This window comes from Gastrolobium bilobum, unplaced genomic scaffold (assembly GCF_033153095.1).
Source record: "Gastrolobium bilobum isolate Gb01-03AN ecotype WA unplaced genomic scaffold, APGP_CSIRO_Gbil_v1 utg31428, whole genome shotgun sequence".
Lineage (NCBI taxonomy): Eukaryota > Viridiplantae > Streptophyta > Magnoliopsida > Fabales > Fabaceae > Gastrolobium > Gastrolobium bilobum.
Window position 1 is genome coordinate 35,749 of NW_026895159.1, and position 72,089 is coordinate 107,837.

Below are 72,089 nucleotides of genomic sequence, written 5' to 3' on the forward strand. Positions count from 1 at the left end.
ATCAAACCAAAGATGGATGATAAACCTGCACCATGGAACAAACTGTGGCATATAGGATAAACTATAATGCGCACAATAAAGCATCAAAATGTTTGGGAAATATACCAACTTAAAACAGCAAAGTACTAAAGAAAAATAAACTAATATACAATAAATCTCCGACTGCAAGGAGATTTAATCAATCCTCCATATCATCCCCCTCAGCAGCGTGGGATGACTCAGCAAATGAAGGATCTGGTGGTTCTGGATGCATCAGTGCATGAGACCACCATTCCCAGATTTGATTCCAACCGTGAATCCATGTGAAGAACTCTTTGAAGTATTGTTTTCTCTGAGAGACAGAGTCTCGGTGCCTCTTCTCACAGATTCTCCTTTTGGCAGCCTTCATCCTCCGGTAATCCACATGCATCTTCCAACTAGTATCAAAGAGTTTCACCACTTCCTTTCTCATTACCTTCTTCATTGTAGGATGATGCCTCCCTTGAGGTTTCCTCACATTTTTGTCATCATCCTTATTAAGAATTTTGTGGGTACGGGAAGAGATATCTTTATCTTTCAAAACAGAAATAGACCACCCTATGGCAGTCCCATGTTCCTTCAATACTTCAATCACCGCCTCCTTATTACCCAAGAAGGTATATTGCAGAGTTTCAGGAAGCTCCTTCAACTCTATTTTTGGGGCACCATCTTCTTTCCCCACTTGCTCTAAAATATCAAGTTTAAAACAATCGCCTTTGTTAGAAGATTGTTTCATAGAGTCAAAGACGTTGATGGTAATTGTCTCATCATTCATACTTAACTCAAGCTTTCCATTTTCAACATCAATCATGGCCCGAGCAGTGGCCAAGAAAGGTCTACCCAGAAAAAGAGGCATCTCAGTTCCCTCTTCCATGTCCAATACCACAAAATATGCTGGGAAAATGAACTTGTCCACTTTCACAAGGACATCTTCAATTATACCTCTGGGTTTCCTTAAAGATTTGTCAGCAAGTTGCAAGGAAACCATAGTAGGTTTGAGCTCAGATATCCCCAAAGATTTATACATAGACAAGGGCATCAAATTTATACTTGCCCCAAGATCACACAAAGCCTTTCCAACATTTGTGTTACCAATGGAAATATGAATATTAAAACTCCCTGGATCATGACGCTTAGGAGGAAACTTCTTCTGTATTATCGCACTACACTCCTCAGTGAGTGTTACCGTCTGACATTCCTGCAGCTTGTGTTTTCTTGATAACAAGTCCTTCATAAACTTGGCATAATTGGGCATATTAGGCAAAGCTTCAGCAAAAGGTATATTTACATGCAACTTCTTGAAGATATCAAGAAATCTTGCATATTGCTGCTTCTGAGCATCTTTCTTGAATCTTTCTGGATAAGGTGCCATGGCTCTCACATATTCAGGATTCAACTCAAATTTCTTCTTTTCAGCAACAATAGGTGTCTCTTCTTCTTCGCCTTTCTGAACAGGTTTCTCAACATCAGAAGGAATTACCACTTCTTTTTCTGGCTCCTTAACCTCCTTAATCTTCTCATCAGCTTCCACATTTGTGTTTGGCTTTTCTGGAGCAACTACCACTTTACCACTTCTAGTTGTGATAGCCATACAATCCTCCTTGGGATTAGTAACTGTATTGCTAGGGAAGGTACCTGGAGTTGTCTCAGCAAATTGTTTAGCCAGTTGGCCAATTTGATTCTCCAAATTTCTGATAGAAGCATTTGTGTTCTTCGTATTCGCTCTGGTTTCCTCCATAAAAGCACTAGAGTGTTGAGCCATTTGTCCAACTAACCTCTCCAAATCAGAAGGTTCCTTGGTTTGGATTGGTGGAGGATGCAGATAGTTATTTGATGTGAAATCAAGACCAGTGCCTTGAATCCTCCGTTGATAATTACTACCTCCAGCAGAAAAATTCTGACCTCGTTGAACATTTTGCTGCTGAGGTCTCTGATCATACCAAATGCCATTCACATGCACCTGTTGAGGAGGATCAGAAGCCAACAAAGAAGGACATTCATTAGACTCATGATTGTCCTTACAATATTCACATACCACCGCAACAGCTTTAGTCTGAACACTAGAAAGTTGCATCTTGTCAAGCCTTGAAGTCAAGTTTGCTATTTGCTGAGATAATAATTTGTTTTCAGCTAGCACCACATCATTACCTTCCAGCTGAAGGATACCTCTCTTAGGCTTGGATGACAAACCTTCATTCTCATTTGCAGCCATTCTTTCAATCAGCTCAAAAGTCTCATTTGCTCTCAAGGATTTAATACTGCCACCTGCTGCACCATTCAACACCATCCGCACTTCAGGCTTACAACCATAGAAGAAAATTCTCACTTGATTACCAGCTGTCAAGTTATAATGAGGGCACCTCCTCATTAAATCCATGAATCGGTTCCATGCTGCACACATAGTTTCACCCTTTGATTGAGTGAAATTGGTGATATCATTCACCATTTGATTGTACCTCTCCATTGAGAAGAACTCAGCAAAGAACTTTTGTGACAGATCATCCCATGTAGGAATGATTCTTGCAGGTTGCCTCTCCAACCAATTAAGAGCCTTTCCCTTAACAGCAAAAGGGAATAACCTCGACCGGATTGCATCAATAGACACCTGAGGGTGTTTGGTTGAGTCACTGATCATCAAGAATCTGTCAATAAACCTGTGAGGGTCTTCACTTTCCTCTCCTCCAAACTGAGCTCTCTCCACCAATTGAATATGGAAAGATTTGAGCTCCCAGTTGTTGTTGGCAACATTAGGCTGAACAATGCTCGAGTTGGGCCTGTTGAACGAGGGAGTCCGAATAGTATCCATGAATGGATTATCTGCATCATTGTTTCCTGTCATGGTTTGTGCTTCTTCAGACAGAATCTCTAACTCGTTGAATGCAAGCTTCTTCTGAGCAAGTTTTCTGTTTCTCTTTTCAGTCTTTGTAATCCACAAATCAAGTGGAAATTCTGGAATTTATCCTCGCATACAGCTCAGAAAAGAGATTAGTAGCACTGTTCAAATATCACACAAAAATCAAAAATAAATATAAAAATAAAATCCAATCTTAAAGATCAAAATTAATTGATATAAGAAACGTCAATCCCCGGCAACGGCGCCAAAAACTTGATGCTCACCGGCAAGTATACCGATCGCAAAAGTAATACAGTGATAAGAAAGTATCGTCTCCATAGGGATTGGAACCGAATATCAAATCATTGTCCGTTTAAGATGGAAAGAGTTCGAATAGGTGTAGCAAATATTGTTGATTTGAGTAAAAATAAGAACTAAAAGTAAAGACTTATTTTTGACTTTGTGTTTATAAGAAATAAAACAGAAATTGATTTTGTGAAATATGAAAAAGCATTGCAGCTAAGGTACACGCACCATATGATCCCCACTTTAAACTTTGGATTGATTGACAACGTTCATTCAATTTAATAACTCAGACAAATTATCATCTAAAATAATTAGTTAAATCCCAATCCCTTGGCAATTTAACCCTTTAATTCAATTGGAATCCTAATCCCTTAGCAACCCTGCATGAAATTAAGCATTAATTACGATAAATCAAACGACTGCAACTCACACAAGTCTATCCCTAGAGCATACATAAATTGTTATCTTACCCCCTTTCAGAATTAAAAACCCCAATATTCCTATTGCGAGCCCTAATTCCCAAATTATTATCTCCTATTAGGTTGATCAAGTCTAATAGAAATAATATCAATACGCACAGGGTAAAAATAAAATATATTAAAATAAACGAGCGAAAATAATCAATCCAGCGTAAAAAAAGGTTCACAAAGGGTTTGTGACCCTAACTACAATAAAAAGAAACTAGCCAACCATGGTCATGGCTGACATAAAATTATATAAGATAAAGATAAGGAGTGTAATTACAAGAAGAAGACTAAGAACAATCCTCCGTTCCTCTCCTCCTTCTGCAATCCTTGTTTTTCTTTCCTTCTGCCGACGAAAAGTCTCATCTTTCTGTCAACAAAGGTCGTTTTTATATCCCCATCTCGTCTTTTCGAAACTGCCCTTAATGAACACAGAATTTTTTTCTCGCAAAACGGCGCAAGTTGGCGCCATTGTGGCGCCACTTTGCGCCATGTTTTTGGATGCATGCAAAACACGGACCTGAGGAACTCAGAAAACGGCGCGAGTTGGCGCCATTATGGCGCCACTCTGCGCTAATTTTGTGACTTTTATAAAATACGTCTTCCAAACCTCGTAAGCCGGCGCGGGTTGGCGCCAACTTGCGCCAAGTCTCTGTCCATTGTACTATGCTTTCCAATCCGGCGCTGGTTTGCGCCAATATGGCGTCGGTCTGCGCCAACTTGCTGGAATTTGTACTGAGGATCACCCGTGTGGAGTTGCATCAAGTAGCTTTTTACAATTTTGTAGTTTTTACTTCTTCTACCTATATAAACACAACAAAAAGGTGAGAAGTATCATTGACATGGAAAAGTCAATATAGTAAGAAAATATGTATATAAATTGCTCCTTTATGACTTAATCCTTATCAATTTCAGCTTAGAAAACTACATCTGTCAGAGGCACATCAACCCGCCAAAAAATATGGGTTGGAAAAATGAACCCACCCCGTTTTATGGGGGGTTAGCGGGTCAACCCACCAACCCGCCAATTAAAAAAAATTATTTAAAATTCAAAAAGAAATTATATTTTATGAATTTTTCTAATATTATTTTATTTTATTTCACACTTCTCTATATTTTTTTAGTCTCAATCTTAAATGTATACTAATATTTGTCAATCGTTCTTTAGAAATTTATATATAGATAACATTTGTCATAAATAAAATTGTTATTCTTTATTTTTTCTAGGAAGTACTAAGATAAAAAAAAAATTGGATATCACAAATATTTAAGGACTAATGAAATACTACCTAATTGTAAAATAAAAAATAAAAAAATTATAACCTGGCGAGTCAACCCGCTCAGCGGCGGGTTGAACCCGTTTTGACCCACTTCTAGGCGGGACAGATTGAGGTGGGTTGGTGGGTTGAAAACCTCAACCCAACCCACCCCTTTTTGGCGGATTGACGGGTTGACCCGTCGGGCTCAACCCATATTGCCACCCCTAGCGACTGCAGAAAGCTATTCTCCTGCCTATGACACATTTTTTTTTTACAATTTTTATTTTACTTTTTGAAGTTAATATATGGTGGGACCATTAAAAAATTGTGTGAGCTGCAAAAAAAATTCTTCTCCCATGAAAGGAGAAGAACAAAGCCCTTAATATGAAAGCATTAAATATGGGGAATCATAACCATACAAAAGTGAAAATAAATATAAAATATTAAACATAGAAAAAAATAAGATTTTTAGAAAGTTAAATCAAAACTGTTGGATCCACATAATCGATCTAACGGTGAAACAAACTGGTAGTGACGTACAATATCCTTTCTCATATAAATATTCTTTTATATTTCATCTTGGTAACCAACGTCTTCAACATAAATGTTGCAACTTTTAAATTTCTCTGCCTTTCCTTCTTACTCAACTCTGCCTACCACTTAAGGTCAAAAAGTCAAAACATTGTACATTACTTGTTTATTTTATTTTTTTCTCCAAAAGAGCTATACTTATGACCGTATTTAATATATCCATCGATATTATTATTGGACCTGAATGATATTGAATAATGAACCATAAAATATTGCTATATTTTTTTTATATATTTGGAATTATTCTAAGGCTTAGCTTGAATCCCCTTATAATTATATCTTGTATATCAGGGATTACAAGAAGATTTTTGTTGACTTTAATTCCTCAATTATTGCTAGCATGATTCATAGGTGGGATAGGAGACTGGTATGAATGAAGACTAATTTCATCATTATATCTCTCATTGGTAGAAAGAAGTCACCAAAAAAAGTCATCATACAACAGATTCGAAGAGAGATATCCCTTTGCAGAATTATATTACCCAAAAAGGAATAGAAGCAAAGTTAAGAATGTAATTACAACCATTCACCAATATATATTTTTTGAATACATGGGAATCGAACTTGCAACACTACACACCCATTAAACACTACACACACACTACACCACTAGGCTAATCCTAGTGGATACCATTTACCAATATATATATATATATATAGGGGCAGGATATTCTTACACTGGTGTAAGAGTTAGAAGTCTTACACTCAATCTTGAACTTTGATCCACTTGTATCCAATAGCTCACATTACTAAAAATATAGAGCCCTTGTATATAAGTGGGATCAACGGACAAGATTGAGAGTGTAACTTACACTGGTGTAAAATAATCCTGACCATATATATATATATATATATATATATATATATATATATATATATATATAATTACAACTAGATGAATATATTGGGTTCGAATTAGAGTTGTCAAAATGGTTAGCCCATCCCATTAAGCCCTAGTGTGTATGAGTTGGGGCCAAATGAATCACAATAATAAAGGCCCGTATAAGACAAAAATCCTATTGGTTAGGGCCAACCCGCGTGCCATCCAAAATTATAATTACATAATTATTTTTATCATATTCAATACATTAAAAATTATTTTAACAAATAAAAATTTAACACTTTCTTAACATATTTTATACAAATTATAAATTTTTTATAATTTAATTTTTTTAATAAAATAATATTGTACACAAATATACAAGTGAAAATATAAACAAAATTTTAATATAAATGAAAATTTAGTTACTACATTTACAAAATTCATTATTAAAGGGTGTCATCAAGTAAAGATTTTCTCATCAGGAGTCATAATAGAATACAACAACTCTAGTGGAAAACTAAAAGTAATGATGGAAAAGTGATCTTAATATCAGTATTGAATAACTGCTCTTAGTATGCTATATATTTGAAAGTAAAACCATGGATTTTCTTCAACTACTACGTTACAAAAAACTTTTTATTTATTTTTATCCACAAAATTACTAAGGTACATTGTATACAATATGTTTGAATACAAATTTGGATATATAACATGATTAGATGTCAATAGAAAAATTCATTTTTATTGATATGTAGATAAAATTCTCTGTTAAAACATATCACCGGTGAAAAATTCATTTTTGTTAAAATATTATGGATGACATTTCACATGGTTCATAACACGTGACTCTTTATTTTTCATGACCTTTGATGTATTCTATGATCATCACACTAATAGTATGTCAAATTGTAGAATACATCCAAGGGGGAGTATTGTAAAATATTATGCATCTTTTACATGGATTATGGATGATCTTTCACATAATTCATAATATACTACTCTTTATTTTTTATGACCTGTGATGTATTATATAACTATCACACTAATGATGTGTTGAATTGTAGAATACATGCAATAGGGAGTGCTGTAAAATATTATAGATGACCTTTTTTTTTGGGGTACAATATGGATGACCTTTTACATGGTTCATAACATGTGACTCTTTGTTTTTCATGACCTTTGATGTATTCTACAACCATCACACTAATGGTGTGTTGAATTATAATTATTCCCGTAATTATATTTAGAGTCCTATATAAGGACATATCTTAGATGAAAAATTGGTACTTGGTGAACTTAGAATATAATAATAGTTCTTTACTTTCAAGAACTCATACTTGTTCTTATCTTATTCTTCTTTTGATTTTCTTTCTACATTTCGTTTTCCTTTCTTCCATATTTCACATCTGTGCAAGTCTTTTTTATGGGTTCGTTTTTCTGTGATGAATACAGATAAGTTATCTGCATTGAATCCAAAATGACATCGTTTTGGGACGAAAATCAAGATATTTGTGTAATTATTATTTATTTCAAGGTTATAATATTCTTTATCATTATAATTTTTTAATCTTTAAATCCAAAACTACGTCGTTTGGGAGTATATATATAACTTACTGCATTTACTGCAGAAATATTAAAGTTTTTTTATACTTGATAATACCAACAAATACTAGTTTAATAAGTTGGGAGTTACTTTTAATGACTCCTTTCATTACATATTTAAATATTCAATCCTTATTCAAAGTTTGGTATCCAATGAACATAATTCAATTAATAGATACGAATTAATGAATTTTCGAAATTTGAATAGAGAATAGTTAATCAAAAGTTAAATATTTAATATTTTAAAATTAAAGAAACACAAAACAAGAAGATTGATCATAGAAAATCATTAACAATTGGTTGGGATTCCACTCAAATAAACAAAGATGCAATTCATTAGAGAATTAGAGATAATCAAGCTAAGGATTATATGTAGTTGTTTACACTTTTTGGCATTCTAGCGTACGTATTTGGCTTTCTCTATATGATAAGTAATTCAGTCGCGACGCTCATACTTGCGAGCCCAAATATGTTTCCCATTGATATAAAGCTTTGCAACGCGTTTCCCATTTAGAATCTGATCCACTGTTTCTACCATTTGCAAAATCATTATTGCAAACAAGTGTTGGTCATTCTCGTCAACAGTTCCCATAGTTAAACTTAAGATGCAATCCCCATATATCCTTGTAAACAATACTCTCACCTCCTGTTCTGATACAGGAAAGCCCCTAGAAAATGTTAGAAACATAGATCTATCATCATCAGTTACATCATTATAGGGTTGCTTTCCATCCCATATCGTATTATCAGACAAATCCAGGTTCATTGTCTTTGGTGGTACATCAAAAGCACCAAACAATGGGTGCGGAAAACCAGGTACAACCAAAGGCATGTATGATGTGCTAGCTTGACTGATTTTTGAACTTTTCAAAACAATCTCCACAACATCATTGAAAACTCGAGCACAAATATTTTGTAGAACACTTTTGATACCTGCTATTGTGGTATACCTTTTCTTATTGAAGATTCGAAGAGAGATATCCTTTTGTGTTAGCTTTTGGGTTAAGGGTAAGCCTCCACCATTTGGGATGAGAGGATTATCTATCTCCAAGCACTTTAAGCAAACTACAGCTTCGTCAACCAAAGCATTGACAAGAGCATTAGGTAGACCCATGATTTTACGGACAACATTAGAGTTTCCAATGTTTTCAAGCCAAAGCCACAAGGCCATGACCAAAAGGGATTGGGTCAGGTCACGATGTAATTTGAATACTAAGAAACAGAAGACTTCACGGTCAATTTGGTGAAATAGATGAAGCTCATCGATGGTAATTGGAGCCATTTTACTAATGAATAGTAGTGAAAGGGAAAGAAAACAAATTGACAAGGGAGCATGGAATGATGACGCCAAAGTGATAAAAACCATTTTTATATAACTCACTAAAAGATGTATAATAAATGTGGTCAAATTGTCGAAGAGCGTATGGAGAACACAAAATATATCCTATGCTTAGCCTAAAATATGAGAATGAATGTAATAACGAAAAAAAATAAATTAAATCAAATGATGGTAGCTCAATTGGCGTCAAATAACTTAGCAGTTGGGGATTAGAACATGTGTTCGATTTACCATTTTTTTTGAAGGGTGCCTTAATCCTGGGACCCACCTCGTATCGGACTAGTCGTGAAGCGATGAATTGATTGGAATATCTCAAAATAAAAAAAATTAATTAATTAATAAAATGAGTTAGTGTGGACCTACGGTAGAAAAGCCAACTCAAAGACAAAGAGTTGTATGATTTTTTGTGAGGCTCTTTTTTTAATACTTGTTAATGCCAACACTTATTATTTGAATAAGCTTTCGAAAGTTACATTTAGTGACTCTGTTGACTATTTATTTGAATTTCGATTCCTTATTAGAGTCTGGTTTTGATTGGTATATATACGATGGACATGGTTCTTCATGTGCATTAATGAATTTATTAAAAAAATAGAAAATAATTAATGAAAAATAAAATATTTAATATATTCAAATTAATGTATTATTATTTTCTTTAAATAGATAAAAATATTTATTAAACAATATTAAATACTCATTAATTATTGATTATTTTTTGTTAAAATTAATTAGTGTTATAAGAACACTGGTTATAAGATCCTGTTTAAGACTAAAAAGTAATATTTATAGCTATAAGACTATAACTATGATTTAAATATTTTTCAAAACACATACTAACTCACATATATTAAATCTTGAAAAAGAATAAATCAATTTATTCAATTTCTAGATAATTATAATTAAGGTTTCCCACTAATTTAATGAAGGTTTATCAATATGAACTTGACCAAAAAGTCCTCATTATCAACGAATAAATTTTTTGACGAAAAAAATTCCGTCGAAATTAGCGACAAAATTTTCAACAGAATCCATTTTTCGTCAAATTTTTTGATGGAAAATGGATTCGGTCAAAAAAATTTGACAAAAAATTAATTATGTCAAAAACTTTTTGACAGAAATCAGATCTGTTGAAAATTTTCCACGAAAAAAAATTCCGTCAGAAACTTTGCAAAAAACCAAATGTAAAAGAAATTATGTTTGTGGACTTTTCGACGGAATTGAGATTCCGTCGAAAACTTCGACAAAAAATGAATCTCTTTGAAAATCCTTGCAAAAAAATAAATGTAAAAGAAATTATATTTGTGGACTTTTCGACGGAATTGAGATTCCGTAAAAAAATTTCAACAAAAAATGAATTTCGTCGAAAACCATTGCAAAAAAGCAAATGTAAAAGAAATTATATTTGTGGACTTTACGATGGAAACTGAATTTCGTCGGAAATCTTTGAAAAAATAAAAGAAAAAAAATTGTGTATGTGGACTTTTCGATGGAATTGAGATTCGGTCGAAAATCTTTGAAAAAAATTAAATGAAAAAGAAAAAATATTTGTGGACTTTTCGACGGAAAATAAATTTCGTCGAAACCTTTCAAAAAATAAAAGAATTTTTTTTTATATTTTTGGACTTTTCGACGGAAACTCGACTCCATCTGAAATGTTCGACGTAAAACAAATTCTATCAAAAACCTACTATGACCTATATATATATATATATATATATATATATATATATATATATATATATATATATATATATGGATAAAGTGAGAATTGAACACATAACCTAATATGACCTACCCAAACTCCTTACCACTAGACCAAGCCTAGTGACTTAGAATAGCTTAAATTTAACAACTTATTTTATAAATTAGAACTGTTAGATTTTGTTAAAGAATATAAAATTATTTATGTAGTCACACCTAACAGCTTAAGATTTTGAGTTGAGATATTTCTGTATAAAAATATAACTTACATCAGTGGTATAAAATTATCATGACCTCTCTCTCTGTCTATATCAAACGGAGTATAAGGCTTGGTCATTGAGACTTCTTGAATGCATAAATAAAACAAAAAATATCATTAAATTACTCTGAATTCTGTTTTATTTTATCATTAAATGTATTTTGTTATTTATGATTCTTTGCATATGATTATTCCTGATTGTTTTTCAAATAGTTATTGTTTATTAATTTGTATAATAAATATTTGAAGCTTATTAAAGTGTAACCAACAATTAGTAAAATAATTTACATCAAAGCACTGACTCAATAAACACTATGAAAAATGCGGCATTTTGGTACATTCATTTAGCCACATCTATTGAAATTACGATAAAAAAAATAAAAAATGCAAAATTTTCTATATTGTTTAATTACATACCCCAAATTATTTATTTCTTTCTATAGTAAAAAAAAAATGCCTCCACAGGAAAATCCTAAGCTCAGTTCTTACTCGTTGCTTCTTCGTCTTCCTAAGTGTTGAGTCTATGAACTTTGTAAGTTTTAGCTCCATCCTTCGTTTCTTCGTCATTCGTTTGATTATCTTCATATACAACAAGTTATGTGTTATCTTCAAATTTTCAATTTGTCACTTTAGTCACTAGCATTCTCTCTATTGCAATCAAAATCTATAAAGCTAAGCCCTAAAATTCTAAGATTTTGATTTGGATGCTCCATTTCTAACCTCAATTTTCACATTCTCACTTTCCAGTAAGTATGAGATTACGACTGAAACTGCCATTTTCCAGTAAGCCCTAAAACGTAGTTAGAATGTCGATTTTTCCAATTTCATCCTAATGAATCTACCATTTCCCGCAATTAACATTCAATATCATGTTATTGACAATTCTTCAAGATTAATTAAAACTTAATCCTTTAGTATTTTAATTCTTTAGCCTATTAATAATCCTAATCCCTTAGTGATCCTGCCTAGGGAAAGCATTAAGAACGAAGAATCGAAAGAGTTATAGATTCCACAAGTCTATCCCTAGATCAAGCAAAATCTTGCAATTAATCAAGTCAGAATCCTACACCAACATCCCTGTTGTCATGCAAGATTCATGTGTTCAACTATGAGTGATAAGTTTATAAATAAAACTAGGAATGGAAATTAGATTAATTACATAACATAAAGATTGAATATCAAATTACAAGGAAAGAGTAAATAACATCAAGAATCAAAAAATTCCATCTAACCGTAACTACAAAAAAGAAACTAGCCTAACATAGTCATAGAAACTAAAACAGAGTATGAAAAACTATAGGAATTCATAAGAAAAACTAAATTGGCAATCTCCACGGTGAAGAATAGAACATTATTCTTCCTTCTCCTCCAAGAGTACTGCTCTTCTGCCTCCAAAGTCATCCCAAGTCGTGCAAAAGTGATTAGAAAACCCTAACTTATATATTTTATAATAGAAGACTCATGGGCCTTCAAAATGATGTGCTTGCTGAAGCGAGCAAACCAACGAGGATGTACGATTGCTCGCTAGCAAGGAGAAGGCTGCAATTAATACGTATTTAGGGCTTGCTCGCTAAAGCGAGCAAGCTAGCGAGCTGTAACATGAGAAATATTCATTTTTCCCGAGTCTTGGCTTGTGTTTTTGTCTTTCTTTGGCTTCTTCAATCCATTGTTGCTCTAATTTAGCATTTTAAACCTGAAACCAATATATTTTTAAATCTGAATCATGCTCAATCACGAAAACCCCAAGTTTTTTTCATTTGATAATATACACTATGCATTTGACCATTTTTAATGTTATTTATCATACTTTTGGCCTAATAACATAGGGGGTTTGACACCTAACACTTACTAATTTTTATAATAAATATTTGAAATATATTGAAATTAATATAACTAACCGTTAATAAAATTTTATATAGGGCACTTACTAAAAAAGAAAAAAGTTGAATATGAAATAATTTTTAAATCATTATCTATCTATTTTTTTCTTTTTGAGTTTGTTTTACTAATAATTATTTCAAGAAAATTATAATAAGAATTTTAGAACATGTATTATATTAAATGTATTTTTCAATTATTTGATTAGCTTTCAATTTCTTCCTCTCTCTTTTTTGTATATATGATGTTCTTATAATTGAAATCTTCAATGTTTAATGCTTCAACTTTTTTAATTTTTTTTTTGTTTTGCATTTCCTCTACTTATATTGTATATATTGTTAAAAGAGAAAACAATGTGCATTGTTTGTTTGTTTTTTCTCCTGTGTGACAGTCCTCTTTACAGTTTTGAAAGTCTCTACTTGAGTTTTGGTTTAAACATATTTTCTCGAGAAAGTATCTCTTTACAAATTTTTTTTTATAAATTTTATCAAATTACACTATGTACTCCCGGGATAACATAGTGTAGTTTGTAAAAGTTTGTAAATATAACTCTCCCCTATTTTCTCACTCTTTTCCTACATTACTTGTATTTTTTAATTATTTAACTGACTTTCAATTTCCTCCCCTTTTTTCTTGTTTGGTTCTTGTTATATCCTCCTCCTTGCAAGTGAAATATTCAATGTACAACACTTCAATTTCTTAATTTCTTTTTGTTTCTCTTTCCTCGAGACACCTTTATTATATCTACCATTTAAATTGAAAGAAAGGGCCATTGTTTGTTTTTTTTCTCCTTGGTGACGCTCCTCTTTACCACCTTGAAAGCCTCAGCATGAATTACAGTCAAAATGTATTTTTTTTAATATTTTCCTCCTTTACTAGTATTATTCACTTATTTAATTGGCTTTTTGCTTCTTTCTCCTTTTTTGTTTTTGTTCTTATCTCTTCCTCGTAATTTAAAGCATCAATGTACAATGCTTCTGCTTTTAATTTCTTTTTGTTTCCTTTCCCACTGTCTTTATTGTATCTACCGTTTAAAGAGAAAATGAAGTGCAATGTTTGTCTTCTTCTCCTCTATACAACCTCAAAAGTCTTTGCTGCCGTTGTGGTTGAAACATATTTTCTTACTTTTTCCTTTGATACTTTTATTCTTCAATTATTTAACTGGTTTCCTATTTCTTCCCTCTTTTACTTGTTTTGTTCTTATATATATCCTCCATGTAGCTAAAATATTCAACGTACAACGCTACAATATCTTAACTTCTTTTGTTTCTCTTTCCTCGAGATCTTTATTGTATCTACTATTTAAAGTGAAAACAAGGGGCATTGTTTATTTTTTTCTCCTTGGTGATCTCCTCTTTACCACCTCAAAAGCCTCAGCATGAATTACAGTCAAAACGCATTTTTCACTATTTTCCTTAATGGCTAGTATTATTTAATTATTTAATTGGTTTTCTGCTTCTTTTTGCTTTTGTTTTTTATCTCCAATCTTCAATGTATAATGCTTAAAATTTTTATTTTTATTTTGTTTTTTCCCCTATCTTCCTTGTATCTACCGTTTAATGAGAAAATAAAGCACGTTTGTTTTTCTTCTCTTTACAATCTTGAAACTCTTTGTTTGCGTTGTGATTTAAATGCATTTTCTCATTCTTTTCATTTAATACTTGTAATTTCAATTATTTAAATGGTTTTCCATTTCCCTTTTTTATTCTTGTTTTGTTCTTGTATATGTCCTCCACGTAACTGAAATATCCAATGCACAGTGTTTCATCTTTTCAATTTCTTTTGTTTCTCTTTCCTCGAGATTTGAGACTTTCAATGTATTTACCAGTGTTTACAAATTTGGCCCGGCCATCGACCCGGCTGAGGTCAGGGGTCACGGAATCACGGATTCAACCGAGGAGTCAGGGGTCACTACGCTGACCCGGTTTTATATATTAAAAAAATATAAATAGATATATCCTATATGAAAATATTAAAAAACAAATCACCAATCATCAAAGATTCAAAATATACTTAACATAATTTACCAATTACAACCACAAGTCAATATTATACAACCTAATTAAAGTATCAAGATACCAAAGTACAAAACTCATATTCCAATGGGGTCACTACACTGACCCGGTTCTGTCAACTCTTTTGAGAAGGTCACAAAGGAAAATTTAAAGGAAGTAAGAATGAATTTTTGTTTTCCATCGACAACCGTAAGGATTTCATTTGAAGGGGTAAAATTCTTACCTTTTCTAGAAGATTCACAGCAGTGAGGTGAAGATTGAAAACATTTAAGTAACTAGGAGAGAAGAGAACAATTAGATTTAGGTTTGCAAACATTTTTATTTATTTATTTAATAAAACAATATTGTTTTATGAAAAAAATTTTAAAAAAAAATGCAATGACCCCCTCTGACCCGGGAGTCACTGAAACCCGGCCGAATTTTGGGAGTCGAAGGGGTCGATATGCATATAAAGTCTAACTTGTGACCTCAATCCTCAAAGAAAAGGAATTAGGGTTGACCTGGGTCAACCCGGGACATCGAGCGGGTTTTAAAACACGGCTTGTTACACCTCGAAAGCCTTAGCATGAATTGCGGTCAAAACACATTTTTTACTATTGTCCTTAATGGCTAGTATTATTTAATTATTTAATTGGCTTTACGCTTCTTTCTCCTTTTCGGTTTTTGTTTTTATCTCAAATCTTCAATGTATAATGCTTCAAATTTTTAATTTATTTTTTTTCTCTATCTTCCTTGTATCTACAGTTTAACGAGAAAATGAAGCGCAATGTTTGTTTTTCTCTTCTCTTTACAACCTCGAAATTCTTTGATGGCGTTGTGATTTAAATGCATTTTCTCAATCTTTTCATTCAATACTTGTACTTTCAATTATTTAAATGGTTTTCCATTTCCCCCCCTTTTTTTGTTTTGTTCTTGTATATATCCTCCATGTAACTGAAATATGAAATGTACAATTTTTCCTTTTTTCAATTTCTTTTTGTTTCTCTCTCCTTGATACTTTTAATGTATCTACCATTTAAAGTGAAAACAACGGGCAATATTTGTTTTTTTCTCCTCGCTGACACTCCTCTTTACCACCTCGAAAGCCTCTGCCTGAATTGTGGTATAAACGTATTTTTTCACTCTTTTCGTTGTACTTTTCAATCATTTAATTTGCTTTCCATCGCTTCTCTGTTTTTCTTGTTTTCTTCTTGTATATGTCTTCCACGTAACTACTAAACGAGAGCATGTTAGTGAATAAAACATGCTAGAAGCTAAAGTAAAAAATCATTTAATGTATTTTCAAATATGTCCAAAAGCACAATTATTCTTTAATTTGTATTAGCAGTGATAATTTTCTTCATTGTGACAAAATTTTAATGTCCCAAAACTAAGCAGCATGGAGTAGATGAAATTTTCTTCCAAGTAACAACAATAACCAAAGAAATTAACAACTTTTTATTTAACATTAAATATGTTGCAGACTCTGTTGGAAAGGGTTATGAGCGTAATTATGGTAGAACTGAAAATTATCTAGTCTTGATGAAACTAAAGAACAAGGTAACAGATAATAACTTTGTATTTTCACACGAGTCTACTATTTTACATTCATGTAAAATAAAGCTAGCATCAAGTAACTAATTATTGTATTCAATGGCGGACGCACGTTGCTGCCTTTGTCTGCACTTGCAGATACAAAAGTTTGAGAAATTTTTTTTTCAAAGGGGTGGATGATTTAGGTCAAGTAAAAAAAAAAAGATTTAGTAAGATTGAAAAGAAAAAAGTAAACATAGGCCCAAACTCAATCCCTATTGTAAAAGCTTAGTTGACTCTTGATTATTTTTTTTATGTTAAGTTAAAATTTTCTTTTATTTTATTGTTTATATTTTTTTTAATACATTTAAAATTTTCTTTTAAAAAAATCTTCGGGGGTGCTGCTCCCGAACCCCTACCCTATGTGTGCAGACATAAAAATTCTGGGTTCGCCACTGATTGTATTGATTTATTTCTGAGAGAAATTATTTTGGTGTTGAAATATTATTGTATTGATTTATTTCTGAGAGAAATTATTTTGGTGTTGGAATAAATTCATATTACAATTAATAAAAACATGATTCCAGGAGATGTGTCTGGAATGGTTCTTGCTGGCGTCAGGGTGTGTACATATTTTTTTTGTCAAAATAGCTTTGATTTAGCCACGGTTAAACCGTGTCTAAATGAAACAATACATGTGCTAAAGTAATGTTACCACGCTCATAAGAGCGGTGACCAAGTGAAATAATAACCCTGGGTAACATATTGTGATGCCACTTTTAAACACAGGCATATAAAGTGTGATAATTCTCATTAGCCACAGTGTTTTTAGATATTTGCCATGGTTTTTTGTCGAGGCAAGTACTTTTTTTTTGGTTTACAACCTTTTTTTGTAGTGAATGTACAATGCTTCAATTATTTAATTTCTTTTTATTTCTCTTTCCTTTTTTTTTTTTTTTTTGGTAAGCATTTCTCTTTCCTCTCTACCTTTATTGTATCTATCCTTCAAAGTTAAAATAAAAGACATTTTTTTCCTTAGTTACGCTCCTCTTTACCACCTTAGTATCCATTAATGCTTTTTGTTGAGTTTGAACGATGTTAAACAATATTTAGAACACACCATAATCTAAAATATAAAATAACATAAATTGTCATCATGTTATATTTTCTGTGAGTTTTGAAATTATTCTAAAGCTTAATTTTATAGCTCCATTCCATGTATTTATTATTTTTTTTAAATTTTTTAAGGCTTATCATCTCAAAAGCCTTTGTATGCATTATGTTTGAAATGTATTCTCTCACTCTTTTCCTTCTTGACTTGTACTTTTCTATTATTTAATTATTTTTCTATTTCTTCCTTCTTTTATTTTTATTTTTCTTGATGTCCTCCTCGTAATTAAAACTTTTGTTGTAGAATGCTTCAACACTTGAGTTTTTTTTTTCTTCCTCTAAAATTATCTACCAATTAAGGTGAAAAAGTTATGCAATTGTTTGTTTTTTATCTCCGTAAGTGATGATTCTATGTTTAATTTATTATTAATTCTTTGAGTTGACCTTAAATCGGACAATACTTGAGACTTATCGTCCTCTAAAATATAAATTAATCAAGTATGACATCATATTTTATTTTTTTGAGTTTTAGAACTATCATAAGGCTTAGTTTGGTTATTCAATATCCAATGTTTGTTTTTCAAATTTTTTTTATCTTAATCTTATCATCTCACTTGTAATTATGTGTCATGTATGTAAGGGATTACAAGATTCATATATTGACTTAAATTCTTCGCTTCAGAAAGGAATATATCATTTTTCTCTTATGATTGGTTATTGTTTTTTTCTTCTCCTTATATCAGTATGTAACATGATATGCGTATTTAAAATCCTAGTTTTTTATAACCTCTTTTTAGGTTGATGCTATATTCATCTTTATTTTTTATTCTTAAAATTATAGGAATTTAGGTGGGGAAAAAGAAGAGAGAATAAAATTTGAATAATATAGAATTAGTAATTGATTTGAAATGTTATAATGTGATACAAGTTACAAAGCAATAATATTTATTTATATTAATATTAAATTTCAAATCCTAATTAAAATAAGGAAATAGATCGTGAAATATAAAGCAATAAAAAAATTATCACTACAAGAAAAATTGTATATTGCGACGGAATATCTGAGGCGGTCTATATAGAACTGCCTCCAAATTATTTTCACAGGCGGTAACGGAGGCGTTTTAGTAAATCGACTGAATATTAGGATATTACTCAGGCAGTTTCCTTGTAACCGCCTGCATTCTGCATTCATTAAATACACATGCGGTCTTATAGGCGTTTATAAAATTAGCCTGAAAATTATTTAATTCACAGGCGGTTAAAAGACAATCGCCTATAAATTAGCTTATTTTAGGCAGTTTGACAGGCGTTTATTTTCAATTGCATCTCCTTTATATCCACAGGCCGTTAATCAAACCGCCTCAATATATGAAGAATCGAAAAAAACTAAAAAATTCGTGCAAGAGGAATCGAACCTGCACCATCCTCGTTGAGAGACATAATGAAACCACTGATCCAACTGAAAATCCTAAGCAAGTAATGAAAAATTTAGGTGTTATTTAAAAAGGTTTTTCTTTCATTTTCATTCGGCAGGCTCGATTCCCTCCTTGTGAAAAATGAGAGTAACTTTTTCTATCTTTCCTCTCAGTTTCATTAGGGTTTAGGTTCTTTTTTTTTTTACCTTTTTTTCATTTTCACTTTCTCTTGAAATTGAGAGCTCCCTTCTTACCGCTTGTAAATTTTTCTCTGTGGTCACCGGTGGTGAAGGACATCAAGGTCACTGGTAGTGTTCTCACGGTAGCTCTCAAAGGTCACCGGTGGTGAAGGGCTTGGTACTCAGGCACGGTTTTCCCAAAACTCAGGTGCCTTCATAATACTCGATTTAATTGTAGAGACTAGAGAATGCTTCGTTTTCATTTAAATTTTTTTTTAATCTTTGAATGTGCCTATTTAAAATGCTTTTTGTTCAGACACCGAAACTTGCTCGAAGAGTTGCTCGGCTGTCGACAGTAATCAGTTGAACTACTCAGGTGTTCTTTTGCATTCGAAGTCTTCTGCATTTTCTTTTTTTTTGTTTCCTTCCACAAACTTCTTTTGCATGTTCGATTTTATCCCATCCAGACCTTCCACAAGCCCTTTTGTCTTCACATTTTGGGGTTTGAGGTTCGAGCCATGGTTTTATTTGAGTTCTCAGCATTTTTATAAATTGGTATTGTTCCTTTTAACTTGTTTTACTATGGAAATGAAAGTGTTTTCACTTTACAAGAAGATTAGACTTGTGTATAGAGGCAAGAAAGCTAATATTTTGTTATAACCAATTGTTTGAAATCTTAGATTTATGCGGAAGCGATTTAGGACCTAGTACATTGGTAGGCTTACCGAATCATCATCGTTTCACAATTACCTCTCGGTGCGCAGGTCTCGTGTAGAATCTTCCCTTGTAGGATTCCTCTTCACGAACAGCTCACCTCAGCGCCGCAGCACGAACAACCTCCTTGAAGCTGGACTGTGGCAGATCTTCTAGACTATCTCTCGAGGAGGATGAGATGGTTGTGTGGGAAACCGTTCAGATGATGAACGTCTGCCTCTTAGGTTTGTTTCTGATGATCTGATCACCTTGGAGGCACAAGAGGAGAAAACTATGAATATATACGCTTAGGTCTTAGACATAACTTAACCCTAAGCCTCATGGGCTCAAGTTTCACTGAAGCCCAATAGGACTTTAGTGACCAAAAGAGTATATATCCAACAATCTCCCACTTGCTCTTTAAGATACAAACTTGAGTTCGTAAACCCAAGACTATGTAGCCCATAAGCTATCATCATCTGATAATATACCCTATCCCTTGTCTCGAGCTAGCCTGGGGACCTACCATTTGTCATTGATCAAGGCTCCTGATAATCTTTACAAGATTATCTAATTCGGTGCTACTCCACTAAAAGCCCGAACGTGAACTCCAAGATTAATGACCTTTATAACATTAATATGCATTGCCCCTTTATAGAATGTCTATAATTCATTGATTAGTTTTCCGTAACCCAATCAATTATTTATTCCCTTGACTTTGATAATTTCTCTAATGGATTACATGCACTGGCCAGTGTCTTTAATATCCAAGTACCGAAATATATCAAGGGGACATTTCCTATAAATTCCTTGTTGTTTATCTCATAAATACTGATAATCAAATAATCTCACTCCCAAAATACCGAGTTATTGGCCGTCAATAGATCGAACCTCACCCGTTGGTAAATCAAAGAATGAAAACTATTTGATTACCTATTTATAATAAACTCAGGATTAAGAGCAATCACATAACTATAGTTAACTGGAAATTTGATTCCTTATGACAGAAAGAACAACCTTAATCAAATCTCTCCTTGATCCTTTCAATGTGAATGTTAATTCACACCAATATTTTACAATGATTCAGACAAAACCATTTCATAAAATATTGCAGCCTAAATAAAGTGCCCAACTTTATTTAACAGCTGTGAATCCATTCATCAATTGTGAGAACCTATGATCATGTCCTCTATAAACGTATCCATATGATCATATAGTCCACAATTTGATCCGGACCTTTATGTTTGTAAATAGTGCGCAAAATAAATAAATAAAACCTTATTTATGAAATTCAGAAAATTATTTTATTGTTTCATTGTCTTACTCCAAGAGCACAATGAAACCAATAACTCCCACTTGCTTAATGCAAGTCTGGGATCCTCCTAAACCCAAAGAAGTAACATGCCTCTCGAACACAAGTTCAGGCAAACTCTTAGTAACTGGGTCTGCAAGATCCACCTCTAATGCTATCTGAGTTTAGTGAAAAACTCATAGCTCGAGGTTGATTTTCTTGAGTCAATATCCACTTGAAATAACTGAATTTTTTAAAACTCAACTTTTCAAGACTCCCACTAGAATATACCAGCATATAATCTCTCGTTCTCCAAAGATACTTGAGTACATGCTTAACAATAATCTAGTATTCTTCTAGGTTCAAAATGGTACTATCTCACTACTCCCACTGCATGACAGATGTCTGGTTTAACGCCCAACATGATATGTGTGAGTCTACCTTTGCCAAAGCATAAGATATCTTGCTCATGCATTCTTCCTTCTTAGAAGTCTTTGGTTACTCCTTAGAAAGATGAATTCCACATCTGAGAATTATAATTCTTCTCTTAGAATTCTCATGTTGAATTTTGGCAAGAGTTTTGTCAATGTAAGTAGCCTGAGGTGATGCCAACAACTTATTCTTCCAGCCTCATAAGAGTTTTATACCAAGAATATAATTGGCTTCCCCAGTACTTCCATACCAAAACACTAACTTAGCCAACTCTTTATGCTTGATATTACCTCCACGTTGTTTCCAATAAGGAGCATATCATCTACATAAAGTACCAGAAAAACTACTGTCTTCCGTTGGATCCTTTACATACAAATACACATCATTCATCAAGGTTCTCTCAAAATCAAAATTTTGATAACCTGATCAAAACTGATGTTCCAAGACCTGGATGCTTGCTTAAGACTATGAAATAGACTTTCACAACTTGCATACCGTGTGTTTCTACCCATTTGCTATAAACCCTTTTTGGTTGTAGTATGCAGATATCCTGACATCCAACTCCCAAAATTAAATCTCATAATTGAGACTTATAGCAACCAAGAGAATCTGGATAGACTCAAGCATGGCGTCTGGCAAAAAATGCCTCCAAGCTAGCTTTGAAGTTTTTCACCTTCCTGTCCATCCTCTCTTTGCCTTTTATGTCCACATGCACCTTGTTGGTTTTACCCCTCTTGGTGTTTTTACTAGGACCGAACGGAGTTGAAATACAAGTATTTCATCTCATTGTTCATAGCTTGAGCAACACTTGATCAACAACATTTTCTAGTGCATTATTGTAACTAGTAGGATCAATGTCACTCAACAAGAGACAACTTGAGAGTTAACAAGGTTCTCTCCCACTACGAATGTACTGCACTAGACCTTGTGTATTTATAGGTAAAACAAAGAGTGGGTCAAATGATGGATCTTCAATTTCTTGAGGATCCGCTTATACTTGATATTGTTCCTTTACATGTGATACTAATATTTCTACTAGTTTCACTTATATATTATCATGTTGAATTTCCAATCATGGTTCTCTTGTTTGTTCACTTAGAGATATATTTATCCCCTCTTGAACAATCAAGGGAACAGTGGATGAAGCTTCTAGAGATTCTTGAAATTCTTGATCTGAGATAAATCTCATCAAGAATAACTTAACTTAAGAGCTTATAATTTCTTATCTAGTCCTCCTTTAAGAAAATCATGTAAGTGCTCACTTAGATTATCTTGTCCTTAAGACTAAATAAGAAATCATCCCTAGTTCTCTTAGGGTAGCCAAAAGATATGCACTCTTCCATACAAGATTCCATCCCATTTGACTGTTGTTGTAAGACGTGTGTCGTAGCACCCTAAATCCGAATATGGTTTAATCTGGGCTTGCACCCTTTCCATAATTCTTTAGGTGTCTTTACAACAAACTTTTGACGGAATCAAGTTAAGAAGGTACATTTCCTTCTCTTAGGCATCTCCCTTGAACAACATTGACAAAGATGAATAATTGAACATGATCTTCACCAAGTCTAGAAATGTTTGATTTTTGCATACTGCAACTTCATTCAACTAATGCATTCTTAGAGTTGACAGTTACAAAAACTATCCCCTCTTAAATCAGGTAAGACCTGAACTTACCAGACAGGTAGCCAACACTTTAGTCAGACCAAAGTGTTTTTGATTTGAACACCTACATGCTTTTCTGCCTCAGACTAAACCTCTTGGAATTTCCAAAAGCTTTAGACTTATGGCGCACTTGGTTCATCTGTCCAAATCCAGAGTAAACATTCATATAATGAAGTACTCATCACCTCTTCTGGTCTGAACACTAATTGGTCCACATACATTAGTATGTACCAGTTCCAGTTGAATAGTTGCGCAAACCTTTTTGGTCCTTGTAGGATTGCTTGGCCACTTTACCTTCCAAATAGGACTAACATGTAGCTGTTAGTTAAAAGATTATTGAACTTTCAGTCCCTCTTTTAACTAAAATATGTTTCCTACTTGAGATAATATGACTCAATCACAAAGGCCAAAGTGATGTTTCATTTGAAACTTTTATTTCTTTGGTGAAAGTTCTTGTTCATCATCCTTTCCATTCAACATAACAAATTTAAAAAGGGTATAGGGCATAGGTAATAAAGACTATTTAAACAATGTACCAGAACAAACAAGACGAAGATGAACTTCGAAATGTAACTGCGGAATCAATTGCATTGTCAAACCATGTTTTAACCAAAACAACTAACAAAAATTGAATTCCTCTTGAAATCCGGAACAAATAAACAGTCACTCAAAACCATAGTCTTATAAATAACTTGTCCTACTGCAAATGCAGACACAAGTTCCCATTTTCAAGCTTAAAATATCTATGTCCATTGCTGACAGGTATGCCATGTTTGAACTACTACAAAGAGTAACAAACATAATCAGTGATTCCTGAATCAATAATTCATTCACTCATCAGGCCTAGATATGCCCATGTCTGGTTCTTTTCATCACCTCTGGGAAATTTTTCTTTCAGTATCCCTTCAGTATGCACTTGAAGAACTTGCCTTGCGGCTTCTTCATAGCAACTGGTTTGACAACTGATAACCAAGTCATTTTGTTCTTGTTACCACCCTTGGGTTTCCCTTTGGATTTAACAAGACTCTTAGCAAAACCTGCACCGACTGCATTCTGTCTAGCAGAGCTGCTAGACGCAGCAAACATGTCATTAAGAGTCTGAAGCATTTCTACTCCACTCTTAATCATGTACACTTGCTTCTGCAAGTATTTGGAAAGACTGACAATAATATAGCAGCGAACTACCATATCTGCCCTTTCCTAATCTGAGAAATGCATCTTAGTTTCCTAAGACGCATCCTCTGCAGGTTGCTATGGCCCTCGCATTGTCAGAACAAATTTTAGCTTCCATGTTTTAGAACAATATCAAAAAATTTGCTTTTCACTTATTCATAGTTGGTACCATCTAGAGGTTTTCGACTCAAAATCATTTCTAAGATATTTTCTGAAAAACATATAAAGCACACAATTACAAACAAATAATGCAATAAACAAACGAAGTGCGAGTAGATTCTCATAACTACTCTTGTTTATTGTTAACAATCCTTCAGTTTATCTTTACAAGGCTTACGATGGGCAAGTCACTTGTAAAAACCAAAATTGTTATTTGGGCTTTCAGTGCCATTGCCAGAGCCTCGATGGGAGGGTTAACAATTTTACCAAAGTTGAATGTAATTAACCATTGTTTAATTTCAAAATTATCCTTAGTGTCTAAGCATTGCCGACGATGGGCCGTACAATACTTTACTAAAATTTTGAAATTATTAAGATTTAATCTAGTGAAATCTGATTATCCTTATCCGATGGGGCTTCAGCGATAACCATTTCACTAATAAACCCACAAATGGAGCCCGCAGGTTTTAAAATTAATTAATTTTTAAAACCTTCACCCATTTAACATTTTTGTTTGAGAATTTTCATAAGCCCAGTCGAATTCATTGTTTAATTTCAAAATTATCTTTAATAACTTAGTATTATCGACGATGGGCCGTACAATACTTTATTAAAATTTTGAAATTATTAAGGCCCAATAAAATCCAATCATGCTTATCCGTTGGGGCCTCACATGATTATTTTATTGATAGGCCCACAATGCGCCTGGAGGTTAAATTAATTTCTTAATTTAAATCTCCTCCCATAGATATTTAAGTCCAATCTAATAAAATCCAATCATGCTTATTCGATGGGACTTCACATGATTATTTTATTAATGGTCCTATAATGCGCTTGAAGGTTAAATTAATCTCTTAATTTAAATCTCCTTCAATTCAACATAAGCAACATTTTCTAATTTCCAAGAATTATTTAATTGAGAGTATCCTTTGTTCGATTTCAAAAACTATATAAGTAAGAGCACCGATAAACGTGCACTAAGCTTAACATAATTTTGAAAGCATTAAGGTCCTGAAATTCGGTCACTTTACGTCAGCGTGTGCTCCAAACAATCATGATACATGAAGGTTGTATGCAGCGTGTGTTATTCCATGACCATTTCAGAAAATCCACAAATTACTCACAAAATAAAAGAATTCTCTTAGGAAATTTTCTCTAATTCTTTTTCTAGATTTAAATCATCCAAACAGCTTACTTAATTATTAATCTAGATTGCAACAATCATAATAATTATCATTTATGAGGATAATTTGAAATCAAAATAATTTCCATAACGATTATTTGTCTTGATGTTAATTATCCAAAATTAATTAATTCAATTATTAATCTAGATTTTCAATAAAAATCATAATAATTATTAATTAATTTCTTAGGATGATTTAAAATCAAAATAATCCCATAATAACTATCATACTAGTACATAATAACTATTATGCTCATGCAATCATACAAGTTATGCAACAATATGGCACCACCTATTCTATATGGCATGTTATCACAATAAAGCATGTTATCAATCATATAATTTATACCAATCAATAAAAGCATTAAATAATAAATCATAATTACTTTAATCCATGGCCTTCCTATTTTAAAGAAAATAAAATTAAATTAAATTGAATAATACAACTTTGGAATTCGACTTTCGCCTAGCCCATAGTATCTGTCTCAAGCCCCTTTAGGGTTTCATGGGCCCAAAAGCCCAAAGACCCAATCCTTTGGCGAGAAACCCTAGGACGCGAAAGAGGAACCCTAGCCGTCAGGTCTGCCGTGCCGTCACCCGAAGTCAAATCAGGCTGAAACTCCAAGGGAAGGACCGCCACGTAGAGACGAGTGTACCGCCGCCGGAACCACCCAAAAAGGTGGCCGGACGCTCCTTCACTCTCTCTTTCTTTGCCGGAGAGTGGCGGCCACTCTCAGCCAATTGTGGAGGCGCGTGGGGGCGCGTTAAGGCTCCGATGTCGGCAATCCACCCATAGTTGCGTTCGTATTTCCGTCCTCTTTCCAACCATATATAGATCGCCCCATTCCGAGATCGGGAAGTACTCGAAAAGTCTCCGACAGTGCTGACTGCACATCTTCCTCATGATTTCTCGATCTTGAACTTTTACAAAATATTGAAAAAATACACAGAAATTCCAGAAATAAACAAAAACAGCAAGGAGGAAACCTAATCATATGGGATTAGCCTCCTTGTTACAAATCGAGAAATACACGAGAGACCCTAACCATGGATTAAAGCATTTTTACCGATTAAAATTTAAACTTTTATGAAAATGAATTATAAAATACACATGCTAGATTCATACCATAATCCTAGAACCCTAGGTGCCACATTTCAAGAAGCAAAACTAATTACATGAATAGTGAAACTAGATTCACATACCAATGTACAACCAAGGCTCTGATACCAATTGTAGGAAATCTTAGATTTATGCGGAAGCGGTTTAAGACCTAGTACATTGGTATGCTTACCGAATCATCATCGTTTCACAATTACCTCTCGGTGCGCAGGTCTCGTGTAGAATCTTCCCTTGTAGGATTCCTCTTCACGAACAGCTCACCTCAGCGCCGCAGCACGAACAACCTCCTTGAAGCTGGACTGTGGCAGATCTTCCAGACTATCTCTCGAGGAGGATGAGATGGTTGTGTGGGCAACCGTTCAGATGATGAACGTCTGCCTCTTAGGTTTGTTTCTGATGATCTGATCACCTTGGAGGCACAAGAGGAGAAAACTATGAATATATACGCTTAGGTCTTAGACATAACTTAACCCTAAGCCTCGTGGGCTCAAGTTTCACTGAAGCCCAATAGGACTTTAGTGACCAAAAGAGCATATATCCAACATTAGTCTCATTGGATGCTTTAATAGGTTCATATATATATAGTAGTAAAGCTTAAATATAGTTAATACTAATTAGATCTTAGATTCAGATGAGGAAGCAAAATTGAAGTATCCTTCTTGTGGTACGAAATTGGGATAATGGTAACAGCTAAGGTATAGTTTATACAAAGGAACCTTCCCCTTTCTGTGGATATGTTAGTAGTTTAAGATACTGTTGTTGAATATTAGAGCAATATGATTAACAATTCAAGCAGGAGAGGGATGCGTGCACTCATGCTATAAAAGAAATAAAACATTTTAGATTATAAAAGATTTGCTATGCATAAGCATGGGTTACTGACAACTGTACTGTGTCTTTGTTTCATTAGGGAACAACATAGGATCTCTATGCTGTCGTCCACCCTTCACCTGAGATTCTTCCTAGAAAATTCCCGAGTTTTAGAAAGGGATTAATTCAAATGTTACATGTTCTCTGTTCCAATAAAATTATTTTCCGTATAAGATACTTATAGTTTATAAAAAGAAAAAGAAAAAAAAGAAGAAAGGACAAAAGTTTTTGAATTCATACCGGACCTATTAATTCATGCAAAGCGAAAAATAAAATTGGTTATTTGTAGTGTAGGACTATAGCTTTTGGAGGGTTTTAGGTACACGTTCATTAACAAAATTACATAATTATATATAAAAAAATATTATATAAATTCACAGGCGGTTCTACAACTGCCTTAGAAATTGGATCAGAGGCGGTTTTGCGACCCAGATTTTATATGCACGCGGTTTTACAAACCACCTAAATGTTACAAAAATGGCCTCTATAATATACAGAGGCGGTTTCATAAACCGCCTACACAAAATATTTACATGAGGCGGTTCTCAGAAAGGCCTGAATATGTCATACACAGGCGGTTAAATGAACCGCCCTTGATTGCACCCCAGATTCTTGTTCTGCTAACTAAGGCGGTAATAGCCGCCGAATGAAACGCCTCTATTTAATCGTAAGCGGTTCTACCAGCGCTTTATTTTAACCGCCCTAGATAGCCTTTCGACAGTAGTAACTGAGGCAGTTATGGAACCGCCTGCCGTATCAATCAAAGGCGGTTATAACCGCCTCAGAATACTCTGAAAACCGCCTCAATATAGCAAGTTTCTTGTAGTGTATTCATATGAAATCATACAAAATACTTTAAACTATTCTAAGATAAAATCAAGACATTATGATATATTTTTCGGGGAAGGATATTGTGACAACCAAGTTGTGTTACTACTAAGTGACTACCAATTAATCTTACCGTTAGATCGATTATGTGGATCTAACGGTTATATTTATTTCCATCTTTGTATGGTCATGATTTCCCAAATTTAATACTTTATATTTATTTTCACCTTTGTATGGTTATGATTTCCCGTATTTAATGCTTTCACTTTAAATATGGGGAATCATGACCATACAAAGATGGAAATAAATATAACCGTTGGATCCACATAATCGATCTAACGGTGAGATTGATTGGTAGTCACTTGGTAGTAACACAACTTGGTTGTCACAATATCCTTCCCCATATTTTTCATATGATATACTTTAAGAGCCTGTTTGGAGCACCTGATAAAGAAGATATGATAGGATAATTTATCATATCTTACTTTTATCTCTTGTTTGGCGGGTCAATAGGATATGATTAGTTTATCTTATTGTCTCATTTTATCCTATCCAATACATGATTTCTTATCCTATGGAGAGAGTTGAGTTAGGATTCAACAGTATATGATAACAATATTAGATACCCAATATATCCCCACGCTACCCAATATATCCTCACGTTACCCAATATATTTGTATTTATGCATTATATTTTGTTTTTTGTTTCTCCTTTCTCCTTCTACCTACCTAATCTTATCAGATTGCTATCAGGTGCTCATCAAACACAGGATATATGATATAGGCTTATTAGTCTCATATCATATCCTACCCTTATCAGCCTCATATCATATCCTACCCTTATCGTATCATGTCCACCAAAGGAGTTCTAAACATGTTACACTTGATCCCTCTGAAAATTAAAAATAACAAAAATATATATAACTTAGGCTCCCCGAAACATTGATGGAAAGACAACTCAGGAATGCTAGAAATGTCAGAAAGATTAGCTTTAGCTAGAAAGGAACCTCAACAAGATGACTGAAATGATCATTGGTGGGAATGTCCTAGTCTTGGTGAGTGATTATACACAACAAGAACTGAAATTCTCCTCCAAGTTCATCAAGAATAACATTTCGAAGCTTAAAACCACAATGAAACTAAGGAAATCCAAAAAATTGAAATTGAGACTGATGTGCATCATAGTCATGGAAAATGCTAGTTATAATTTTCCCTTAATTTAGCAATGTGTTTTCTAATGAAAATGGGTTGTAGAAGTCTCAAAGAGCATGATAAATGAACCCAATGTGGAGAAAATGAGCCCACAATGGCAATTGGCCCACTAAATCACAATGAAGCATATTTTACTCACTTTAGCTATTTTTTGAAAATGGCCACGTGGACATAAGTGAAGCTAGGAGCCGTGGCATGGGAAAAATTTAATATGCTCTAGACCCACCACTTATTCGGTGGTTCCTTTTTCAATGAAAATTTTTCTTCCATTTCTATCTCTCTCTTTTTGATTTTTTCTCCCTCCATCCCTCTTTTTTTTCTATTTTGAGAAAGAACCACTATGGTTCAGGCTCACAAAATACCTTCTCCCTGGGATGATCTTCAAGTTGACGGGCAACAATGCATTTTGGGAATAAATCTTTAGTACTATTGTTGCACCAAAAATTCAGTGCATCCCACCAATAAAAATATGACATATCAGGCAAAATTTACTTTTTTTTACCAAATTTTTTCTCTCCTACTGAATCTAGGTGTAACAGTAGTACCAAAGATTTATTCGCATTTTTTGGGAGATATTTGGGTTTTTAGTTAAAATAGGAGTCTCTTTCTGACTAACAGAAATTTTAAATCCTGTGTGTTTGTTAGCACAATACACCACAATTTTAAATCTTCTGTTTCACAGAAATTTAGACTAATAGAAAATTCATTGATAGCATGATTCATCTATGAGATAGAAGATATATCACTGTCCGTATGATTAAAAATAGAGGCCGGTATGAATCACAATATATCTCTCACTGATAGAAAGAATTTACCAAAAAAGTAGTTGTCACATAACAAGATGAGGTTGGTTTGGTTATTGGCAATTGGTCAATCTAAAGGAGAGTTTTGTGATGTGATTAGAACAGACGACAAGGATTATATGTGATGACACCAAGGTGATAACTTTATTGATTTTAGTGATTTTCAAAAGAATCTCTTCAATAATAGTGAAAATTCAAGAATAGATATTCTCAGAACACTTTTGATACCATTTATTGCAATGTATCATCTTTCATTGAAGATTCGAAAAGATATATCCCTCACCGTTAGCTTTTTGGTTAGAGGCAAGTCTCCACCATTTGGGATGACAAGATTATATGCCTATAAGAACTTCAAGCAAGTCAAAACTTCGTTAACCAAAGCATTGGCATGAGTATGAGATAGACCCATGATTTGGTTGGTAATCCCATTAATACTCAAAGAAGCTTCTGCGGTCATTTTTATGAAATAGATGAAGTTCTGCGATAGTAATAAGATCACTATTCATACTAGAAACCAGTGGTGAAAGGGAAACAAATGACATACAATTAATAATTATGGTTGACAAATGTATTGAGATTACAAAATAGAGCCTGTGTTTGATCCAAAATATGACTGTTCCTTAATCTTTAAATGACATTATGACCTAACACAATCTTTTCTAGTCATGGCCTTATGGCTTTGACTGGAAATCATTGGATGTCTTCCCTGAAATTATGGGTCTACTTAATATTGTTGCCGATGCTTTGTTTAATGGTGAAGGTTTTCCCCTAACCTAAAAGCTAATGCAGAGAGATATCTCTCTTCTAATCTTCAATGAGAAAAGGTGCACTGCAATAGTTGGTATCAAAAGTATTCATAAAAACATCTATGCTCAAACTTTTACTGATTTTATGGAGATTCTTTTGAAAATCACCAAGGCTAATTAAGGTAGCACATCACAAGCTAACACATCAAACATGCCTTTGGTTGCACCTGTTTTATCTCACCCATTGTTTGGTACCTTTGATACACCAACGAAGATTAAGAACCTAGGTTTGTCTTATTATAAGAGGATATGGAATGGAAAATAACTATGTAATGATAATATATAGGTCTATGTTTCTATCATTTTCTAGTGGCTTCCCTTTGTTGGAAAAGGAGGCGAAACTCTTGTTTGCAAGGGTATATGCGAGAGTCAATTTTGTGAAATAGATGAAGATCTTCGATGGTAATGGGAGCCATTCCTATACTAGTGATGAGTAGTGATGAAAAGGGAAAGAAAAAAAATTGTCGAGGAGAAAAAAATAGTGGCTCTAAATTGGTAAAACCCATCTTTATATATATAATTAATAATTGAGTTTGAGGTTATGGAGATCCAAAAATATAACTTGCGTCAGATCTGAAATATGCATGAGAATGAAAGTCTAGTTAAATGATAGAGTCAACCAGATATTTTTTTTTAAGTTATTACGGTAGTTGAAGTTGTTTTTACTGACGATGGTGACACTCTCACTACAAGAAAAAATCTTATTAGTGTCGCAAATTTCGTCACTACATATGAAATTTCATCACAAATTCCTGAGTCGCAAATTTATTTGTGATAAAATTTGATTATTTGTGTCGAAAATTGTCATTTGTGACAAAATTTGTGACGAAAATTTTTGTCACAAATAAATTTTTTTCTTGTAGTGTCTTACTTCTCACCTCAAAAGTCTTTGTATTAGTTGAGACCGAAATGTATCCTCTCACTCATTTCCTTTATCACTTTATTTTTCAATTTTTCATTGGCTTTCTGTCTTCCTCCTTTTTTATTGTTTATTCTTTTATATTTTCTCCTCATAACTGAAATCTTCAATGTTCAAGGCTTCAACCTTTTAATTTATTTTTGTGTTCCTTCCTTTTAACTTTACTATACCTATAGTTTAAAATCAAAATAATACGTACTTCTCCAAAAAAAAAATCAAAACAATACACATTATTTGTTTTCCATCCTCGATAAATGTTCCTATTACTCTCTGTTTGATTTATCCATCAATGTTTTTAGTTCGGCATAAATGGTATTAAACAATATTTGAAACTTATCATTGTTGAAATCATGGTTTTTTTTTTTTTGAGTTTGGAACTATTTTAAGGCTTAGTTTGGTGGTTTCGTCAAATGTTCTTTTTTTAACTTTTATAATCTAAAACTTATTTTTTAACTCGAATAATCTTAAATTTATATAGCTGTATAGGGGGATTACAAATTTTTTATTGAATTTAATTCCTCACTTCATGAAGTCATATGTTTGTTTCATTTTAAAATTTGTAATTGTTTTCTTCCCTTTATCAATACTTTAAAGGGATATATGTATTTAAATCTCATATTTTCTTACATTCATATGCTAATGCTTCATTCATTTTTTTTATTTTATGTAAACTATTTATTATTAGTAATATATAGTAGGTGTCCCTAAAGACAATATTTTGAGAGTTAGATAGCATTTCATGTATTACTAAGCATTTTATGATATTTGATGTTTATTCCTTTAAAGCACGTTTTATTTATTTCATATTATCTGTCTCTTCCTAATATGTGTCAAAGGATAAAAACTCTTGAAATGATACAGGTATGTCTTGAGGATTTATGATGAGGTTATGATTATAAGGACTCGAGCTCACTACATGACTATTCTCTAAGATTGTTCCTAATCTAGAGTGACCAATAAAGGGCATTGGTCATCTCAATTAGACTAGCACGATAATAGATTACTTACATGGAAATGTAAGGAATAAACCTCAATTAAAAGTGTAGAGATTTAGGTAGAGAAAAGAGAATATCGACTAAATAATATGAAATTAGTATTGATTTGATGTGTTACAATGTTATATGAATAAATCTTTAGTGCATTAGATGCACTGAACTCAGTCCATCTGTCTATTCATTTATGACATGTGGACAAAAAAAATATCATATCATCTAAAAAAAAGTAGATGATGTGATGTTTTGTATCCACGTGTCACAAAATAATTGGATAGAAACACTGAAACTTTGGTGCATCTGATGCATTAAAAATTTATTCGATATCATATAAATAAGCTATAAGTATTAATCCCTATTTATACTTTTTTATTATTTTTTTTCACTTGTTCATCAATTATCCAACTATTCGAAAAATTCCGTTGATAATAAAGACTTTTCTAATAGTGATCCGAACTCGACTTACACTTTTTTTTGTTGAGAAAGTTGTGTATTCAAAAGCAAGAGCAACAAGACATTGATTGAACCAATAAGGTCCCAGGTATAACCTAATATTAGAGTGCAGACACTCAATTCTAGCCGATCGAGGACAAGGGCAAAAACATTAGACGTGGATTCTTCCAAAGTTAGTTCAAACAAACTCTACTTGCTAAAGCCGTTATCATGTACTTTTTGTTGCAATTTCAAATAAAAGTTAGCAGAAGTTAATGAAACTACTGTCTCTTTAAGGTATAAGATAAGAAAGAAAAATTATCCTTCAATTGAGATGGAAACGGGATTTCCATTCTGATATGGAAATAAATTTCTGTATACGGAAATAAGCAAGGATATTGAAACTCATGAATGCTATGAATATGAGAAGTTCAGGAGCTAGTACTCAAGGAGATATCATTCAAAGAAAGCTCTCCACTAACTAATTAAGAGCACAATGCATGCAAAACATATAGAGAAGATGATGGAGAATTATGATATCTTTCATGTATATTTATATGATTCATTCACTCTATTATGAGGTGTCAGTACTGACTCTTGCATCTAGTTCCTTGAACAATATTGATTCTTTGTTGTATATGGCAGACATTGTCCAAGACTTAATCATTACTACATTGGGTCTATGTTGGGGTTCAATTTTGCTTCATGGAGGATGGTGATAGGTGAGATGAAATTTGTCCACTAATCAACGCTTTTCCCTGACCTTTAACATCGAATTTGGATTGGTGATGTTACCTATTTACAATCAATTTTTGTATACGTATATTCAATCCTACAGACCAATTTGAAATGCTTTTAACCATGGTCTAAACTTCTTATCTCTATGAACGTTTATCACTAAAGAGTAGTTGAGTTCCTCGTGTCTAATTCTACCATAGTAATAACATTAGGAAGGAGGTTTTTCATATTGGAAATCAACCCAAACCTTATCCTTAATGAGCTTTCCAAGGCCTCAGGAACAAAACCTTGGGATCCTTTGATGATGTATATATTAACTCTTGAGTCCATAGAAAGTTCGATTCAATCAGAGTTTTCTATCAACATCGTTGGTGTAACAATCACCTGAAATCCCTTAATACTTTACCCAAAAAAACAAGAGGTACTGAAAGAACTGACGATGTGAGCAAAACATGACTCAGAGGTGACGGCCAAGAATGGAGAGGTGGCGCCTAGGGTTTGCAGCGAAATGAGTTACTTTACAATAATAGCAATTAATTTTAACTTCATATGGTAAAAGAAACTCGCACCTTTTGCCATAATTAATCTAATCAAATAAACTTCTTGTTTTTTCTTCATTCATTTTGTAAACATGGTAATTTATGGCCAAAAGAACCTCTGTTACATATATTAAAGAGAAAAATGTCTATCATTTAAAAAGATGGTCCTTTCAGATGAATGGAATGCATTTTTTTAAAATTGAAATTATAAAAATTTTCCTTCACTCTATCTCCCCTATAATTTATTCATGTATCTCTAAGTGTGTGTCCTTTAAAAGGACACATGCTTTTTCCTATATTAAAATATGTTTGTTTCCACTTACTTAACCAGATTGAGTCTAAAATTCATGAAAAATTTGTTGCAAACCATTGATTCTCTTACTTGACAAGATCGAATCTATTACTCTCTTGATTTTAATTATTTTGTTGTCTGTTTTTCCTTACTTTTGGCACTGTGCATACAATACTATATATCTTAATTTATAATATGACAACATCCTTAAAAAGAGAGGAATTGGGAATCCGAGTGGTGAACTGCGAAACACGGTTTATATACATAAATCCATCCACTCTAAAAAATAAATTAAAGCAATAAATAGGAGTTTTAATCAAGCTTTACATTTATAAACTCCATCCATCTACATAAAAAGCATAGAGTAGTGAGCTAATAATGACAAAAAGGATACAAAACAAGAAGATTGGTCATAAGATACTCATCAGCAATTTGTGACATTCCACTCAGATAGACAAAGATGTAATTCTGTAGAGATATAAGGAAAAACAAGCTAAGGATGAAATTTACGAGCCCAAATGTGTTTCCCATTGATCTTAAGCTTTGCAACACGTTTTCCATTCAGAACTTGATCTACTGTTTCCACCGTTTTCAAAACCAGTTTTGCAAACAAAGGTTGGTCATTCTCGTCAACAGTCCCCATAGTTAAACTTAACACACAATCTCCATATGCCCTTGTAAACAATTGTCTCACCTCATTTTCAGACACAGGGAAGCCTCTGGAAAATGTTAGAAACATAGATTTATCATCATCAGCAACATCATCAAAGGGTAGCTTTCCATCCCATATCCTCTCATCAAACAAATCCACGTTTTCTATTGGTTGTAAATCAAAGTTACCAAACAATGGGTGTGGGAAACCAGGGACAATTAAACGCTTGTTTGATGTGCTGGCTCGTGATGTGCTAGCTTTATTGATTTTAGTGCTTTTCAAAATAATCTCAACAACATCAGTGAAAATACGAGAAAAAATGTTCTTTAAAACACTTTTAATACCAGCAATCGCTGTATATCTTTTCTCGTTGAAGACTTGAAGAGAGACATCTCTCTCCATTACTCTTTGGGTGACGGGTAAGCCTCCACCATTTGGAATGACAGGATCATCATTTGTCTCCAAGCAGTGCAGACAAACCGCAGCTTCATTAACCAAAGCATCAGCAACATTGTTTGGTAGACTCATAATTCTCCGAATGATGTTTGGATAACCAATGCTTTCTAGCCATAGCCACAAGGCCATGACTAGTAGGGATTCACTTAACTCACGATGTAGTTTGAAAATCAATAAACACAAAACCTCGCGGTCAATTTGGTGAAATAGATGAAGCTCTTCTCTGGTAATGGGATTGGGAGCCATTTCTACTAATGTGTAGTAATGAAAGGGACTGAAAACAAATTGTCTGGGAGGAAGGGATGATGACTCTAAACTGATGAAAAGAAACCATTTTTATATAACTCACAAAATGATATATAATAATTGTAGTTGACAAGTGTATGGAGAAAGCAAAATATAACCTATGTTTGATCAGAAGGGATATAATCACATAAAAAGATAAAATTAATAAAAAAATTAGGTAAGTGTGGACCTACACTACAAAAGCCAGCTCAAGGAGTTGCAAGATTTTTGTGTAAGGCTCGTTTTTCAATACTTGTTAATGTCAGCAAAAACTATTTTTAATAAGTTTTTAGCAGTTACTTTTAATAACTTCATTGGCTATATATTTGAATTTCAATTCCTCGGTGATTTTGCTCATAGTTATCCGTATAGTATGATATAGAAGATACAATTTGTACGATGCAATATAATAAACACAGCGATACGTATTATGGGTGATTAAAAATGGATTTATATAAGATGATACGTTACTATATTTTACGATATGATACATATTGTGTATTATATGATACAAAAATTAAATTTAAATTTGTAATTTTTAATATAAAAAAATTGATTTAAGATTTAAATTAAAAAATCTAAACAATTATTATTAATAAAAAAAGAAAATAAATATTTGATTTGTGATTTGAAGTCAAAAATCAATCTTAAAAATCTATAATAATAAAGAAATAATTAAATATATATTTTAAAATTATTTTTTTATTATATTTATGTATGTTACGATTCACTATATACGATATAAAAAATGAGTCAAACGATATAGGATAAGTATTGCGATTCAACAATTTTGATTTTGCTTCATTTTCCATCAACTTTGATTCTTCTTGTGAATTAATGAATATAAAGTAATTAATGAAAAGCATAGCATTTAATATTTTAAAATTAAAGAAATACTTTTTCTTTAAATAATAAAAATATAAAACAGTAATGAATTAGTATATTTAGAATAGTGGTTAATAAGATCCTATTTAAGACCCAGTAATAATACTAATTTAAATATTTTCCAAAACACATAGTATAACTCACATATTTTAATTTGATAGCATTTAAAACAATAAATCGATTTATTTCAAGTTCTAGATAATTATAATAAAATTTTTGCAACCGAGTTAATTAAGATTCAGCAATATATGTATGTGTGTATATAAGGTATGTTTTGATAATAAGAAAAAGACAGTAACAAAAAGAGAAAATTTTACCCAAGTGTGGTGGCTCAGTTGGTAGCATGGGGGGACTGAGTGGTGGGAGAAGACCTCAGTTCGAATCCCATCAACACCATCTGGGGAGGAGCATAAATACCGTAATCCTTGGACCCGCACCCGAACTCTGAATTAGTCTCATAGGCGGCTCAAAGAGTCGAACCCGTGGGGATACCGGGGAGTTCTAATTCACCTCAAAGAAGTAATTAGGATCATTTACAAAAAAAAGAGAAAATTTTAATCAAGAATAAAAAATGTTGACCATGTGTGGAGATTAAATTATAAATAAATAAATAATATATATATATATATATATATATATATATATGGGTTCGCTTTTTCTTTAGTTACTGCAGATAAGTTATCTGCAGTAAGCTGACACGAGCTGTCGAACTCGCGCAAATTAAAAATTAATTCTTTAGGGTTCAGGAAATTTTTGTAGTAAAGTGCAAACCCTAAGTCGTCTCTCAAGGAAATTGTTTGGGTAAAAATCGCTTATGATGACAGAAAATAAAAGGGGGGGTTTGTTTTGATTTCAGTTTGATAATTTAAAAAGGCAGAATGTAAAATTGGATGTAAAATTCGTAATTAAAAATAATCAACCTAAGGTTTGGGTTCCATGGACGTCTTTCCTCGGATAAGAGGATATCAGAATCGTGGTTGATTTGTCAATCGAATCAGAATCCTTATTTCCAATTGACAACCCTCTCTAAGCGATCGCTTAGAATTTGATCAAAGACAATGCTTCTACTCATACAATCGCAGAGTATCAGCCCGCTTGATTTAAGGTCATAGGGTCAATCAACCTAATCATCAAATCTGATGATTAATCCCTTTCTATAATCGCAATCGCGAACCTCAGATTGAATATCCACGATCGCACGATATCAATCTGAGTTGGGAGGGGAAACAAAACTGATTTGAAATAAACGCAGATCCTCAAGACTAATCCATGGAATCCATTACCCTTAGGTTGATTAAAAGGTTCTTAGCCTCGCATGGCTAAGGTAAACATGATTAAAATAAAAAGAAGAAGAAGAAGAAAAAGAGATGAAGAACGCAATTGAATAAAAACTCAGAGAGAACTTCTCTGTTGTAAAAACTCACTCCCAAGGGTTTCCTAGAGTCCCCTTTAAATAGCCGTCACGCAGGACGGCTAGGGTTTCATCGCTTCAGCCCAAACATAAAATAAAAGCTGAATAAAATAAAATAAAATAATAAAACATGGCCTTGGGCCCTAAACACATTGGGTCCTAATGAAAATTACAAGTTCAAACGTCAAAATAGAATTCCAGCAAAACATGTCATCTTGAGATCAAGTTTCGACCATCTTCCCGTCCGAATTGGGCTTCAATAGCTGAAATAGCGATTGTATCCCTATCTGTTAGCTGAAAAAAGAAATAAGAACGGAGTCAATCGGACATCTGTAGAGTGATATATGGTCAAAATACAGAAGTAGTGTAAATCTGGAAAATTATGACGAAAATCAATTAAACCCAACTAAAATCTAGAATTGTGAATCGACCCAAAAGACCTTTATTTAATTCAAATAAATCATAAAAATACCAACCAAGAGTAATAAATAAGTGTAACAAAATATGAGTTATCATAAGCCTAATATGACGTCGTTTTGGGGCGAAAATCATGGTGTTTTTGTAATTTTAATTTATTTCAGAGTTATAATAGTCTTTATATTTATAATTTTTTAAGATTTCAATACCAAAATGACGTCATTTTGGGAATAAATGCAGATAACTTATCTGCATTAACTGCAGAAACATTTTTCCCTATATATATATATATATATATATATATATATATATATAGTTTGAGTTTGCTTTTTCTGCAGTTACTGCAGATAAGTTATCTGCAGTAAGCCCAATACGACATTGTTCTGGGACGGAAATTATGGTATTTTTGTAATTTTAATTTATTTCAGATTTATAATAGTCTTTATATTTATAATTTTTTAAGATTTTAATCTCAAAACGATTTCGTTTTGGGAATAAATGCATGCAGATAACTTATCTGCAGTAACGTGCAGAAATATTTTTCCTATAAAGTTTATATACAATTACCTAAAATAACATTAAAAATGAAGTAAATGGAGTAGAACTTTTAGTCATTAAGACTTATTTAATGCGTAAAACAAAAGAAAAATCATTAAATTATTTTGGAGTCTACTGTATTTTACCATTAAATGTACTTTTCTATTTATGTTTCTTTATATATGAATGTTCTTGATTATTTGTCAAATATTTATTGTTTATTCATCTTTATTATAAATATTTGAGTTTAATAAAATATAACAACAATTAATAAAATGTTAAGTTGGGTTGACTTGCTTAATCATGTATTTGAAATGGGTTGAGCTTATAATGAATAAAATATGCCACCATCCAAGTTAACCCATTAAACCAGTTTGGTTCTTTCGATGAAGGTAAATCCACAATTTAGAAAATAGCTAATATCGAGCATTACCAATTGTGGTAAAATAGCAGGATCGTACCTCACCAATTGGTGGTCGAATATGTTTCTGCTCACAACGGTTACATCCTCTTTATCATCTCCAAAGCCTTGGACTTAAGAGTGTAAATGGGTTAAGTCAGTCTATACGAGCCTACGGTCTAGCTTATATTAGGTCAAGTTTGGCCTATTACAAATATTAAAATAGAACAAGCATAGGCTTTAAAAAAAACTATTTAAAAAATAGGCCGTAGGTTTTTTTTGTACATGTCGGGCCTATAAGCCTACAGGCCGGCCTATATCATATTATTTATATAAAATAAATAAATAAATTATTATTTTAATAATTTTGAATAATAAAGTATTATTATTTTAGTTATTCTTTTAAGGAAAAAATATTTCTGCAGTTACTGCAGATAAGTTATCTGCATATACTCCCAAAACGATGTCGTTTTGGCATTGAAAAATTAAATAATTATAATTATAAAGACTATAATAACTCTGGAATAAATTAAAATTATAAAAATATCATGATTTCCATCCCAAAACAACGTCGTATTGGGCTTACTGCAGATAAATTATCTGCAGTAACTGCATAAAAAGCGAACCCTTCCATGAAAATTTGGACTTCTTCCTCCTCATAGAAAAGATATCTACTTGTGCAAAACTTGCAAATGCATATAAGCCTATTATAGGGGGAAGGACACATAGGCTCTAAAAATCAATTTGTTCTATCCTTGAGACAGAGATGTCCAGCCCAATAGGCTGGTATGTTTATCTTGGATCTAGTGCCCCCTCCAAGGTGTCTATGAAGGAGATACCCTTGAGTCAAGCAGATCACTATGCACAGAATACTATAACGGCGTTAGCCAATGAGGTGTGTGTGCGCACAGTCACAGCATAACAGTAAGAGAGAGCGTAACGTACCTTTAGGGTTTACCTTGTATTTATAGAGGTTACCTGTGGGTAGCGTGGATGGGCCTTTGGTGCCTCTGGTGAAGGCTCAAGCCTGCTTGTTATGCTGTCGTATCAGGATTAGTATCCTTGATGGATATCTATCCATGATTAGTATTGATTCATATCTTGGATTGCCCCTTGTTGGGCTTATCACTTGACGGACCCCTTATATGGGTCCATAACAGTTTCCCCTCAGCCTGGCTACCCGGGCATCCGGGTAGTCATGGTGAACTTATGTGTGCATCTTTTCAGGTTTTTGTCCCTGAATGTGTTTGTGTTCTTGCAAACTTTGCATGCTCCTCATATTCTGGAATTTTTTCCATACGGGGTGTATCTTGCCCCCTATGTCGACGGGCTGAGCATCAACCCGGTGAGATATTTTGTGTATCCCCTTTGTCTGGATTAGGGGTAGGGTTAGGTCGTTGGCTTCCAACCTGCGAGTTGCCCATCAAACATCGACCTTTATGTTTGTTCCGAGCTTGTGGCTTTCTTGCAGGGACGATTTCTCCTTGTCGTTTATCTCGGCAGGTTTTCGTATTTCTACGCTGAGTTAAGGGTGCGCTTAAGCTGTTGGGGTCCAACTTTCGGGTTGCCCTCAAGCATCACACCTTAATCGGAGTGTTTAGTTTATGCCGTTGATTACTTAGACGTCGGGTTTAGAATGAAGCCGGCGCGATAGTTTACACCGGCAACTGGGTAACGGGTGTGCTTGAGTAGTTGTGATACAACTGGCGAGTTGACCCCAAGCATCAGGCGAATAACTCGGTTGAACACGTACGTATCCTATCTTATCTGTTGTTTTATGAGCGCTACTTATTTCGTTCTGCCACGTGCTATCGCCCCCGCGTTTTAACGTGCCGCAGCCGTTCTATGTCGTTTTCGCATTACATGCGCATTTATTGCAGCATTGTTTCAGTTGTCTAATCATTACTTTTGAAGTGAATTGGCAGTAATGACCCTGACCCTTGGCTTCCGCGTGCTGTGGTTTTCGCACATGATGATTGCAGTTTCCTCCACGACTGTTGCAGTTATTATTGATGAGCGGAAAGACCTGAATAGCCTTGACCTTTGCTATTCGCAACCCCTAATGGTCACTAGGTATTTCACAGCATTTCAATTTCAGTTCTTCATCTTTTTGTCAACAGGTATTTCACACATCTTCTTTCTTTTGTTGCTCCTGTTTTGTGGTGCCTGCATTTGAACATTTGTTCACCAGCATGCTTTTTCAATTTGAAGTTGCATATTCTATTTTGTCGATTTTCTGTTATTTTCTCCCGAACTTGTGAAAAACTTCCATAGTTTGCACCTTTCAGAACCTGTGTGTTCCCTCCTGTCATTTTGGATAGTTTGCACCTTTCAAAACTTATGTGTTCCCTCCTGTCATTTTGGTGGCTATCATCTTGCCTTCCTCGTCTTTCTCCCTTTGCTATTTGAAATTTCAGCATTATTTAGTTTTTTGACCAAATGAGGGGAAAACCCCCTCATTCTTCAGCTTTGTGTTTTAAAGGGAGGAAGGAGAAAGATTCTGATTTTTTCAAAAAGATTCCTCCTGGTGCTCGTTTTTGGCTTTGGAGGATTCTCAGGACCGAAGAAGAAGAACGGGAAGCTATGCTTCGAGGTTGCCGTGGTGGTAGATCTCGAAGAGTGTCCCGGATGTCCAACAGAGAGTTGAGGCATCCCCTGGGTAGAGGCTCGTCACACCGGGTTAGGGATCGTCATGACGCAAACAAGCATGCTTCACTCCCGTTTCCCCAACCTGGGGCTGGGCCTTCTAGCCAGCGTACGATTCCTCCGAGTTTTCTTTCCAACACCCAAGCGTTCCCAAATCTTTCCTTATCCCAAGGAGTGTCCCGTGTTACTCTTGTGTTTACTTGAGTTCGAAGCTTGTCGAGCAAGGATGCGACTCTTTGGCCGAGTCTACTTTGGCTACTTGCTAGCATGGAGATATTATGAATTCCATTTCGGGATCTAGTGAAGCAAATAACCCCATTACGATTTCTGAATTGTCGACTTCGTCATCCTCTAGTGACTCATCTGATAGCATTTTTGATTCAGGTATACCCATTCTCATCTGATCCAGCTCTTTTCTTGTTTTAGGTATTCATGGCATATTTCGCTCAAGAAGCTGTAGATGAGTTAGGTTCTGCTGAGTCGTGTTTTGAGTCCCCTCTTGCTTATCTTGTATCCCAGTTTCCCTGGGTGACCTATGAGGTCTTAAACACCACCTCCGAGATGAGTTCGGATGATGTGGCAGGTCTTCCCGTTGGGCAGCTAGAAAATTATGATATAGTTCCTCCCCAGGAAGATGAGCCGGTTTGTTCTGGAGGAACAGAAGAGAACCCTTCTTTCTTTTTCTTTTACTAGCTGGGTATTCGATTTCCTTTGACTGAGTTTCAAGTGGATGTTCTTAATCATCTTCACTTATCACCCACTCAACTTCATCCCAACGGCTGGGATTTTGTTAAGGCATTTGAACGTTTTTGTGTTTACCTTACTCTCCCCCCTTCCGTCTGTGTCTTTTTTTATTTTTTTCAAGTTGTTTCTTGTCGAACTAGTCGTGAACCACTAGAACGAAAAGGTTGGGTTACCATACGTTGCATTCCTGGTCGTAGACTCTTTCGGGTTTACACTGAGTCTTTTAAGAACTTTAAAGACCAGTTCTTTAAAGTTTCTGCACATCCTGGTAAAGAGGTATGGTTTCTCCATAACCGTGGTGCCAAGGATGTGGAGGGAAAGTTTCCTCTGTGTTGATCTTCTGACCATTTTCAATTCCCTTCTTCAAGTTACCGCTTTAACGAGTCGAAATTAAACTCCACTGACATCAACACTGCCATTGCCATTGGTTCATATCTGCAATCACGCAAACCTACTAGTGTCGCCTCTCTGATTTATAAGTCTCAAGAGGAGCTTGATGCAGAATTAAGTATGTTTGCCTTTACATTTGTAGGTTTATGTCACTGCATTTTATGACTGCGGTTTTCGCTTTGCTTTGCAGTTCCCCGTATGGCCGACCAACAAAAAGATGGGCAGCAAGGCCAAAAAGATGATCAATCCAGCTGGCTGTCGGTTTTAAGCCGGGGTGCTAAGAGGGCGGCAGTCGATTCTACGGGCAGGAAGAGAAAGGCTCACGAAGACAAGGCCAAGAAGCCCACTACCGTTAGTACCGAGAAGAACAAAGGGGTTACTGGTGATAAGGCCAAGGGGAACCCGGATAAGGGTATCCCGGCCTCTACCCAGGTTGTGCTGACTTCCAGTATGCCCTCACCACCATCCGGCATTTCCAAGCATGCTTTGTGGAAATCTGGGATTACTGGTGGCCTCCGGAATGCTGCTTGTCCCCCCGAGATTTTCTACAACTCTTCTCCTTTTACCTCCACACAAATAAGGGAGTTGGAGGATATGGATCTGGGTTGCATGAAAATGTCGACCATGGTTAGGCCGCTGCTCTCTTTGAAGAACGATTATCTTCGCACCCTTAATGAACTGAGTACGTGTCAGGGTGAAAAAGCTAAGGCCCTTGCTGATTTGTCCATGGTGAAAGAGGAAAAGGACCAGGCGGCTCTGGCGCTAGCGAAGACGAAAGAGAACTTCACCAACCTACAACGATAGCATAATGAACTTCAAGTCGTACATACGTTCAATCACAATTCGTTGAGCGATTTCAAGATTATGTATGAAAAGGCTGAAGCAGAGTTAAAGGAAGCCAAATCCACTGCCGAAAACTACCGAGTTGAACTTGAGAAATCTGTAGTGGGCTCTTTCGACAATGCTCTAAGTCAGCTGAAGGTTGTCAACCCATAATTGGCAATTAATACCACTAGAATACATCCCAAAGCTTACGTCAGCCAAGGCGCGATCGTTGGTCCTCCCCCCGAATATCCTCCTTGTGATTCCGTGACTTGGACAGAAGGCAGGGAGGAGACCATGGTCGAGGCAGGTGAAGAGGTTGGCACTCATCCTGCTACTCCTGTTGCATAAAGGGCTGGGATGTCGGTTACACCTTTGTAATTTTGTTGGGGTCTTTAGGCCCCTTTTTGATTCAGTCTGAATATTGCCGGTTTTACTCCGATTTTCAATTTTCTCTTTGAGCCCTTTATTTCCTTCACGCATCGTGCTTTATGATTTGACGTTTTGCATTTCTTACTTCCGAATTCACCATAGATGCATTTATCTAGGTACATTGATTTGCATAAGTCGGCATGTTTCCCTGAAGCCGTAGTCATTTTCGTTAAAAGTATGTCGCATCTTTCTTACAAGTAGGCGTTTGCTTTTAGCACCTAAGTTTATAACTTAGCCAAATTATGCATACTTCAAACCTTGTCCGAGGTTCCCCTCAACGTGATATCCGAGTTGCAAATTGGGTTGTTTGTTCTTTCCAAACCCGGGATTTTCCGAGTTATGTAATAAATTCTGCCCAAGTTGTACCCGTGTTTATCGGTTGTAATATCAACTCGGATACATGTACTTAACCCGTGCATTTTACGAGCTTTATACTATTAAATTATATTCGAGTGTTTTACACCATTCATTGGTGTAATCTTTCAACTCTACTAAATTTACTAAACCCGTACATTTTACGAGTTCTTATTGTTGACCTGGCCGATGTCAAAGCATTGTACGAATTCTGCTTTATGTCATTCTCGATGACGCATGTTTGTTTTGACTTACTCATTCTGGTAAGCCTGTATTAATAATGGATCTCGTCTTTATTGACTCAACCACTTGATTGAATTTGATGTTCATAATTCAATTTAATCTAAGGTAAAAACAATATTGTCATATGTCCCCTTTGGTATTTGACCAAAATGGGGAGCATTTCGACTTGATCAGAGTCACTATGACAAATTGTATATGTACCTCGAATTTTGTATTGATGCATCAGAAATAGACAAGGATAAATCTTTAAAAAGAAAATTCCTCATTTATTGATATCAAATTGAGAACTACATGAATTTGCCGGCATATTCGGCTTTAGTTAAATCCCTAATAGAGGAAAATATAGCTGAAATGAAATATTTCAAAAATCAAAAGGTGGATCCTGGATTTAGCTGTAATATATCTTCAACTTATCCTCGTTCCAGGTTCTCTTGATTCCTTTGTCTTTTATCGTCTCTAGGACGTAAGCTCATTTCCCGAGTTTCTCTTTAACCCGATACGGGCCTTCCCTGTTGGCAGCTAGCTTTCCATCTCTGGCGTTTTTATTGCCAATATCTGCTCTCCTGAGTACCAAGTCATTTTTCTCGAAGATTCTTGGTCTCACCTTTTTATTATACTTGACTGTTGTTTGCTGTTTGGCCATTATATCCCGGCAGTGAGCTGTAACTCTGGCTTCGTCTACAAGATCTAGCTCTTCAGTAAGCAGTTTACTGTTTTGTTGCTCGCCTTGTTCAAGACTATTCAGACTTCTCCAAGAGGGTTCTCCAACTTCCACCGGAATCATGGCTTCACATCCATACGTTAGTCGAAAAGGGGTTTTCCCTGTTGCAGTTTGGGTACTTGTTATGTAACCCCACAAGAAAAAGTATAGCTGTTGAACCCAGCTTTCTTCAGCATCAAACATTCGTTTTTTGAGACCGTTCACAATCACTTTGTTGGCTGCTTCGGCTTGCCCATTCAACTGTGGGTGTTCCACAGATGCAAAGCGATGTGTGACTTGTAGGTCTTTCATTAACTGCTGGAATATTTTATCAGCGAACTGTGTTCCATTATCAGTGACCACCTCGGCTGGTATTCTGAATCTGGAAACAGTTTCGTTCAAAGAACCATTGTACTCTGGCCGAGGTGATTATGGTGACCGACTCTGCTTCTATCCATTTTGTGAAGTAATCCACAGCCACAATTAACCACTTAAGTTTCCCCTCAGCAGCTTTGAAGGGTCCCACTAAATTCATTCCCCATTTGAAGAAGGGTCATGAAGCCGAGATGCATTTCAGTTCTTTAGGTGGTGAAAGGATTAATTTGACATGCTTCTGGCAGCTATCGCATTTCTTCACATGGTCTTTAGAGTCTGCCTCCATGGTCGGCCAGTAATAACTAGCTCGGAGGGCCTTTTGGGCCAATGCTTTGCCTCCCATGTGATTGTCGTTGATTCCTTCATGTATCTCGTCTAGAACATATTATGTTTCATCCGAGTTTAAGCATTTCAGCATGGGTACGTGCAACCCCTTTCTAAACAGCTGATCTTTCACAACTGTGTATTGTGTCGCATCTCGGACTAACTTTCTGGATTCCAGTCGGTCTTCTGGCAATATTCCTTTCTGGAAACAAACAAGAGGATTTGTAGAGCATACAAATGATAAATTCATTTGCATTTGACATTTCCCTTGTTAGGAGCATGGGTTTGAACCTTTTGCATTAATGTGACCTTATGAACGTGCATAATTGGAATGATGTGATGAGTGGGTTTAATGTTTAAAATTATCGGATGCAAACAAATAGTTTTATTTACATGTGATGAGTGGGCATGTGTGTATAAATTATAACTGATTGTTTAGTATTATCGTCATGTTATAGTTCATTTAATAATATATTCATGTCTTATGGTTTTTTGTTTTTGCAATTTTGTCAACATGCATGGTGTCTCTCCAGTTGAGGAATATGAGAGGTCATGGGAACAAAATGAAGAATTAGGTCTGAATGATATGGATACCTCTTCTGCCGATGTTGCTTATGAATCAGCAAATGCTACTAAAATTGAGTGAACAATGTGTAGAACCCTTTCTTTCTTTTTCCTTTCCTCTCTTCTCCCACTCCCACCCGAAACAAATGGAGGGAAGAAACTTTTGTAAGAGGAAGAATTTTTGCGAGGCTTTGTTATTATAGGAAGGAAAAGTCGGTTGTCTGGATATGTAATGGCTGATTGATTTGCTAGTTATGTTAGCAAGTCCAATAACTTATATCATCCTTCTGAAATAGTTCTGTCGTGAAGTGTAATCTCTTATGAAATGGTAAGTTAATTGCTTATTTATAGTTTTTATGGCCACTTGACACTGTTTCGTAAACATCTTTTCCCTTTTTATTTATTTATTTTGTCTTAATGATCGATGTATAAACTTATATTAAAGGAAAAAGTTTAGAATTCATTCTAATTCTTATATACAATTAGTCCTTTTTTTTTCACTCGAGTATTCTACAAGGCTTTCACATTATATATATCAAAGCGATAAATTTGCTTATTCTTTTTTATACAAAAGGAATTTTTTTTTGTTTATCTTTTTGTTAATTGAGGCTAAGTCTCTCGCTCTACAATAAGAATGCACTTGTACATTAATATATTATGGATTAAAAAAGTTGTTTAGACCGAGTGAAATACGTAGTTATAAGGGATAAATGACATAACTTAAATCCTTTAAAATTACAAATTATTTTTCCATATTTGAATTTCAATTCCTTTTTGATTTTGCTTCATATCCCTTAAACTTGGTTCTTCTTGTGAATTAATGAATATAAAGTAGGGGAAGGTTATTTTACAAAAAAAAATTTCACAAACTCTTATAAATTATATTATGTCTGACCGGTTATACACTAAGTATGACGGGTAGGGGTGTCAATATGGGTTGAGCCCGGCGGGTCAACCTGCCAACCCGCCAAAACGGGGCGGGTTGGGTTGAGGTTTTCAACCCACCTCAACCTGCCCCGTCTAGAAGTGGGTCAAAACGGGTTCAACCCGCCGCGGGGCGGGTTGACCCGCCAGGTTATATATATATATATATATTTTTTTTTTACAATTAGGTAGTATTTCATTAGTCCTTAAATTTTTGTGATATCCAATTTTTTTTTTATCTTAGTACTTCCTAGAAAAAATAAAGAATAACAAATTTATTTATGACAAATGTTAACTATATATAAATTCCTAAAGAATGTTTGACAAATATTAGTATACATTTAAGATTGAGACTAAAAAAATATAGAGAAATGTGAAATAAAATAAAATAATATTAGAAAAATTCATAAAATATAATTTTTTTGAATTTTAATTAAATTTTTTTTAATTGGTGGGTTGACGGGTCAACCCACCATAAAACAGGGTGAGTTCATTTTTCCAACCCATATTTTTTAGCGGGGCAGGGCGGATCGGAGCGGGTCAACCCAAATTGCCACCCCTAATGACAGGTCATACTTAGTGTAATTTGTAAAAAAAATTGTAAACGGATCCTTCCCCTATAAAGTAATTAATGAAAAGTACATCACTTAATATTTTAAAATTAAAGAATTACTTTTTATTTTATTAAAAAAATATAAAATAGTCATTAATTAGTATCTTTAGAACAGTGGCTAATAAGATCCTATTTAAGATGCAGTAATATACTGATTTAAATATTTTCCAAAACCCACAGTATAACTCACATATATTAATTTGATAGTATTTAAAACAATGAATCGATTTATTTCAAGTTCTAGATAATTATAATAAATTTTTTGAAACTAAGTTAATTAAGATTCAGCAATATATGTACGTGGATGTAAGGTATATTTTGATGATAACAAAAGAGACAATGACAAAAAGAGAAAAGTCTTGATCAAAAACAAAAAATATTGCCAAGTGTGGAGATTTTATATATATATATATATGGTAAAATTATTTCTGGAACCGCTTTACGTACAACAATGACATGTGTATGGTTATGATTCCTCACATTTAATGCTTTCATCCTTTGTATGGTTATGATGGCCCGCATTTAATGCTTTCAAATATATATATGGCAAGTATTTGATTGCTACACGTATAGCAGCTGCAGAAATATAAACCCCTATATATATGTGTATGGAATAAAACTTCTGTTGTTATGGCAGAACATTTTTTCTTGCAGCAGCCCCAACAATGAAGAGAGAGAAAGGCGAAATAGATGAGAGAAAACAAAATGGTGGGCCCTAGCTTATTTTATGTCTCTGCCGCAAGAATAAAAGTTCTTCTGCAACAATAGAAGTTTTATTCTCATATATATATATATATATATAGGGGAGGGATCATTTGACTCCAGAGTAAGATTTAAAAGTCTTACTCTTCATCCCAGCCCTTGATTTCCGTTCATCCAACGGTTATCATTTAGTAATTTAATGCATTAATTAATTATTAATTTCAAATAAATGATAACCGTTGGATGAACGGAAATCAATGGCTGGGATGAGGAGTAAGACTTTTAAATCTTACTCTGGAGTCAAATGATCCCTCCCCATATATATATATATATATATATATATATATATATATATATATATATATATATATATATATGGATAAAACTAATCTTATGTTGCATAAGATAGTGTACCCCATGTTGTGAAACAAAATCAAGGTGGGATCCTTGATTTTTTTTATTTTTTAGTGGATCCTACCTTGATTATGTTTCACAACATGAGGTACACTATATGATGCAACATAAGATTAGTTTTACCATATATATATATAGGGATAAGATATTCTTACCCCGCTGTAAGAGTTATAAATCTTACCCTCAATCTTGATCATTGATCTACTTGTATCCAATGACTCACGTTACTAAAAAATTTGAGCCCTTAGGTATAAGTGGGATCAACGGACAAGATTGAGAGTGTAACTTACACTTGTGTAAAATGATCCATACGCATATATATATATATATATATATATATATATATATATATATAGGGAAAATATTTCTACAACCACTTTAGATAAGGTTGTCTACAAGTACCTTTTTTAACTAAGTATGACCGGTCATATATTAAAATTACATTTTCTCTCTCTGCCACATCAGCCGGCAGTGTCTGAGAAAAGAGAGAAAAAATACAGCTTTACTGGTATAACTAAGTATGACCGGTCATACTTAGTTAAAAAGGGGTAGCTGTAGATAACCTTATCTAAAGTGACTGTAGATATATATATATATATATATATATATATATATATATATATATATGTAAACTTTATATACAATTACCTAAAATAACATTAAAAATGAAGCAAATGTTTAGTCATTAAGACTTATTTAATGCGTAAAACAAAAGAAAAATCATTAAATTATTTTAGAGTCTACTTTATTTTATCATTAAATGTACTTTCCTATTTATGATTCTTTATAGGGAAATGCTTTTCATCAGTTGCAGGGGAGAAGCTCTGTTTTCCTACTGAGACATTAATAAGTAGGGGCCATCATTTAAAATAAAATAAAAATTAAAAAGAAAAGCTGGTGCAAAATCCTATGTTTGTGTAGGAAGGAGGAATAGTGTTGCTGCAACATAAAAAAACAAAATCCCTTCTTTATATATGAATGATCTTGATTATTTGTCAAATATTTATTGTTTAATAATTTTTATTATAAATATTTGAGTTTAATAAAATATAACAACAAGTAATAAAGGGAAAAATATTTCTGCAGTTAATGCAGATAAGTTATCTGCATTTATTCCCAAAATGATGTCGTTTTGGTATTGAAATCTTAAAAAATTATCAATATAAAGACTATTATAACCCTGAAATAAATTAAAATTACAAAAAACCATGATATTTTTTTTTTTTCGTCCCAAAATGATGTTGTATTAGGCTTACTACAGATAACTTATCTGCAGTAACGGCAGAAAAAACGAACCCATTAATAAAATATTAAGTTGGGTTGACTTGCTTAATCATGTATTTGAAATGGGTTGAGCTTATGAATCAAATATGCCACCATCCAAGTTAACCCATTAAACCAGTTTGGTTCTTTCGATGAAGGTAAATCCACAATTTAGAAAATAGCTAATATCAAGAATTACCAATTGTGGAAAAATAGCAGGATCGTACCTCACCAATTGGTGGTCGAATATGTTTCTGGTCACAACGGTTACCTCCTCTTTATCATCTCCAAAGCCTATCCATGTGCTTGGGTTAAAATATATTTTCTCTTTCCTTTCTTTCATTATTTATATTTTTTAATTATTTAATTGGCTTTTCATTTTTTTCTCTCTCCTGTTTTATTAGTGTATATATCCTCTTCATAATTGAAATCTTCAATGCTTTATATTTTTTAATTTTGATTTGTTTACCTTCCCTCTAATTATACTATATTTATAATTATTTTTTTTTGGAAATCTATATTTATAATTTAAAGTAAAAACAATTTTGATTGTTTCTTTCTTTCTCCTCGGATTATTTATGAGCCTCCTTAAATTATGAGTCCGTCTTTAATTTACCATCAATGCTTTTATTTAAACCTCAACGTTATTAAATAATATTTGAAACTTTTGATGGTCTGAATTATAAATTAAAGAATAATCGAAACTTATCATGATCCGAATTATAAAACAATATATTTTGATATCATGTTAAATTTTTTGTGAGTTTTGCAACTATTTTAAGGCTTAGTTTTGTAGCTTGATTTGGCATCTTATTTTATTTTATTTCTAAGGCTTACCATTGTGGTCAAAATATATTCTCTCACATTTTTTCTTCATCACTTGTATTTTTTAATTATTTAATTGACTTTCTATTTTTTTCTCTTTTTTCTTTTTATTATTGTATATGTTTTCTTTGTAACTGAAATTTTCAGTATTTTCAAAATACATTGCTTGAATGCTTCAGTGATTTGTTTTTTTTTTTCATTCCCTCTAACTTATCACCATTTAAAGTGAAAATAATGTTGTTTACCAAAGAAAAAAAATGAAAATAATGTTCATTAATTGTTTGGCTTTTTCTCCTCCGGTTATGTTTCCGTAAATCTTAGGGGTGTTTGTGGTCTGGATTAGATCGGGTTTGGAAGTAAAAATCATTCGATCCAATCCTTTCGGTTTAATCATGTAATCATCCACTCAGTTTGAATTTATTTCAAATCTGATCCGATCCAATCCAATCCAATTTTATTCAGTTTGGATTGGATTGAATTGGATCAGTTTTTGATTTTTTGAAAAACCTAAGATTTGTATTATGATTATTGTGCAAATAACATATCTTTTGTATGTATCGGCTTTGTAAAGTTTGTATGATGATTATTGTGCAATCTAAAAGCATTGTACAACAAAAAGTTAAATTATCATCTTTTACTTCCAACAGAAAATTTATAATATGGTTATCTGAGATACGAAGTAATCCAAATTTTCATCCTACATAGAAGTTGTTGTACAACAATAAATCATGTAATAAAAATATATTATGTATCTTACCCCAAAAAAAGCATAACATGGATTAAACACAACCCACTTTCTCTAACATGATGAGTTAATGGGTCTTGAATTTAGAATTTTGCTATATGATTTTTGAGTTATGACTCAGGAAAGGTCCAAGTAGGTAGATGGTAAGGTTGGGGAATCATTGGATTGGTTTGGATTGGATCAATTTTCACCAACCTATCCAAAAACCGATCCAATCTAATTAAATTTTACAATTTTTAGTTAATTCGGTTTAGTTGAAACTATTTTGGAGACTAATGATAGGATCCAGGCATTAGAATCTGTTTAGTTTTTGTGTTTGTTTGGGCTAAGCCCTCCTTTGTTACCAAATTTTTATTATTATGAATTAATAATTAATTAATAAGTGTGAGCCAATAAATTATAACCATCAGATTAACAAAAATCAATGATTAAAATTTAATTGTAAGATGTTATAAGCGAAAAGAAGTTATAAATATAACATCCTTTTTAAATAATATTTAAAATTTATCATTATCCTAATTATAAAAGAATATAATTTGACATCATCCTATGTATTCCTCGAATTTTGAAACTGCTTTAGGACTTAGTGTTGCAGCTTCATTGGTGTTTTTGTTATTTATTTTTTTAACTTTTTAAGGCTTATTACCTAGTCTAAATAAATGGTGACCAATGAATTATAATAATGGGTTAAAACTAAAATATCAAAGTTATAAATACTATTAAGATAATAAAAAAATTAACTATTATAAATATTTTTTAGGAAGGACCAAAACATTAACATTAATAGTCTATTATTATTAGGGATAGGTTATTATATTTACTTTTTTTCATGCCTATCTTATTTATCAATTTCCAATATGATTATATTAAAATTGAGATTCTGATCTAACGGTGTTGCATATTAAAACATGAGGTGGGCAAAAAAATGTAGGTAAAATAACTTATCCCTTATTATTATTATAAAAATATTATTTTATATATATAAATAAAATAAAAAATTTGATATACAAAAAAAAAAAAAAAAAAATTTAAAAATGAGTAATAGCCGATCCCCACCCTCCCTTGAATCCTCCCCTAATCTAAATACATTTTCTCATACTTTTCCTCTATGATGCACGGACACGGACACGGGACACAACAGACGACACGACACGACACGACACGACACGACACGCCGACACGTTAATTCTAAAAAATATCATATTTCGACACGTTGGGACACGTTTTAATATTAAATAAAAATTTTAATATATATAATATAATTTATATTTAATACATATAAGAGTCCATAATAAATCATATAACCAATCAAATATTTAAATTTCATAACATAAATATAAATATAAATAATTTTTTGTACTTTGTTAATTTTTTATGCCAAATTTCATAACAGAAAAAATTAATTTATAAATTATTTCATTTATATTTAGTTAACAAAATAAAATTAAGATTTAAAAATAAAAAAAATAAAAACAAAAAACAAAAAACAAAAAAAAAACGTGTTCGAGCGTTGACCGCATGTCCGAAAAAGCTGACTGCGTGTCGGAAAAACGTGTCGGAACGTGTCCGAGAGTTGACCGCGTGTCCCCAAATGTTGACCGCGTGTCGGACGCGTGTCCGAGCATGTCGGAGCGTGTCCGTGTCGGACACGTGTCCGACACGTAAATTTTCAACAAAACAACGAGTCCGTGCTATATAGCTTTTCCTTCATTGTGTATATATATTTTAAACTATGGGGTTTGCATTTGTCATTTAACATGACACAACAAACTTTTCTACACACACAACATTTTGTGGGGCCCACATTTTTTGAAGAAAAAAGAAAAAAAGAAAATTACGGCACGCAAAACGAATCTCTATAACATTACACAATCACTTTTCCTACAACATAACTCTTATAAAACCCTTTAACTATTTAAGTGACTTTCTTTTTCTGCCTCCTTTTTCTTGTTTTGTTCTTGTATATAACCTTTTCAGAAATGAAATCTTCAGCGTAATGCTTCAACTTTTTATTTTGTTTTGTTTCTTTTTCCTCTATTTTTATTAGGGAAATATTTTTCTTATGTCATTGAAGATAACTATCTCATGTTATATGCTCATCAAATTTTGTGCCAGCTTTTTTTTTCTTTTCTTTTTTTAATTGTGGACCCATGATAGGCCCAAGAGGAAGAGACTAACTGGAGCACCCTCATGGGCCAGAGACTTCATCACATATAGTTAATGGGCTAGTGTCTTTTGTGAGCCCTTAAGAATAATATTCAATTAGTTAATTGTTGTATTTGAATTCTGTTAGCAGGAAACGTGGCTTAGTGAACAACGTGTCCCTGACTTGGTTTGTTAGAAGGGTAACGTGGCTTAAGGTGTGAGTGTGTGAGTTAAGCCACTGATATATAGGAGTCTGTTATGCATTTTTGCATTCATTCAGAAATATATGAAATACTTGCTTCTTGTTTTTTCTCTGTTTTGCCTTGTTCTCAATTGAATTCCAGAAGTTAGGGTTCGCGTCCCTTCAATTGGTGCTTTCATCGATTCTCAAGCTTGTCACAATGCGCGTTCAAGAGCTGGCTGAGGAATTTGGCACTTTCCAACTGCGTGTCGATCGGAGTTTGGAGGAGTTGCAATCGCGTTTCGAACAACGTTTCACGGATCATCAGACTCAGTTCACCAACTTCAACATTCAACTGCAACAGATACATGCAGTGATTGTAGGGAACGATACTAATCATGGCGATACTGGTCACTTTCCTGGTGCACATTCTTCATCACACACAGATACAGTGGGCGGTCAACATCACCGGTTCAATCCTAATGATCCACGCGTTTTGATGAAGTCCATTCGCATGGAGCTTCCGGTTTTCAATGGAACAGATCCTAATAGTTGGATTTTTCGTACCGAAATGTTTTTTGGTTTGCAACAAGTCCTTGATAATCTCAAGGTTCGGTTGGCGGGAATGAAAATGGAGGGTTTAGCAGGACCTTGGTTCCAGTGGTTGTTTAATGGGGGTTCTATTCACTCTTGGGATGAACTGAAGCTGGCTGTCAGACACAGATTTGGTGGGACTGCATACCAGGACTTGAGGGGTGTGCTTTCTAAGTTGATGCAAGATGGTACACTCAGTGATTATATCAGGAACTTTGAGTCCTTGATTAATCAGGTCACTGATTTCTCTCATGAGGTATTGATGTGCTTCTTTATTTCTGGTTTAATTCCTGATTTAAGAAGAGCCATCCAACTCCACACTCCCACATCACTCCACCAGGCCATGCAATTGGCTATCACCTATGATGCACATTTTGTGGACTTGCGTTCCTCTTTCTCATCCTCAGGACTTAAGAGATTATTCTCTAAGAATTCGTGTACAGTGGAACAACCTCCACCTTTGAATGTCATTGCTCCGAATCCCAAACCAGTTGTTCCCTCTTTACCTGCTACAGCACCTTACAGAAAGTTGTCACATGAGGAGTTGCAAAAAAAAAGGGACATGGGGATTTGCTACACTTGTGATGAAAAATGGAACTCTCGACATAGGTGTAAGGGCAAACTGTTTTTGCTATTGGGAGACTCTGAGGAGATACAAGGGGATGGTGATGAACAGATTGTGTGGCAACCACCTATTTCCATTGAGGAGCCTCCACTACTTCATGAATCTGTCTTGCACTCATTGGAAGGTGATAAAAATCCCAGAGCCATACAATTCAAAGTGGAATTTAAGGGCAGGTTGGTTTCTATTCTTGTAGATTCGGGTAGTTCCCATAGTTTCATTCAACAACAATTGGTTGATGTGGCTGGTTTATCTACTGTAAGGGTTCCTAAAATGAGGGTATTCTTGGGGAATGAAGAATTTTTAGTGTGTGATAGGAAATGCTTAGAAGTTCCATTGAACATACAGGGTTTTACCTTTTCAGTGGACTTGTGGGTGATTGAATTGAATAGTTTGGGAATTATTTTGGGAATATCTTGGTTGAGTGAATTGGGAAGAGTATTACATGATTATGTTGACATGTCCATGGAGTTTATGTCCAAGACTGGCAGGGTAGTTCTACAAGGAGAACGGTTTGACAAGGCAGTGATAGCTACTGATCACAGCTGCTTACATTTGGCTGGGAAACAGGCTGAGAACGAAACACCTGAATTGTTGGACATTAAGGCAAGGGTCTCATTAGCTGTATGGAATCTTTTGCTCCAATTTCAGTCAGTCTTCCAGCTGCCTCAAGGACTACCACCTCCTAGAAATTATGATCATGCCATCCATCTTACTGAGGGGGCCAAACCAGTGAATGTCAAACCATATAGGTATGCTCATCACCAAAAGGAGGAGATTGAAAAACAGGTTTCTGATTTGTTGGCCTTGGGCTTCATCAAGGAAAGTAGAAGTTCATTCTCCTCTCCTGTGTTATTGGTGAAGAAGCATGACAACACTTGGAGAATGTGTATAGACTATAGGGCTCTAAATAGCATTACAATTAGAGACCGATTCCCAATCCCCACCATAGATGAGTTGTTGGATGAACTCAATGGAGCCAAAAAATTTTCTAAGCTTGACTTGAGGAGTGGTTACCATCAAATTCTTTTGGTGCCTGAAGATACTCCCAAAACTGCATTCCGAACTCATGAGGGGCACTATGAGTTTTTAGTAATGCCATTTGGCTTAACTAATGCTCCCTCAACTTTTCAAGCTGCCATGAACAACATGTTCAAACCTCACCTTCAGAAATTCATTATAGTTTTTTTTGATGACATCCTCATTTACAGTGAATCAATGGGAGACCATTATAAACATCTTACTCTTGCTTTGAGTTGTTTGCAGGATAACCAATTCAAGATCAAGCTTAGTAAGTGCAGTTTTGCATTGCTGGAAATTGACTACCTTGGTCACTTAGTTGCTGGAGATGGAGTTAAAGTGGATCCAAAAAAAATTTCTGCTATGCTACATTGGCCACATCCGAAGAATGTTAAGCAATTGAGGGGGTTTATTGGACTTACTGGATATTACAGAAGATTTGTCAAGCAATATGCTTCCAAGGCTGCCCCATTGACTGACTTGCTGAAAGAAAACTTATTTACTTGGAGTGATAAGGCCGAGAAGGCATTTGTGGAGTTGAAAGAGGCTATGTCTTCAACACCAGTACGCAATCTGCCACATTTTTCTCAACCTTTCATTGTGGAGACTGATGCTTCTTCTGTTGGTATAGGGGCAGTGCTTCAACAAAACAACCATCTCATTGCTTATTTTAGCAAGAAATTAGGTCCCAGAATGAGAGTTGCTTCCACCTATGTAAGGGAATTATTGGCAGTGACAGAGGCAGTCAAGAAATGGAGACATTACTTGTTGGGATCTAAATTTATTATACGCACGGATCATAGAAGCTTGAAGGAGTTGTTAACTCAAACCATCCAAACTGTTAAGCAGCAGGAGTATGCTTGCAAGTTGACGGGATATGACTTCTTGATCGAATATAAACCTGGATCTGCTAACATAGTTGCTGACTCATTGTCCAGGTGTTATGAAGAGGAGCAAACTGGTACACTTCTATCTCTTATTTCTGAATCTAATTTTCAATTGGTTGAAGAGATCAAGGCTGCAAATAAATCTGATCCTGAGTTGATCAATATTCGGTCCAAGTTACATGCCGATGGGCCCAATGGTAATGAAGTGAGTGACAGGGGTGGCATTTTATATCATAGGAACAGGTTTTTATTGGGTACCAATTCTGAATTGCGAAGAATGGTTATACAAGAGGCCCACTCCACTCCTTTAGGGGGGCATGCAGGTATCACTCGAACCCTTTTGCGGTTATCAGCTTCTTTCTATTGGTCAGGTATTAGGAGGGATGTCACTGAGTTTGTGAAACAGTGTTCTACTTGCCAATTGATTAAGACAACTACAGCTCCACCTATGGGACTTTTACAACCTTTGCCTATACCGGATGATGTCTTTGAAGATCTATGCATGGATTTTATTACAGGCTTTCCAATGTCCAAAGGCTACAATGTTATTTTAGTGGTTGTGGATCGGCTAACAAAATATGCCCATTTTGGACCACTAGCCAACCCCTATACAGCAGCAAAAGTGGCAGTTCTGTTTTGTGAGATGATTGTTAAACTGCATGGTTTTCCTAGAACCATAGTATCTGACAGAGATTCTGTTTTCTTAAGCAAATTCTGGACACAGATGTTTAAGTGCAGTGGGACCACTCTAAGGACAAGTACAGCCTACCATCCTCAATCTGATGGGCAATCTGAGGTGACAAACCGCTACTTGGAGCAGTACATAAGGGCATTCTGCCATGATGAGAACCACAAGTGGGCTGAATTTCTAGGATTGGCAGAATACCATTATAACACAGCTCACCACTCCTCCATTGGCATGACCCCATTTCAAGCATTGTATGGAAAGGTTCCGTTGATGATTCCTCCATATCCCACGGGTTCTGTCCGAGTTGAGGCAGTGGATGTTACACTTTCACATAGAGAGGAGCTCTTGAAACGGCTGAAGGCACATTTGAAAAGTTCCCAGAACAGGATGAAGGTACAGGCTGACAAACATAGAAGGGATGTTTCCTTTTCGGTTGGTGATTTGGTTCTAATTAAACTTCAACCTTATAGACAAATTACAGTGGCTTATAGGAAGAATCACAAACTTGCTAAGAGGTATTTTGGTCATTTTCCTATAACTCGTGTATTGAGCCCTGTGGCCTACCAAGTTGAACTCCCAGCAGGGTGCAGAATCCACTCATCCTTTCACATATCAGTGTTGAAACTGTATCAAGGAGATGTCACTGTTGTTGCCTTGCCACTACCCGAAGACAGTAAGGAAAATCAACCCATCCAACACCCCTTGACTGCCTTAATGTCTCGAGTATCCCAAGACTCACAAGGAACTCAAAGACAATGGTTGATTCAATGGTCCAACTCCTTACCCGAAGATGCTACATGGGAAAGGGAATCTGACTTGCAGTTATACTATCCAAATTCTTGCTTACCACATATGAACCTTGATGACAAGGTTTGCTTTGAAGGGGAGAGCATTGATAGGACCAAGAGGAAGAGACTAACTGGAGCACCCTCATGGGCCAGAGACTTCATCACATATAGTTAATGGGCTAGTGTCTTTTGTGAGCCCTTAAGAATAATATTCAATTAGTTAATTGTTGTATTTGAATTCTGTTAGCAGGAAACGTGGCTTAGTGAACAACGTTTCCCTGGCTTGGTTTGTTAGAAGGGTAACGTGGCTTAAGGTGTGAGTGTGTGAGTTAAGCCACTGATATATAGGAGTCTGTTATGCATTTTTGCATTCATTCAGAAATATATGAAATACTTGCTTCTTGTTTTTTCTCTGTTTTGCCTTGTTCTCAATTGAATTCCAGAAGTTAGGGTTCGCGTCCCTTTCAACCCACATATTTATCTGACATACATGAGAGATAACATGAGATTAGTAACTCACTTTTTACTATGTCTACTGTTTAAGTTGAAAACAATGGGCATTGTTTGTTTTTTTCCTCCTTGGCTTATGAGTTTTTCTCGAGTTATGAGCCTGCCTTCAATTTTTCATCAATGCTCTTAGTTGGGCCTTAATGGTATTAAGCTATATTTAGAGTTTGTCATTTTTTTAATTATAAAATAATATAGTTTAACATCATGTAATATTTTTTTTGAGATTTGGAATTATTTTAAGTAGAGGTCGCAAAATAGGCACTCCGCCTCACCATCAACCCGTAAGAAAATTAGTCAGTCCGCCTCGTCGAGCCCATTTTGAAAGTGGGCTAAAAAACTCCACCTCATTTGGTGGGAGAGATAGGTCAGCCTGCCGAAGCGAGCTCGTTTTAGCAGCTCTAATTTTAAGCCTTAATGATGTAGCTTCATCTAATTTTTATTTTTATTTTTATTTTTATTTTTATTTTTTTAAAACTTACCACCTCAAATGTCTATGCATGCGTTGTGATCAAAATGTATTTTTTCACTTTCTTATTTCATCATCTATATTTTTTAATTATTTAATGTGATTAGTGTTTATCCTTTAAAATGATATAAAATTATGTTATTTTAAGTGAAAGAATGAGATAGACAATGAAAATCATGGGTGAAACTGTGAAAAAGTGGAAGGTTTTTTTTGATTTAAATTCTAAATAAAAAACACTACTTTTAATTAAAAAGACTATCCTTAAAAAGAACAAATATTTTCCCTTTGTTTAACTGGCTTTCCATTTCTTCCTTTCGTTCCTTTTTTTATTATTGTATGTATCTTCCTTGTAACTGAAAGTTGAAATGTACATTGTTTCAATGCTTCAGTATTTTATTTTATTTTTTCTTCTCTCTAAGTTACTCTATCTCCCATTTATAGTGAAACAACGTGCATTATTTGATTTTTTTTTCTTATCGAATTATAAGATCATATTTAATTTAGGAATTAATGTTTCTCATGTTTATGAGATAATTTTATCTCTTATACATACAAAAGTGTGTGGGGTCTATATTTTCTTTTTCTCTCTCTTCTGTTCATACGGCTCCACACACTTTATATATGTATAGAAAATAAAGAGAGAGAAAGAGAGAGAAAAAAAGAGAGAGAAAGAAATCTGTAAAGAGAGAGAACATGATAACTAATAGACCCCACCTTTTTTTCTCTTTGTGGCAGATAAAAAATTTATACCACAGATACATAAAATATTTTCCCTTGTTTTAATTATAAAATAATATAGTTTGACATCATTATATATGGAGCGAGAATTTCAGGATTACTCTAAAGTTTAGTGTTGTAGCCAATGTTAAAATCAGTTCAGTCATTGACCCGATCGAGATACTTGGTCACTGGTACATAGGGGTGTTAATGGGCCGAGCCGAGCCGAGCTTTGATCTTAACGGGCCAAGCTTGTATTTAAATGTGTCCGACTGGCCTTAGCCTGTTACCTGTTACGAATATAATATTGGTCTGTGGCCTGGTTTATTTACAAAAAATAAAAGCATGTGTGAAGCCTGTCTTAACCTGTTAGCATGTTAAAGAATAAAAATAAGAGAACAGAATTCCACAAAAAATCAATTTCCAGATAGAAACATTAGCTTCCAATTTGCAGCAATAATTTACAAAGTCTACAATAAATAAATAAAATTAAAGTGAGAGAAGGTAGATAACAGGTTATATTATCTTAGCCCATTATAAAAAAAGTGCCAACAAAAATAAAAATAAAATAAATAAAATAAAAAATAAATTGACACAAACGAGTAGTGTACAGTGGAACAAATGAGTTTTTGTGGGTTTATTTGTGTGAAGGAGGATGAAGGATAATATAGAACAACACTAGTAATTCCATAAATATACATAAATTCAATATATATCCAAATAGCATAATATAGAACAAATCATTCAAAAAGTATGTTAAACCAATAAAATGGGGTGAAATAAATTGATGAGAGAGAGTTATTACAAGTAGTATAAAAAGTATAAATAAATATTTATATACTAGGCTAGCCTTGGAGGCTCTAAGGCCGAGCTTCTGAATTAGAGCCTGAGGCCTTTTTATTAAACGAGCTTTTATACAAGTCCAAGCCTGGTTCCAACACGAGCTTTTATTAAACGAGCTCAGGCCTTTACAAGCCGAGCCAAAGGCCCCTGGCTCGTTTACCACCCCTACTGGTACAAATAGTGAGTCATTGGTTGAACTGCATGACCCGGTAATTATATGCAATTCTATAATTTATATTAAAAAATTATAAACATACTCAAATATCTAAAAAAATGATAAAAATTCAAATATTTTAATATAAAAAATAATAAATAACACATTATTATCCAATAAAGGATCAAACAAAAATATAATGATTATGATATGGGGCTTCAAGTTCAGTAAACGACATCTCTAACTATAAGTCAAATCAAAATTTCCTGCATAGTGCATAATTGAGATAACATTAGTGTTGTAGGTACATAGCCTATGTAAGTCAATAAACAAAAAATACTCAAATATGTCCATTATGATTTTATTTTATTTTGAAACATTTTTTTGGAATAAAAAATTTGGGACCGGGCCAGGTCACCGATTAACCGACCGGGTCAACGGTTTTAACAAAAATCGGCCAGGTCGCACCGATTCTGATGCATGGTTGGTCTATTGCTTCACTCGGACCGGTTATATGACCGATTTATCGGTTCCCGAGCCGGTCCGATTTTATTAACATTGGTTGTAGCTTCATCCAATTTTTTGTTTATTTTTATTTTTTAAAGCTTATTGTGGTCTTGAAATCTTCAATACACAATAATTTGTTGTTCAAAGTGAAAGGAATGTATACTATTTTTTTTCTCCTAGGATCATGAGTTCGTGTTTAATTTATCATCGATAGTTTTAGTTGGGGCTAAATACTATTAAACAATACTTAAAACTTACCATTGTTAGAATTATAAAATAATCTAACTTGACATCTTGCTATTTTTTTTTAAGTATATAGCTTAGCTTTATAGCTTCATATAACAACCCTAATTCTCAAGTCAGATGAAATTGAGAATTAAGTGAGAATGTGTATGAATTTTTTGACTCTTAAGATAATTCTAATAATTGAATCATGAAATTATCATGATAATGAATGGAAGAATATAATTCACGCCTAACAAGTCAATTAGGACCTAAAAAGAATATAAGTTGTATTTAGAGATATAAACGCCAAATATGTGGTAACGGGGGTATTTTAATAATTTTACAAACTAGGTCTGAACTGAGTTCTGAGATCTAGTAAAATTGTTTAATGAATTTTAATTACATAAAGTGTGTCTAATTTAATTAAATGACATGTAGAATGATTTAAAGAATTATGTCAAAGATTGATTAAATTAAAAGGCAACTAAGTTAAAAGTAAGCTTTAACTTTACAACTAGATAATTCTTAGTCAAAGATGATTGTTTTGATTTGTTTGCTATATCTTATGTGTAATCATGTTACTATATGATTGGTTGGTTAATTTTCAAGAGTATTACATGTAAATCAACAACCAATAGAAACTAAGTTACATAAATTTTAAAAAGTCAACAATTGTGTGCTATATTTTCTTTTGTGTGCAAGATGACTCTTCCTTGTTTAGTCTTCTTATTCCATGCCACATATGCATGAAATTAGTCCAAAGAATTGTTTGCCAAGTGTAAAGTAACAACCAATAGGAATTAAGTTACTTTATATTTTGAAATAGTAAAAAAAAGTGGCTTTGTGTAGCTTTACAAGAGCAAGGCAGTTCATACACTATTCTTGGTACATTTCACGCCACTTTGGCTAATGGGATAAGTGAGAGTCTTCTCTTGAAAGTTAATTTAAAGTGTGATAAAAATATCTAGGTGAAAAAGTGAAAAAGTTAAAGAAACTTACACCTTGAGTCTTTGAAATCTTATAAGAGTACAAGTACTCATCTTTTCTATCACTTCAAACATTTTTCTCTTCTTCTTCTCCTTCTTGGCCATGGAACATCATAGGAGCAAAAGTGGGTGAGAACTTTGATTTCTAGACATTATTTCAAGAAAGTTTGAACATGAAAAAGATTCTTTGTGAGCTTGTGAGAAAAAAAAAATCCTAAAACCATACACCTTGAGGCTTTGTTTTGAGTGAGATATCATCTCCTAAAGTTTGAGTATAGGTGCTGCCCTTGAAGGTTTTGGATGAGTGTTTGCTTGACTTTTATGTTGAAAAAACCTTTGATTACCTAAAGGAAGCTATACAAGGTAACTGATGTTAATTTGGTTGGTTGGAGAATAATTTGTGAAGCTATGTGTTCTTGTGTTTACCATTAATTTCTATGGAGTTGATGATGTGTTTTGAAGTGGTTTAATGTTGTATGTTGATGGATTTATCATTTAAAGTAAAGATCCCATCATGGAAGCATGAAAAATGGAAAATACATAACCTAACCCTAAGTGTGTGATTCGCCCATCACTAGGTTAATTAGGGTTAATATGTTGTATGCTATTGTTTAATGATGGATTGATGTTGTGTGATGTTTAATTTATGATTAAAAGTTAAATCAATAAATGATATGTTAAGAAAATGCATGCAAGATGACATTTCTCCAAGTGGTCAATTTGGCTATGTATTGTCAATATGTGAATGATATATGTTCATGTTTTAATGAAGATGAAATTAAGATTATATGATGATTTGTTAATGAATTGTGTGATGAAAATATAATTGTTCATAAGCATTTACCTAAGCTTATGTTTCGGCCATGTATAGTTAAAGGGAAAAATGTTTCTGCAGTTAATGCAGATAAGTTATCTGCATTTATTCCCAAAACGACGTCGTTTTGGTATTGAAATCTTAAAAAATTATAAATATAAAGACTATTATAACCCTGAAATAAATTAAAATTACAAAAATACCATGATTTCCGTCCCAAAACGACGTCGTATTGGCTTACTGCAGATAACTTATCTGCAGTAACTGCAGAAAAAGAGAACTCATAGTTAAATTAAGGTTTGTATGTTGTTTGATTAAATGAGTGTGTGAAGCATTAATTAAATGATTAACTAAGTGTTTGAGGTCATTGGATTAAAGTTTGAATGTGTGAAAATTGTTAAATTCAACTATGTATGATTCAGCCATTTTGAGTTAATATGGTATCAATGATGTTTAATTTGTGTTACATGATGTTGAGTGCATTTTGTGTACAATAAAATGTGTTGGAATGGTTTGGTTAAGTGATTGAAGTTAAGAATGGAATTTGACACTTAAAAGACATGTAAATAACGATTTGAAAGTCTAAGTTTAAGTGTATATTTTGATACATGATTAAATAATTAAGTGTGCAAAGAATGATGAATGAAAAATATGAAAATATGTGTGAATGTGTGTGCTATGTTTCGGCCATGATTGGTTATATATGGTTTGAATTGAAGTTAATTTATAATTAAACCCTAGAAACTTGAATGAAATGTATTCAAGTAAGTCTGAATGGTTAAGTCTTTAATTGATGGTGTTTGAATGTAGGTTTAACCTAATGTCAAGTTTTAAGGTTATGTCTGACTTGTGGCATAGGCATGAATTATTGAAAATGAATTATTAAAGAGTGAATTATTAAGACTGTAATGTGGAATGGACAAAATGTGAATCTTGTGTTACAAGCTATTGTGTATATTTCAAATCTGATGTATATATGGGTACAGGTGTGAATCGGGAGATATAGTGATTCCTAATCAGTGTTCGGAGGATTTGACTTAGTTACTTGTGGTACAAGTAAACTTGCTAGGAGCTACAAGAGGTAAGCTCTTGGTTTAGAATGATTCTTTCTCTTTGTTTGTTCCACCAGGATTTCATGATCTTAGAGGTATATCTGTATGTTTGTGTTTTGTGATAGTCGGATATATAGTGTAGTTGCATTCATATAGGTCATAACATGATATGATTTGATGTGATTTGAGATGAATATATGAAAGTATTTGGGTTTTCATTTAAAGTGGGGGGGGTTTCGTTAACTCAAAGAATATTGAATAATGTCAAAATATATTGTCTCATAATTAGATTGACAAGTTTAAAAGAAATTGCTATATATATATATATATATATATATATATATATATATATATGAATATATATAGATTCTTAGCCAATGAACATATCAGATATTGACATGAGTACTCCTAGAAAGGTTGGCTCTGGTTGCTCTGTGGGGACTTAAGTCTCGGAGTTATCTGTATAGACAGGTGGTTTGATGTTATTTTGTGCTTGTATGATGTATGTGATACTATGTATATGACCTTTCATGCAGGAAGTGAACTCATGGGTGGAGACTTCTCCATAAACCCTAAGTTTACGAGATTTATTTCTCACCCCTTGCTGTGAGGATATATTCCAAGTATTCCAATAGTTGTTGATCAGTCATCTCAAGGCAAGAGTCACGTGCAGAGTGCTTAGGGTTGAAGCTGGATTATGTGTTTTTAGTTTTGTGTGTATATTGTATATATTTATTTTGAGGCATATGTAGTATCCATACATGTTGATAGTTGTTATCATTTTGAGAGACATGTTTAGCCTTTGTTTTGAGTATTGTTATGAAGTTATGAATTTCAGTATGTACTTGTGTATTGGCTCTAAGCCATAGTTCAATATACGAGGTAATTCAGATATATGTGTTGATCTATTGTAAGTTTAAGATTCGCAGGTTTAATTGTGTTTAGGATTGGCACTGAGCCAGATTATGTGTGAATTTATAGATGAATTGTAAGTTTGATAATGTATATTTATGTTTTGTTTGGATTTTTTTGTATTACAGGAATTTGGATTTATTCGAATTACAACCATTATATTGTCCGTAGGTTTCTATTCGGAATGGTTCATGTGATCATATTTGGATGAAAAATATCTGTCAAGTACAAGTATAGATAGAATGGACATAGGGAGACCATTCATGAAGTTTGTACAGGTATAAGACTATAGAGATTACAATAATTGAAGGAGAAAGAGGAGGAACGTTCAAAATTCAGGGAGGGGCAGTGGCCAATGCTAACCCCTCCTTAGGTCATCCTATGGCTGCACATGCAGAAGAATAAATGAACTAGGAGCATAAAAAAATTCCAATTGGGTATGTTATCATGAATACATTCTTGCACCAAATGGTCTACTAATTAAGAAACGATGGACTAGATTTTGTGACATTGGATCACAAGCCCAATTCACCTTTTTCTGTAGTACGTAAGCCTACGAGGAATAGGGCCATGCCCACTTACAGGATTTTTAATGTCTTTTACTTTTGAGAATATATAGGCCTCTGAATGTAATGAGCGGAATTAATGAGAAATATTTAGTTTTTTTCTTCCTCGTTCGTGCTCTTTTTTTCCTTCACTGAAATCACTACAACAGATCCTGATCTCCATCTTTGATTCGATCTAATCACAACCGGAAAAAAAAAACCTCTATTAATGATCTCGTTGATATATCGATCAAAACAAATGTACGAATGAACTTCTTTCTATAATTATCCTACTTATGATTACAACCGATATTAACTAACACTAATCTACAATTACACAATAGTTAACCGTTGATTTCTACGAATCAACTATTATAATTTTAACCAATCAAACTTATTAATTCTAAAAAAATGATAATTGTTGATTGACTGAAATCAACGGTTAGGATTTGATGTCAAACTTTGAAATTTGACATCAAATTCTAACCGTTGATTTCGACCAATCAACAGTTATCATTTTTTAAGAATTAATAATCATTTAATAAGTTTGACTGTAAAAATTATAACCGTTGATTGACAGAAATCAGCAGTTAGGATTTATTGTGGTGTGTATATATATATGGTAAAATTATTTCTACAGCTGTTGTACGTATATCAATTAAATTTAAACTGTTGATTGGTTATGATTCCTCACATTTAATGTGATCACCTGCCTTTGTATGGTTATGATTCCCCAAATTTAATTGTTGCACATACAGCGGCTGCAGAAACTAGAAACCCTATATATATGGGGAATGATATACTTACCACCACAAAAGTTTACCACCCTTATAACCAACCTAAATGTAACACCTCGTATATATCCGGTAATGTTATCATATTACCGTATTAAGCAGCGCTTAATTAAAATGCGGAATATCTTTTTCTTTTCAATTATGATGTCAATATCATTACCAATTTGCTTATTAATCCATTAATAAAACATCGCTTGTATGTAATTGCAATAAAACAGCTAACTGAAAATACCTCATAACATAGATAATAACAGTGTGGCTCTAGTCACGGAACTACAACAACATAGACCGGACCGTCTAACAGTTTATACAACTCCAATCTAAAGTACTAACATAAAGTGTCATGGACAATCCTCATGCTCACTCAAATAAGGCAACACGCCCAACATCAGTCTCAACAACAACAATAATCATAAATAGCGGAAAACATAAACAGCGTCCAAATCCAATCATGGCAGCAATACAACATAATATCATCAACTAAGCTCTGGCCTCCTGCCGCCAGAGGCATCAGTCACCAAACTACCGGAACCTGAAATAAGCATTCCCCAAACGTGGGGTGAGATCTCTAAACAAAAAATCTCAGTAAGACAAGGGGTCCTCAAGGATCTTCCACCCCAAGCTCACTTACATGTGCAATATAAGTTCAAAAGCAGTTTATCATCATCAGTTCCAAAATAGTGCAATGCAGCAGATAATCATGTCATGAGTGTCAATTCTATTCTACTGGCCAGAGAAATGCAGGATTTACATACGCCAAATACCCACACTAGTGCAAGATGCTACTTGCATCCACCCCGGATCACCGTCTTGTATGACGCCACATACTAAGGCTTACCGTCAAGATGGAACAACACATGCATATTAAAAGTCATTATGTTGGGAAAACTCAGTTCCCTCAGATCGGCTCAGGGGCCTTTTGTGCGGAAGTCAATCAACAAGATCCTGATCTCGGATCTCGGCAATACCTCGGCCTGAACTTCACCAGGTCAGGCAGCGCAGCGGAAAAATCAAAACGGAAAACAGGAGAGAGAGAGAGAGAAGAAGAACACAACCAGATTTAACGTGGGAAAACCTTCTCCAATGAAGAAGTAAAAACCCACGGGACCTAGTCCAGATCAGAAATCCACTATGAAAATAATGGTTACAAATAATCAAATACACCAATGTGGTGGTTAACTCAACCTCTCCAACAATGGTGATAATCAAACTACCCTAGAGATGTTTCACTCAAACTTTCTCTAGAAATCTCTCAAATGCAAAGCATAAAGCTTTGCTCAAACAATCAAACAATTTTCTCTCAAATTTGTTCTCTCAAATCTAACCTAGCCTTCACCCTCAACTAATGAGTATATATAGAGGAGGTGGGAATTAGGGTTAGGGTTTTTAGGAAACCCCTCAAATGGGCTTGGGCTTAGCATTGAAGGAGGAAGCCCAACAAATCTCCCCCTCCGACTTCAATGCGTCGGCTTCATCATCAACCCGGCTCCTTCACAGCAGTCTTCAAATTTTCTTGCTGGAACCGGCTTCGTCATCATGTCGGACCAATTTTGGTCAGTGTGCACCTTGACGAGTTCGAGCTCTCCACCTTCCACCACATCCCGGATCCAGTGATACCTCACATCAATATGCTTAGTGCGGGAGTGATAGGTTGAATTCTTCGCAAGATGGATTGCGCTTTGATTGTCACAACCCAGCTCGTACTTGTCTTGATCATGGCCGAGTTCCATGAGGAACTTCTTCATCCACATCATCTCTTTGCTTGCCTCAGTAGCGGCAATGTACTCAGCCTCAGTTGTAGATAGTGCAACACATTTCTGAAGTCTTGATTGCCAAGAGACAGCTCCTCCGGCAAATCTCATCATGTATTCCATCGTCGACTTCCTCGAGTCGAAATCTCCCCCTAAATCAGAATCCGAGTAGCCTTACAACTCGGCTTTGCCTTCTCCAAATCGGAGACATAAGTCGGTCGTACCTCGGAGGTACTTGAAGATCCACTTCACTGCTTCCCAGTGCTCTTTGCCGGGGTTTGACAAATACTGGCTTACCATTCCAACAGCATACGCCAAGTCGGGTCTAGTGCAAACCATTGTATACATCATGCTTCCGACGGCGGATTGGTAAGGGACCTTCATCATCTCATCTTTGTCTTCATCAGATCTCGGACATTGCTTCTGGTTCAACTTTATGTGTCCGGCAAGGGGGTGCTCACTGTTTTGGCTTTGTCCATGCTGAATCTCTTCTGTATCTTCTCAATATATTTCTCTTGACTCAGCCATGTAGCTTCTTCTGTCTATCTCGGATGATCTTGATTCCAAGAATCTGCTTTGCAGGGCCGAGGTCCTTCATTGCGAAGGACGAGCTCAACGCCTTTTTCAGGGCGGCTATCCTCGATTTGTCTTTCCCTACAATAAGCATGTCGTCAACATATAACAACAAAATCAGAAAATCTCCGGCCTCATACCTCTTCACAAATACGCAGTGGTCGGCATCTGTCTTTTCAAACTTATGATCAGTCATGAATGATTCAAACTTCTTGTACCACTGCCGAGGTGCTTGCTTCAAGCCATAGAGGCTCTTTTTCAACCGACATACCAAGTCTTCTTGGTCTGGAGCTTGGAACCCTTCAGGTTGCTCCATATATATCTCTTCTTCTAAGTCACCGTGAAGGAATGCCGTCTTCACGTCCATTTGTTCTACCTCGAGGTCCATCGAAGCCGCCATGGCTAACACGGTTCGGACCGAGGTCATTTTCACCACAGGAGAAAAAATCTCTTCAAAATCAACTCCTTTCTTCTGATTGCAGCCTTTAACTACAATCCGGGCTTTGTATCTCGATTTTTGCCCGTTCTCTTCATTCTTAATCTTGTAGACCCATTTGTTTTTCAGAGCTCGTCTTCCTTTTGGCAACTCAGTCAGCTCATAAGTCTGATTCTCATGCAGAGACTTCATCTCGTCTTGCATTGCCTTTTTCCATTCTTCTTTCTCTGAGCTCATCACATCCTCATCATAACTCTGAGGCTCACCGTCTTCAGCAACAACGGTGTATTCATCAGATGGGTACCTTG

General features: G+C 34.2%; 2 protein-coding genes and 1 non-coding gene across 3 annotated transcripts; 1 reads left to right on the plus strand and 2 right to left on the minus strand.

The window, feature by feature from the left end:
- The first annotated feature begins 2,360 nt into the window (after window positions 1-2,360).
- LOC133296609 (small nucleolar RNA R71) lies at window positions 2,361-2,466 on the plus strand. The gene has a single exon (XR_009749531.1). It is a non-coding gene; the product is annotated as a small nucleolar RNA R71 (small nucleolar RNA).
- A 5,866-nt stretch (window positions 2,467-8,332) lies between these two features.
- LOC133296586 (uncharacterized) lies at window positions 8,333-9,178 on the minus strand. Its single transcript, XM_061495601.1, has one exon. The coding sequence runs from the start codon at window positions 9,176-9,178 to the stop codon at window positions 8,333-8,335; it is 846 nt and encodes a 281-aa protein (XP_061351585.1).
- A 26,763-nt stretch (window positions 9,179-35,941) lies between these two features.
- On the minus strand, window positions 35,942-36,802 carry LOC133296592 (uncharacterized). Its single transcript, XM_061495611.1, has one exon. It carries the CDS (start codon window positions 36,800-36,802, stop codon window positions 35,942-35,944), a length of 861 nt encoding a protein of 286 aa, XP_061351595.1.
- Between the last annotated feature and the right edge of the window lie 35,287 nt (window positions 36,803-72,089).

Excerpts from the sequence above, each read along its gene's own strand:
- LOC133296586 (XM_061495601.1), bottom strand. The coding sequence starts at position 9,178 with ATGGCTCCAATTACCATCGATGAGCTTCATCTATTTCACCAAATTGAC.
- LOC133296592 (XM_061495611.1), bottom strand. The coding sequence starts at position 36,802 with ATGGCTCCCAATCCCATTACCAGAGAAGAGCTTCATCTATTTCACCAA.